Source organism: Solanum verrucosum, unplaced genomic scaffold (assembly GCF_900185275.1).
Source record: "Solanum verrucosum unplaced genomic scaffold, falcon-dt-bn FXZP01000252.1, whole genome shotgun sequence".
NCBI classification, from domain to species: domain Eukaryota; kingdom Viridiplantae; phylum Streptophyta; class Magnoliopsida; order Solanales; family Solanaceae; genus Solanum; species Solanum verrucosum.
This window is the reverse complement of record NW_026019988.1, coordinates 384,613-445,560: the sequence shown is the minus strand read 5'-3', so window position 1 is coordinate 445,560 and position 60,948 is coordinate 384,613. Positions and strand designations below refer to the sequence as shown.

The 60,948-nt window shown below is 34.1% G+C and overlaps 6 protein-coding genes across 8 annotated transcripts; 3 read left to right on the top strand and 3 right to left on the bottom strand.

Annotated features, from left to right (window-relative positions):
• The first annotated feature begins 6,302 nt into the window (after positions 1-6,302).
• LOC125818610 (putative calcium-transporting ATPase 11, plasma membrane-type) lies at positions 6,303-16,156 on the top strand. Of its 3 annotated transcripts, none has more exons than XM_049498110.1 (8): positions 6,303-6,501; positions 11,701-11,755; positions 11,862-13,837; positions 13,925-14,083; positions 14,543-14,714; positions 14,890-15,188; positions 15,353-15,656; positions 15,903-16,156. In XM_049498110.1, exons 1-7 carry the CDS (start codon positions 6,325-6,327, stop codon positions 15,647-15,649), a joined length of 3,135 nt encoding a protein of 1,044 aa, XP_049354067.1. In that variant the 5' UTR covers positions 6,303-6,324; the 3' UTR covers positions 15,650-15,656; positions 15,903-16,156. The 3 variants fall into 3 exon arrangements, with proteins under 3 accessions (XP_049354067.1, XP_049354066.1, XP_049354065.1); XM_049498109.1 differs by having other exon boundaries at positions 15,858-16,156; XM_049498108.1 differs by having other exon boundaries at positions 15,353-16,156.
• A 1,079-nt stretch (positions 16,157-17,235) lies between these two features.
• LOC125818625 (UDP-URONIC ACID TRANSPORTER 1-like) lies at positions 17,236-21,075 on the bottom strand. The gene is made up of 4 exons (XM_049498130.1): positions 20,489-21,075; positions 19,084-19,187; positions 18,322-18,550; positions 17,236-17,523 (listed from the first exon to the last, which is right to left on the bottom strand). Exons 1-4 carry the CDS (start codon positions 20,939-20,941, stop codon positions 17,377-17,379), a joined length of 933 nt encoding a protein of 310 aa, XP_049354087.1. The 5' UTR covers positions 20,942-21,075; the 3' UTR covers positions 17,236-17,376.
• A 2,317-nt stretch (positions 21,076-23,392) lies between these two features.
• On the top strand, positions 23,393-28,004 carry LOC125818613 (uncharacterized). Its single transcript, XM_049498114.1, has 8 exons — positions 23,393-23,495; positions 24,618-24,683; positions 24,840-24,899; positions 25,032-25,363; positions 25,831-26,013; positions 26,354-26,500; positions 26,603-26,800; positions 27,114-28,004. The coding sequence occupies exons 2-8, from the start codon at positions 24,647-24,649 to the stop codon at positions 28,002-28,004; spliced, it is 1,848 nt and encodes a 615-aa protein (XP_049354071.1). The 5' UTR covers positions 23,393-23,495; positions 24,618-24,646.
• A 2,565-nt stretch (positions 28,005-30,569) lies between these two features.
• Positions 30,570-33,072, bottom strand: LOC125818634 (uncharacterized). Its single transcript, XM_049498143.1, has 4 exons — positions 32,915-33,072; positions 31,039-31,081; positions 30,774-30,865; positions 30,570-30,681 (listed from the first exon to the last, which is right to left on the bottom strand). The coding sequence occupies exons 1-4, from the start codon at positions 32,978-32,980 to the stop codon at positions 30,571-30,573; spliced, it is 312 nt and encodes a 103-aa protein (XP_049354100.1). The 5' UTR covers positions 32,981-33,072; the 3' UTR covers position 30,570.
• Positions 33,073-34,220: 1,148 nt separating this feature from the next.
• LOC125818618 (probable glycerol-3-phosphate dehydrogenase [NAD(+)] 1, cytosolic) lies at positions 34,221-37,727 on the bottom strand. The gene is made up of 5 exons (XM_049498120.1): positions 36,881-37,727; positions 36,358-36,579; positions 35,456-35,703; positions 34,977-35,116; positions 34,221-34,596 (listed from the first exon to the last, which is right to left on the bottom strand). Exons 1-5 carry the CDS (start codon positions 37,539-37,541, stop codon positions 34,473-34,475), a joined length of 1,395 nt encoding a protein of 464 aa, XP_049354077.1. The 5' UTR covers positions 37,542-37,727; the 3' UTR covers positions 34,221-34,472.
• A 5,270-nt stretch (positions 37,728-42,997) lies between these two features.
• Positions 42,998-51,053, top strand: LOC125818628 (S-formylglutathione hydrolase). Its single transcript, XM_049498132.1, has 7 exons — positions 42,998-43,242; positions 43,982-44,099; positions 44,458-44,505; positions 48,536-48,732; positions 48,919-49,017; positions 49,107-49,172; positions 50,561-51,053. The coding sequence occupies exons 1-7, from the start codon at positions 43,096-43,098 to the stop codon at positions 50,738-50,740; spliced, it is 855 nt and encodes a 284-aa protein (XP_049354089.1). The 5' UTR covers positions 42,998-43,095; the 3' UTR covers positions 50,741-51,053.
• Positions 51,054-60,948: the final 9,895 nt, after the last annotated feature.

Below are 60,948 nucleotides of genomic sequence, written 5' to 3'. Positions count from 1 at the left end.
TTTGTATGGTACACTGATTTTTTCTTACTTTTTTGGATAAAATTTATTTTATTCATATAATTAATTAGTGCCATAAAGATAAATTACTTTAAAATTGAAGTAGGGCCCATAAAATTGAAGATAAAGTTAAGAGACAACATGTCAGCAACCTTTTTATTAAAACTGAAGTAGGGCCCATACTTTGAAGATAAAGTTAAAGTGTATAGAGAATGAAATAGGAGTCTTGGCTGTTTTGTCTGACTTGAAAAAGGTACATGGTCAACAGCACAAAGTATAATAGATTTGTAGCAAAATAATTATGAAATACCGACAATGTCCCTATGCCAAGCAGGCATGTTGACAGAGAGGAGCTTGCTTGGTGCAAACTCCCTCTTATATAATAAGTTTAACTCTCTTCAATTTTAAAATTCTATTTAAATTTTTTAATTATATTTTGAACAATTTGATAAATTATTAGATTTCAAGATGATTAGTAGGTATAATTTAATTTTTTTTAAATCCAAATTTCAATTAAGCTTTTAAATTTTTTGGAAAATTCGTTGATTCTTTCAAAATTATCATTTCTAGTTTTGAAGTTATATGAAAATCAGATAAAGTAGTTGATGATACCTTCAAAATTTTGATTTTTCTTAGAAAAAATAATAAGTTTTGTTATCATTAACTCAACAAAGTCTAAAAAATAACATGATTTTTTTAAAAAAAAAAATCAGTAAAAGAAATGAATTTGACGGAAGAAGAAGAAAAGAAAAAAAAATTGAAGGAGGGACTCAACTTGACGTGGGGTGGGGTGAGGTGAGTGTGAGAGGTGAAGAAGAAGATGGAGTAGAATTTAAAATGAAATTAAAATTCAAGTAATAAAATAAAAATAAGTCAAAAATTTAGAGAAAAAAAGCTTAAAATGTAATATTAAATAGTGCAGAGGTAATAGACCTTACCTAAAATTTGGAATTGTTACAGCAATTTCGATCAAAGATCATATATATTTCAAATCCCTTTTCCAAAAAGTTATTGGTCAATTATAAAAGACATTATTGATGTGTCTTTTTCTTATGGACATCATCATGTTGGTTAATTCCATAAATTTTCCATGAAAAAAAATGTTTTTTTTTCAAAGTCAATGATGTAATAATTTGAGAATGAAATTACAAAACATATTTCTGATTGACCATTAGTCAAGAAGCAATTGATGAGGACATTAAAATGATTTTTTTCTATAGTTATCTTGTATGAGAAAAGAAATAAAGTGACACTTGAAATTGTTCTGAATTTGTAAAAAGACACTTTAACTATGCAAGCATCCTATTACCTTCCTAAACAATCCTGAATTGATATTATTACATTATTTTTTGTCCACCTGGCATGGAGAGTGTAAACACTCTCCTAAAGAACGTGAATAAACAAAAATAACAAATACTATAATTTTATTTTTACAAGAATTTTACTATAAAATATATTTTCTTGTTAGAAAATAATAGGAAAATTCCTGGATCACCCGTGGAGAAGAACCAAAAGAGAATGGTTCTGCCTACTCAAAACTAAGAGGGGATGCCGCCTACTACTAAAATCCCGCTCACAGTAGTTCTACCTATAGAAAGGGAAAATGGTCTGTTTTGAGCGTTTGAAGTGGACGAACAATCAACGTACGTAATCGAGTTTCATGCCATCATGTCTTTCTGCCCATCAGCGCGGAAAGCTCAAGTGAAAACCTATTAGAACTGTGGGCCTCACCCGTCTACTACTCGACCTTAAGTAACTACAGTTAGGAGGATCCATCCAATAGCTTAATGACTTGCTTGGGTCATCTAAAAGGTAAGGCCTCCTCCGATCGAGCCGCAGAAACATGTACATATGGAATACGAGAATTTTCACCTTGTAAAAGATCTAGTTGTGCTACCCGAAGACTTAAATAAATAGCCATCATTGTTAAGAACAACCCAGATCCAATGAAAATTTGCGCGTAGCTTCTGGTCTTATTATTTCAACTTTTTTTTCTTATTATTGTTTTTTCTTTCTTCCTTCTTCTTCAAAAATACATTGTCATCTCCATTGAAGCTTCTCACTTTCAATGTCACTTTTTACCACAACTCACTCCCTTTTTTACTACTATTAGTTTAACTCCCTTCAATTTTAAAATTCTATTTAAATTTGTTTATTATATTTCGAACAATTTGATAAATCATTAGATTTCAAGATGATTAGTAGGTATAATTTATTTATTTTTAATCCAAATTTCAATTAAGCTTTTTAATTTTTTGGAGAATTCGTTGATTCTTTCAAAATTATCATTTCTAGTTTTGAAGTTATATGAAAATGAGATAAAGTAATTGATGATACCTTCAAAAATTATGATTTTTCTTAGAAAAATAATAAGTTTTGTTATCGTTAACTCAACAAAGCCTAGAAAATAACATGATTTTTTTAAAAAAATCACTAAAAGAAATGAATTTGACGGAAGAAGAAGAAAAGAAAAAGAAAATGAAGGAGGGACTCAACTTGACGTTGGGGTGGGGTGAGGCGAGGGTGAGAGGTGAAGAAGAAGATGAAGTAGAATTTAAAATGAAATTAAAATTCAAGTAATAAAATAAAAATAAGTCAAAAATTTAGAGAGAGAAAAAAATATAAAGAAAAAACTTAAAATTGTTATAAATCTACTGAATTATGTGGATTGTCCATTAGATTTATCCAAGAATTAATTGAATTTATGTATGGGTGCTTTCAAGGTGATAAGAACATTTAGGGATAACTATGTATCTACTAGTTTGATGACCTTTGGGAGTGATATTTCACACTATAAATAGAGATATCACTCACCATTTGGAAGACACGCTTGAATATGAAGAAAAGTCCTCTCCTTCATCTACTTATCTTGTCTTCTTCTCTTTATAATTATATTGTTATGAGCTTGATTTTACAACAAAAATGAAAAAAAATTATTTCAAATTAAATTAACATGTGTCACGTAATGATTGATGTGCGATAATACTTGTTTTTTAAAATCTGGAATTGGTGAAAAAAATGATACAATAATATAGATCGAAATTATTTAGGAAGCAATAGAACGACGGCATAGTTAATGTGTCTTTTTAAAAATTTGGAACAACTTCATGTGTCACTTTATGTCTTTTTTATATCTTATACCAATAATCTACTGACCTAATTAATTTATATTCATGTCAGATAAGTTCACTAATAAAAAAACAACATATTAAAGATTTTTTATAAATGTTATCAATATTTAAAGAAGTAAACAAATGAATAAACCACTATAAAGACAAGTGACGTCCTTTTTGTTTATTTATTTTATATTCATAACATAGTATTTTCATTTTCCTTATTATTTATAGATACGTATCTAGTAAAAAGTTTCAATAAAGCAGTGTCCCATTGACACCACTTGGATCAAGACGTATTTGACGTGGTTCTCCCCATCAAGAAATTTCTCATTCTCAAGTTCAAGCAGCATAATAACAGGAGTCCGGAGTTAAAAAGACAAAAAAAAATTATCAAAAATTTTAAAAAGGCACATCAAATTTTTTTAAAATCAAAAGGGCAAAATCGCTCCTGACAAAGCGATTTTCCTCTGACACAATGACTAAAAATTGTTGCCCTAGCAGCGATTTTGTCCAAAAACTTTTTTTAATTAAAAATCGCTGCCACGACAGCGATTTTTAGTTGAAATTTTTTCCTTACACATCGCGGGCAGTGTTTTTCATGTCTATGTTAATGTGCTCTTCTATTCATGCCTATTGTTAATTATCAATAATATAAAAATATGCCTATGTTAATATGCTCTTCTTTTCATGTCTATTCATGACTATTGTTAATTATTCATAATATAAAAATGAAACAAGACGGACATTATACTCAATAAATTTATTGAAGCATGAAGAAAATTGAATTATATATCATAAATAATAATAAAAGAATATTGAATTAAATAAAAAACTTTTTTTTTAAAATTCTTAACCAAAATCACTGCTATAGCAGCGGTTTTGAAGTTTTTTTTATTTTTTTTTGAGGAAATCGCTGCTATGAAGAAAAAATAATTTTTTTTGAGCTAGCAGCGATTTTCAAGAAAAAAAAGATTATTTTTTTATTTTTTTTTAACGGACAACTTTTGTCAGAAGATTTTGCCCTTTTGGTTAAAATTTTTGCCGTTTTAGTTTTTTGAAAGAAAAAAGTTGTCATTTTGGCTCCGGACTCCTAATAACAGGATCGTCTCAATAAAATTTGGAGCCTAAAGTCAAACTTTATAGAGAGGCTTTATTTTTTTTAGTTGACATATATAAATTGAATCATTATAATATACTCAGTGGAATAATGAGGTCTGGATAAATATGATATACAAAGACATTATGAAGTAAGAATGCAAATAATGTAATTTTTCTATGAAAACTATATAATATAAAGTTAGAATAATAAACGTTGACTCAAAAACAAAAAATAGTTTATTTAGTGATATCAAAATAGTGTTGCGTTGAATTTGGTAAGTTGATATAATGATACTAAATTAGTGTTGATTCGTTTTAGTGCATGAAATTTGAAGAAGAAAGCAAAAAATAAATTTGATCTTTTTATAAACACACAACAATAAATTTACATAATGCAGAAAGTTGAGAGACTTTAGAATATTCAATAATGAGAGAATAAAAATAGTGAAACAAGAATTGAAAAAAGTAATATATGAATGTTGGTTTATGATAATTGTCCTATTATAATTGAGGCAACAAAATAGATAATCACATAAGAAAAGAAAGGATCCTACAGTTAATTAAACATTTTCCATGTCTCAATTATTACAACGATCTCTATATTAAATGAGATTTGAAAATTATTATATTTTCTATGCCAAAAAATATTTTTAAATTTATCAATACATGAAGTATAGATCTTTGCGAAAAAATTGAAGCTCAAAAAAATTAGGGCCCCAAACAATTGTTTTGATAGCCTTGTAGTAGAGGCGGCTATGCCGCTCTGCCCAATAGTCCAATTAGTTCAAATGCATACGTTGTCAAAAAGTTTCTCATTCCCAAACTTGAATGTATCTTATTGGTTTGATAAATTTGATTTTTCATCGAATAGGTCCACTAAAAGGAAAAAAACCTTCCATTACCAATTTTTTATTTTATTTTCAAAATTATTCAAACTTGATCATCTCAATATAATCATCGACGATAACGACTAAACATTCTAAATATTCCCCTTATTTCTCGTTTACCTAAATTAACAAACATGACATGAGCTTCATATACTAATATTTAAGTCTGTTTTACCAAATGTGTCCAATTTTTTTTTGGTAGAACGAAAGGTTTGCCAAACCACCATTTAAATATATTGAGTTTTTTTTCTTTTTCTTATACATAATAGGAATAATAAATAGAGAATAAACATATATTTAAATTCATCATAATTTTGATATTTAGTTGCATTTCTTTAATATCTTCATCATAACTTTTTTGCTCTTGCATTTCCTTCAAACTTATCCTAAAAAATAAACGATTTCTTTGAGTCGAGTGTCTATTGAAAATATATTTCTGTATTCCACAAAGATAGATAAGGTCTACATATATTCAATGTTTAAATCAATTTTTTTTTATTGAAAGGTCAAAATATAAAAAGTTAAAAACACAAAAAAATTAAAGTAATTTTACACCTACTATGTATAGATAAAAAAATATTTTTGACTTTTAGATATATAGCGAAAGGTTTTGATACCCTAATTCCCCCCTTGAGATCCTATTTATGAGACTATTTTGCGAGTTGTTACTGTGGTTATTGTAAAATTAAATAGTAAAAAACAAGTAATTTATCAATCAATTGACCTATGTGGGGCCATCACATTGTTGTTTGTTATATGTACATTACAACATTGAAGTTGACTATTAGGTTGTATCTGTGCATCCTGTTGAATCTTTGTTAGGGGTTACTATAAAAATAAAGAATGTGTTTGGTATGAAAGAAGAACATTTTTTTTGAAAATGTCTTTCTGATTTCTTTGATTGGTCAGAGATTCAAAATCGAGATATTTGATCAAGAGAGTATTATTTATTTTGGAGTTTCACTAATTCAAATTTATTTATGTTCAAAAATTTGATTTTAGAAATTAAAAGACTGTATCAAGTACCCAAACCCGATTTCTTTGGTCAACCAGATCACTTATCACTCCGCCACAAATCTTTAGTATATATATATATAACAAAAATAAATTAGTCCAATAATAAAACCCCAAAAAAATATTTTCATAGTTTCTCTCTCTGTTTACTGTATGTGTATATAATTATATATCCATTGATCTACAAATCTGCAGTCGTAAAGGTTAGTTTTATGGCGAAGTTATTGGAGCCAGAGGAATTCGATTTGCCGGGTAAAAATCCGTCTGTAGAAGCTCAGAGAAGGTGGAGAGATGCGGTTTCGTTCGTTAGGAATCGCCGGCGACGGTTCCGGTATGGTTCGAATCTGGAGAAACGAAAAGAGGCAAAAGAACTCATGGAAAAAACTAGAGTATGTTATTGCTTTTATATACTAATGTTTCTTCTTGTTCGTTGTTTTTGTTTCCATGAAAATACATCGGAAAATGAGCTGAAAAATTAAAATGAATCGGAAAATCTCCCTTTTATTTTCCGTGAAAATATGCTGGAAAAGGAAAATTTATTAGGAAAATTGCTAGAAAAGTGAAAAAAATTATTACTTTTTTTTTCGATTTTGAAATCTGTGATAACAATGTTAAAACCTCTGATATTTTTTTTTTTATCAGAAAAAAAAAACTAAGCCAGAAAATGAATTCCGATCATCGATAACCGGAGAGATCAATTTCTATTCAATGTTTTAACATCTGGTACATTATGTTGATACAGTCGTACATTAATGGAAAATAATATTAGGTCATGCTTTATCAGTTTGGTACAATATGCTACAATACTTGTACATTTCATCGGAAAATATGGAAATATATCTTCTTCTTTTTTGTTTTCCGAGAAATTACCCGAAAATGAGTTCAATTTCATTATTAGTGTTTTGAAACTTTCTGCTTTTCAACAAATTAAGTAGCTTCGAAAGTTAATCTTACGGATTCTCGTAAAGTAAAATGTGACAAGTAAAAGTGAATATTTTAGCAAGAAAAAAAATGATTTTCTCCCTTCAATACAATAATAGTTGTGCACTCTATTATTTTGGGATGTCCAATAATACTTGTCCATTTTATGAAATCAATAAATAATTTTACCTTTTGTTCCTAATTTAGCCTCTTATCAATTATAGTCATTTCTCTATTATATTTTTGAAGGCATCATATTTATTATATTCAAAGGGTGACATAGTAAAATTACCTTTCTAAACAAAGTTAATAATAAATAATTATTATTAGACAAAGTAACTTTTTATTGTCAAAAAGTTGGCTTTTTTATACAATAAATAAAAATAAGTTTGAGTGGGAATATATATGGGAAAGAACTAAAGATCATATGATATCCACCATTAGTTGTGCTTTACCACTTTCCTATTTGATATTCTTATTATATACTTATTTCTTTTTCCTCCAATGACATTTTCTTGTTTGACTTTTTGGATGTGATAAGATATAAAGTAAAATTCTTGGCCCTCTTTCTTTGTTGATTCTTTGCCACCATTTTCCACTTGCACATTTGCTGTTAATATGGAGGACCATGTTTTTTGTTCAATAAATATAGACATAAATTAGATCTTTCATGTGGTGAAATTTATGCTTAGCATATGAATTTAAATTTATGGAAACAATTATTTAATTTCTTATCTGTCTTTTACCAGATCTCCACAGTCCACATGGTGTCTTTTATTTTTTTTAGTTCGTTTAAAAAAATGTATTATTTTTAACTTTTTGGATGACGTATATAAGACTATAAAATTTATTGTATTTACTTTTTAAATTACGTGTCCTATTAAAATCAGACAATATTACTCTCTTTGTCTTTGTTTTTCGAGCTTTGAGAGTTAAACAGTTTAAGCTTGATCGAAAATTTACGTATGGAATTTTCAATTTTTTTGAAATGAAATTTATATATTTGTAAGTTACGTAGAAAGTACTACAACCGACAATAATCGACAATTAAAAAATATATTTAAAAGATATATGAAAAATTTACGGTCAAAGATAGACTTGTTTAAATTTTGAAATCTGAACAGTGTCATATAAATTATGACGGAAGGAGTATTATTTATGACTTCCTAAAAATTACATTTATTAGGAAGTTACAAACAGTTACTATAGAACATTAGAAACCAGACCCGGTTAGATAATGCACTAGTTTATTATAGTTATTTTCTAAGTTACTCTATTCTTCAAAAATGTTATCGTATTTGTGTTGAATTTTCCAAAAATATATTATTTTTAAAGAATTCGACATGCATTCGATGACATTTTTAAATTGTTCGAGCTGTATAGCTTTATAATTGATGATACAACCATTAAAACCCACTAGGTCGGCAAGTCAAACACAGTATTAATTTTCTATTCACAAACTATTAACTGCTTTAATTTATTAATAGGGACGTTATAAACATTTCCCTGTTTAACATCTTTTTGCATTGAATATTTAGAGGAGACTGAGGCCCTATCTAGTAGACTAGAGCCAAAATATGTGATCCAAAGTCTATGATATTTTAATATTTTTGCCTACCTATGTTGGATAACTTATTGGCAGTTTATGGGGACCATTTAGAAAATCTACAGAATCACATTAGTTCAGTGAAAAGATAAGTAAAGTTATTTCTTTCTTTTTTTAATAATTTCTTTGCTGGCCCCTTTTTGTTTCAAGTATATGTCAGTTGCCACTTGCCGGTAGAATATGTTTTTGTGGAGAAGACTTTGTTTCATATTTACCTTGACTGTTTGCCTTCAGGGGTTCATGTTTTCTTTTTCCATTAAAGTTTGTGCTTTGGTATTCCTTTAAAGTTATTAAATTAGCTTGACAAATGCTCATTTAAGTTAGAACAGAATTTAGCAACTAGAGGCGTCGGGTTTGAGCAAATCTTGTTGGGAGCGCCACCTCCGAATGAGTTTTGTAGTGCGCGACCTGAATTTAGTTGGAGCTCTAATGCATGCTGACATCGGGTGGGAAACCAAAAAAAAAAGAATTTAGCAAGCATCCAAAGTGGTCAGAATTTAGGGAGCGCCACCTCCGAATGAGCTCTGTAGCGGATGATCTAAATTTAGTTGGGGCTCCAATACACGCTCTAGACACCGGATGGGAAACCAAAAAAAAAAAAGAATTTAGCAAGCATCCAAAGTGGTCAGCATTTAAATCTCCATTCTGCATGTAGAAATGGTCCTAGGCTAATGATAATTTGTGTTCCTAATACATTACAAAAGTTGAGATCTTTTAGGTGCCTTCATGATCATAGCACCAGCACAAAGTGCTCAGTAAATGAGTACAAAAGAAATCTGTTTTTATGTGTACAAGCACATGCTTACTAATTACCTATGTTGCTCAGACTCTTCAAAAATGTCAACAAGTGCGTGTCGGATTCGCCAGAAGTAGTGTATTTTTGGAGAATCCGAGACTAGTGCAGCATCAAAAGTGAAGAGTCCGCGCAACTAAGCTAATTACAATACTACAACTATATTCTATAGGATTTAAAGAGCCTTTGGGTGAGGGATGGGTCAGTATAATGTATTTTATGTAATGCCAAAAGAGGCAAAAGTCTAGCTACTGAACACTCATCAGGGAAATTTCCTTGAAGCTTCCATCTGACATTGACATTGACATTGACATTTCTTCTAAGATCATAGGAAGCAGTGTGTGGCAATGCAAAACGCCTTTTCCATATTACCAAACATCAATTTGCATGGAGGAAAAAAAAAGCAGTCCATGTCTCATCTCTTTGTAGAGCTTTGTTTTTATGTGCATAAGCACATGCTTAAATTATACTATTATAATAAGCTTTCTCAAGGACTTGAAGAATCTTTGAATGAGGGTTGGGTTATCAATAGTGGGATTTAAGAATTCGAAAAACAGTACGGAGTACCTGGTTGTTGATGTAATTCCAAAGTCCATAAGGGTGAAAGTATAGCTAATAAACATGTCGTCAGCAGCGAAATTTCCATGAAACTTCCTTGTGACATTACTTGGATAGTACTCAAGTACAGAAAGAGACAGGTGATAACAACAAATAAATATCCTCTAGGTTTTTGTCATCAATTACTAGTCAGTCTGGCCTGGCCCCATTTGCAGTTATTTGTTTGTCCCACCAAGAAGTGTATTGTTTGTATTGCCTTATCGTTGGTTGCCACATGAAACATCAGTTCCCACTCCTCTTCTATTATTTATCTTATAAGAATTCCATCTTCTTGTATAAATAAATAATCTTGTTGCCTATGACTTTAAATTGTACTCTTTGAAGTGTGCAATGTTTCCTTGTCTGGACTATTTTACTTCTCCACCATCTAATCACATGATATCATGAAAAGTCTTTGTCTTAATCTTCATTAATCGATCAATGTATCAAAACCGAACGTAGAGGAAAGCGGAAACCTCTTATAGGAAAAACCTTAAAAAATGCTAAAAGAAAACAAAATCTTGTCTTTGTGTATAGTCTAAAATAATAAGCAGACACTCCTGGTGTGGACTTACAGTCGTCGAAACTAGAAGTAGGTTATTATATCATGGACAGTCATGTTTAAAAAATACACAGTAGCTAACACGTGAGTGTCTTGTGCTTTGAACAAAATGCTCAATGAAGTACATGTTATATCTGTAAACTTTAATGCCTTCTTTGTAAGAATATACAAAATCTTTGCATTCAAAGCTACTACACCATCCCGCAACGAGATGGAACATAAAAACAGGGCATGTTATCTTTACAAACAAGGGAAATCAAATAATTCTGCTCTTCGCGGTAATGTTTAATCAATGTCACACAGCTAAAAAAATATATCTTTAATGGAAAGAATTGAAAGAGAGAAGGAAAAAGATTTATTCAAACTAGGTGGCGATTTCCCTATATTGCTGGGTTTTTCCCATATAAGTTGCTGTTTCAACTGCTTCCATAGATGATCAGTAATTTTGTAGTGTAAAAACCGTTGTCCTACTGTATCAACTGCTTCCCAACATAAGCAGCAATTTGAAACTAAGATAAAACTTCTCTTTCTCATGCTTTCATATGTAAAAACAGTGGCTTCTTGTTTAGCAGTCACGTAAAGCATGAAACCTTGAGGTATCTTATCTTTCCAAATTTGTCTCCAAGGCCAATTAGAGGTCTGTAGCTCAGTCATGTTCATGATCTTATAGCCTGAACTCACTTTACATTTCCCCTTATTATTCTCAGTCCACCACAAGCAGTCCATCCGATTCATTATTTAGTTTTTTTTTTGTTACCTGTATGCAGTGTTTTAGCTCAATCTCAAATATCTTGAATTTAAAAAGGGAGTTAGTTGAACGATCATTTGATTAATTCTAGAAAGTGAACCCGAATCATTTTGCTTCTCAAATACTACATTTGAGTCCCCTAACCAGAGTCGTCTGTGACATTAATATGTTTTAGTCTTCTGCTTCTCTATTTGCTTTTTAGTTATGTTGTCTCATCATGGAACTAGTATATAACCAGAAAACATCGGTTTGGTTATGGTTTTTGTTAACCATACTACGAGGACTGTGTTGTTGAGTATTATAACTTCTATAATCTTGTATACTGAGTCAAGTTACACTTTTTACCACATGCAATTTCCAGGAAAAAATTCGAGTTGGTTTCATGGCTTATATGGCAGCACTCAAGTTCATTGATGGTATAATTTGCTCAGACCTTGAGTTTGCCGTTTAACTTATTACAACATATAGGTCTGCCAACTTCTTTCTGCTTTTTCTCATTTCAATATATATATTTTTTTACAGCTGGTGATCAAGGTAGGTCATCCGACCAGATTAGGGATGATATAGGAGCTGAACTAGCAAAAGACTTGCCGGAAGAAGCTCGAGAAGCTGGTTTTGGAATCAACCCAGATAAACTTGCATCTATAGTTGGTTCCTATGATATAAAAACTTTAAAGAAACTTGGAGGTGTTGAAGGGCTTGCAGGGAAGTTGAGAGTCTCATCAAATGAAGGAGTCAAATCGAGTGATGTATCTGTCAGACAAAATATATATGGATCAAACAAATTTACAGAGAAACCGTTTAGAAGTTTTTGGACATTTGTGTGGGAGGCTCTGCATGATTTAACTCTCGTCATATTGATAGTTTGTGCTGTTGTTTCTATTGGTGTGGGACTTGCTACTGAAGGGTGGCCGAAAGGAACATATGATGGTTTAGGAATTCTACTCAGTATAGTATTGGTAGTCATGGTTACTGCAATTAGTGACTATAGGCAGTCGTTGCAGTTCAGAGATTTGGATAAGGAGAAGAAAAAGATATCTATCCAGGTCACGAGAGATGGATCAAGGCAGAAGGTTTCCATTTATGACTTGGTGGTTGGTGATATAGTTCACTTATCTATTGGAGATCTGGTTCCAGCTGATGGAATATTCATAGCAGGATATAGCTTGCTAATTGATCAATCGAGCTTGTCTGGTGAGAGTGTACCAGTAAGCATATCTGAGAAAAGACCTTTTCTTCTATCGGGAACCAAAGTACAAGACGGTTCAGCTAAGATGCTAGTGACCACTGTTGGTATGAGAACTGAATGGGGTAAGCTGATGGAAACTCTTAGCGAGGGAGGAGAAGATGAAACTCCTCTGCAAGTCAAACTGAATGGTGTTGCCACTATTATTGGAAAGGTAGGACTCGGATTTGCTGTGGTGACATTTCTTGTATTAATAGTAAGATTTCTGGTGAATAAAGCTACTCACCATCATATCACACAATGGTCCTCCAGTGATGCATTAACTCTTCTAAATTACTTTGCCACAGCTGTAACTATAATCGTTGTTGCAGTCCCAGAAGGATTACCTCTGGCTGTCACATTAAGCCTTGCATTTGCGATGAAAAAGTTAATGGACAATAAAGCATTGGTGAGGCATCTTTCTGCTTGTGAGACAATGGGTTCAGCTACTTGCATCTGTACTGATAAGACAGGAACACTAACAACAAACCATATGGTAGTAGATAAAATATGGATTTGTGAAAAGGCTAAAAAGGTAGAAAATGGCGGATCCGCAGATGCAATAACAGATTTATCAGAAAGTGCTCAGGACTTACTATTGCAGGCAATATTTCATAATACAGCAGCTGAGGTGGTTAAAGACAAGGATGGAAAGAAATCTGTTCTGGGTTCACCCACAGAATCTGCAATATTAGATTATGGATTACTTCTTGGTGATATTGATGATAAAAAAAAGGATTGTAAATTGCTGAAGGTTGAACCTTTCAATTCAGCAAAGAAAAGAATGTCAGTGCTTGTTGGTCTTCCTGATAGCAACACCCGTGCGTTCTGCAAGGGTGCATCTGAGATAGTCTTAAAAATGTGTGACAAGTTTATTGATTGTAATGGTGAAATTGTTAATATGTCAGAAGAACAAGCTGCGAACATCACAAATGTCATTAATGAATTTGCTGATGAAGCCTTGCGTACTCTTTCCTTGGCTTTCAAGGACGTTGGAGATGGTTATCAAGAAAATAATATTCCTGATAGTGGCTATACATTGGTTGCAGTAGTTGGAATCAAAGATCCAGTTCGTCCTGGTGTTAAAGAGGCAGTTAAATCTTGTTTAGCTGCTGGAATTACTGTAAGGATGGTCACAGGGGACAATATCCATACGGCCAAAGCCATTGCTAAGGAATGTGGTATACTAACTGATGATGGTTTGGCCATTGAAGGCACAGAATTCCGCAACAAAAGTCCTGATGAAATGAGGCAAATAATTCCTAGAATTCAGGTATGCATTTGATTGCTTTATATCATCCATGTAGATCCTCGTGACTTGAATACATTTTGCTGAAAAATGTTTATATATTGAATGCAGGTTATGGCTCGATCATCCCCTACTGACAAGCACGTGTTGGTAAAGAATTTGAGAGGCATGTTTAAAGAAGTTGTTGCAGTTACTGGTGATGGCACAAATGATGCCCCTGCCTTGCATGAGTCAGATATTGGACTTGCTATGGGTATAGCAGGAACGGAGGTTTGTAAATTTGCTCCTGCTCTGAGTTGATATGGTCATATATACCATTTTATTCTTGCAGGCTCCAATCAGCAGTTTTTATCTTTTCAATTCTGATATATGGTCAAAATTTTCTTACTAATTGCAGTCTTCGTTATAGTTTATATCAAATATTTGTGATACATCGTCAGTGCCTGAAGTTTCCCGTGTGAACATTCCTTTTCATCTTTCTTTTCAATATCTCAAACATTTAATATATCACTCAGAAGACATTGACTTCCAACATATAATTAAACCTCATTTTTTCCTGTTTTAGTGAGTTTAATCGACATTTGCTATAAAAGTTCTAGGAACTGTGTCCCCTACATATTTTTGCACCTTTGTTTCTCTTTAAAAAGTTTTACATGTTTGTAACAATAATATCCATTCAGCTCCAGCTTGAGCTAATCTTCACTTTTTTTCATCAAAACGACATTGCAGGTTGCGAAAGAAAGTGCTGATATTATAGTGCTTGATGACAACTTTAGCACAATTGTGAATGTGGCTAAATGGGGCCGTTCTGTATATATAAACATTCAAAAATTCGTGCAATTCCAGTTGACTGTCAATGTTGTGGCTTTGATGATCAATTTTATTTCTGCATGCGCCTCAGGTGTTTATTGCTTTAATTGAGTTCATTCATTTTCTGCTACTGATCTCTTTAATCAACGAATCAATAGTCACACACTCACAGAAAGAGAGAGAGAGAGAGATAGAGAGTTCATAAGTCGTGATAGCAATAGGAGTATTAGACTCTGACGATACTTATCTGCTGCAACTTCTTTCAGGATCTGCTCCTCTTACAGCTGTTCAGCTTCTTTGGGTCAACCTTATCATGGATACTTTAGGTGCACTCGCGCTTGCCACTGAACCACCTCATGACGGACTAATGAGTAGGCCTCCTGTTGGAAGGGATGTAAGTTTCATTACAAAGACAATGTGGAGAAATATAATAGGGCACAGTATCTACCAGCTGGCTGTACTCTTAGCCTTCAACTTCGCGGGGAAGCAGATTTTGGGACTTGAAGGTTCAGATTCTACAATGGTTCTGAATACTTTCATTTTCAACACCTTTGTGTTTTGTCAGGTGTGCCTTTTAAATTCAGTTTATTATCCTGGCAGCTTTTGTTTTGTGCGTCACACTCTGTACCTATCGACTCTCACAGTCCTTTTTGGTTCATTCTTTCATTCTTTGTACTCTGTACTATTCACTAACCAGTTGGCGCTTTTGTGGGTGGTGGTTCCATACAGGTTTTCAATGAAATAAACAGCCGTGACATGGAGAAGATAAACATTTTCCGTGGCATTTTTGGCAGCAGTATTTTCATAGGCGTCATGATTGCTACAGTTGTTTTTCAAGTTATCATCGTCGAGTTCTTAGGCACTTTTGCCAGCACTACACCACTTAGCTGGCAACTATGGCTGCTCAGTGTCTCAATTGGCGCTGTAAGCTTGATCGTTGCTGTCATTTTGAAGTTGATCCCAGTCGAAACTCCCAAGCAACATGATGGTTATGATCTGCTCCCAGATGGTCCAGAACTTGCCTAAGAGTGAGGTAATCAAATGCAATAGAGAATGTCTTACTTGGAAAAAAGTTCATTTTCGAATACTACGAGGCCTTTTTGAGGTAAGAAGGAAATCAAAACAAATGGAGAGAAAATACAAAATGCAGACTAAAAAACAGCTAATTTCACCATCTAACCTCCAAGTTGCACTTGAAATTTCTTTGTCGATTTTCGTTTCTCTTTCTGAACAGGTGTTTGATGGAAAAGCTCTTTTTCTTTCTTTTTGGTTTGTGAAGAGACTATTCCTGATAAGACCAGATTTTGAAACTTTAGCTTTCGTTACTGAATGCTCTGCAAGTGTTTACAGGATGGAACAACTGATATCTGAGGAATGTCCGAACCTCATAATTAATTCCCTTTGGCTTACTGAGAGACTCGTGTTGGTTGATCTTTTCATAGATTTACTGTTATATTTTCACATACTTTTATTCTATTTGAACTTTTGTTTGCCTTGTTCATTGTTCATCTCCAAGCTTTCTCTAATACATTACTTTGTTATTCAACTTAATCTTCTTTTTTTCTTTTGATTCAACAATCTGATTTTCTCCGTTCTTGAGGCTTGAATAACTTGAGATTCAAATCCTTCGTTTACCTATAGATGTTCGTTTTGGTTGAACTCCATATTACATGAAACTTCGTTCCATAAGATGATATTTGGTACTATTGGAAAAATTAATGTGGAATCATGCTAAATAGGCTCTACAAAGGGAGTAAAACACTCCTTATTGAAATGTTATTCACTATCATAACTCGAATCCGAGAGATATCTCAATTGCCATCAAGTCCTTGTAGAGTTTAAGACATGTTTACATATTTCAAAACTTGCATGTTATCTTCACATCCACGTATCTGTTTTCCCACCAAAAACCATATATTAAAAATGTTCCCAAAGTTTTTTTTTCTGGTTTCTCACCCAGTGTCCGTAACCTGCATTGGAGCCTCAACTAAATTCGGATCGCACTCTGCAAGGCCCATTCTAGGGTGGTGCTCCCAACTGGATTTTCTCCATACCTAGGAGTTGAACTTGAGAACTCTGGTTAAGGGTGGAGCAGTCCCACCATTACACCACAACCTACAAATGTAGTTTACAAAATTGTTCTGATAATACCTTCACAGGTTCAAACTATGCCACATGCAAAATCTTGATATTCAAGTGGAGAAAGATAGAGATGCGGGCCCATTCTCCACCGAGTTTCAAATTGCTCACCACTGGCTTTCGAGAATTTCTCGAAATAACTTAGTCTTAAGAGGTTAAGTTAGCAAGTCAAGACATCATCATCAAAGTTTACTTCAATCATTCAAAAGCATAAATGCATCGATAGAAAATTTCGAGTAAAATGGAAATATAACATAGCACAAACGCAAAAGGATGGCGAATAAGACATTAAATTACTTTAATATATCAACATCAGAGTCAGATACAGATGCATACATCCTATCGTCTCGATGTAAAGAATACAACTAATGAACGGGAACATTTCCCAGGCTGAACTACTAGAACTGAATAGTTTTTCTATATATTCATCGTCTAAAACAACGATTTTTATCAGCATCCCCTTTTTCTATTTCCTCTCTGTATATCTATGTGCTACAACCTACAATGTAGCAGTGAAATCCGTTTTATCTTCAATCTACAATATATGTCTCTAAACTTCAAGAAAACAAAAGTATGGGGCTTCGTTGGAGAAGAAACGAAGGCCAAATCTCAGCTCATTTGTGTCTTCTTTTGGCTTCTCCGTAAGCAACAACCCCCATCACAGTCAATGTATAGCCCGCAATTCCAGTAAAAGTTACAGGGTTTCGGAAAAGAAGTATAGATATAACAACAGCCACAGCACCTTTAGCGTTTCCTAGGACCTACAGAAGTAGACAGAGTATGAAGATGCTTAGAACGAGTTGAAAACAATAGATACCGCGGTATAATGTGAAATTGCATGAGTAATTTCTGAGAAACAACTAACTTCTTGTGTTAGAACTATTTCAGAAATTAATCTGGGGGTGACGTAATATTAAAAATATTACTCGTATTTTATTGTATACGTAACAATATACAAAAATATCATCCCTTATATATGAATGTGAGTAATAAAGTTCATCAAATAATTGTTGTCTGTCATACACATTTGTCATCTACGTTGGCTTGGACTTTTCAAAATTGCGGACATGTGTGTGCCGGATCCTCCAAAAGTAGTGTATTTTTGGAAGATCTGACACGGGCGCAACAATATTTTTGCAGATTTCAAGCAACATAGATTTGTCATATACATTTATCATGCTACCATGTATTCTCTTTTAAATTTTAAGCACAAAATAAACTTCAGTGTGTGTCTGTTTAGCATTGAAAAATGTTGTATCATTTTTTTAATTTTATTTTTCATAACTGTGGTATACTGGCCAACTTGTGTGCACCTCGACTAATTCCACGGGATACATGTCACATTCCATTAGCAGGAGTTACCAGGTAACTCTATCCATCAAGGCTAGGACATATAGGAAGATATCACCTAGTGTTTTTTTGTTTCCATTGAGATTTGAACCGACAAATTCATGATTCTCAATTCACCTCATTGACCACTAGGCCACACCCTTGAGTGCGAAAAATACATCGTATCATTTATGGGACGAACGAGGAGGAGAAGAAGTAGAGAGTAAAACCTGGAGTGTCAAAGCACTGGTATGCTTTGTCACCAAAAAGTTCAACAAATTGGCTCCATATGCCATTGCAGAATTGACCAAAATAAGTAGGCCAAGGTATCTATGTTCCGTTGCAAGTGTCGCAGTGACATCTATCACATTAGGCTCCATTATGATTGCCGCAGGCATTAAAACTAGAACAGCAATTGGTGACATGTAAAGCAGCAGATTCATGGAGTTCAATTTTTCCCTAATAAGAGAAGGCAGGTTAGAAAGAGCTGTTAAAAAGTATCAGTAAAACAAATGAATGAGAAATAACTTTTGAAATCCCCGAGGGCCAGTAGTGCATGGTTTGAAATTGGTGGATAATAGGTTCGCTCTTCTATCCTACACTTAAATGTCAGGCTTATTTCTACGACAGGGCTCTAACCTGTGACGTGCGCCTTACTTAATGAACATATACACACCACACACTGCACTCTTACCACAAGATCTATGCCCTAGAGGCTCTTCAATACCATCACAATTGAAACAAAAAAATGTCAAATCTTGAAGAAGCAACCAACCCCAATCGGATTGTTCAAATGTTGGATTATATTTCTAGTATTATCAACCAACCCCAATCGGAAACACTAAAGAACGGGCAGTGCTGAAACAAGCAAATGACATATACGAGGAGAAAAATGAACGCTACCCCTGTCATCACACACTTTCTTTTATCCTTGTAAATTCAATTCCAAAGAGAAAAATTGAAATAGATGTTCAGAAAACCAAAATACTTACCCTTCAGAGGAAAGAAGAACACCTTGAAGAACAGACTTGAACGCACGTGCAGCAGTTGCACCTATACACATAATGAATCCATAAAGGTGGAAATTAGGCTCCCCCTGCCATCAATTGACATACTTGTCAGTACATTAGTAAAAGCTGAACATGTACTTAAGTTGCTTATAAGGAGGTATATTAAGTACTTTCCAGATTTTAACTCATAAAAACAGTTGAAAATTTTTCGTTTTCCATGATAGGTAAAGACTTGGAAGATCAAATCAACACTTCACCATAATGGAAAAAATTGGACCAAAATCTAAAGCAGAGTAAGTACTTGTGTGCAACCATTACGGTGATTCGATATTTTACTTCTCCACTAGTGTGCATCTATTTGGACCACTAGCTGTTCAAACTATATTGCAGCTTCAGGAAGCTAACCTTTCTTTCAACCAGTGTTACAGCGAAATGAATACACGACACATCAATCGCTTACTAAGGACATGACTCTTAGATAGAAAGGTCTGGAGGTCGAGGATTAGGGTAGCAGGTAGCTGTGTGTTGTAGTACTTTCCCGAGGGAGCTTCTTATTATTCCAAATGATAAACAACTGTAGATTTCTCAATATCCTAAAAGGCTAAAAATCACAGAAAATTAAGATATAGATGTCTTTCTTCAGAAAAATTAAATCACAAGTCACAACCAGATCAAACAAAAGAAAACACGTGCATGTCGGGTCCTTCAAAAGTAATGCATTTTTGGAGGATCCAACACAAGCACAACAACATTTTTGGGAGAGTCCGAGCAACATAGCCCCGCAAAACAAACAAAAATTGACAATTGATCCAAAACTAAATAAATTCTTTTTAAAGTAAAAGATTAGAAATTTCTATCACCTTTAATTAAAGGTCTCATGAGGAAAAAAATCATGTTAAACGAGTGATCCCTCAAATGGCCATATGCAACACAAATCCGAATTAGTCAAAGCTCCAATCCAAATACCGTACACCAGGTGAAAAACAAAAAAAAAAGGCAAATTTACACTAGCAAAAGCTAACATTCAATTATTTTTTTCCAACTTTCAACAACCATAGATTTCTCAAGATCCCAAAAAGCTCATAATAAGATTTATCTTTCTCCCAAAAGCTAAATCACAACAAAAACAGCATACCCAATAAAATCACACACGTGGGGTCTAGGGAGGGTAGAGTGTACCACACCTTATCCTACTACCTCGTGGAGGTAAAGAGGTTGTTTCGAAAGATCTTCGACTCAGGTAACACATAAAAAAGTAGATTTAAAAGGAGAAAAAAAAACACAAAAATAATGAATACATCACAAATTAACCCAAACACAAAGATTAACAATTGATTCAACACAAACGATCAAGAAAAAAAAAAGATTCAAAACTAGTAAAACATACCCCGCTTGCAATGACAACACCAGCAACCACAGGAACAAGACAACCATAGGTAAGCCAAGCTTCCCTCTTCACGGTGATCATATAAGCAAACACTGCAGTGAAAAACGGCGTCGTAGCACCCACAGCTTGATTGAATGAAACAGGTAAATACCTTAAAGAAATATTACCACCCACAACAGACCCACAAAATACAAGGCTAAGTGTAGAAATCCTCAAAAATTGAGATCTTGATTTGATCCTTTGAAAAGGTACAATCTTTAAGAAAACAATGGAAACATAGCTAAGAACAGCACAAGCAGACATATGACACATAGTAAGGAAGATTGGGAAAGAGAAACCATAATTAGAAAGTAATAATTTGTTGAGGAGAAGAACACCAATGTTGGAAGAATACCAGAAAATGATGAGTGAGGTAATAAAAAGAGCTTGTTTTTCTGATTGTGGTGTGGACATGGTGGAAATGGGTTGTTGTTAGATTTTGGATTAAGGAAGAGAGAAAGGGTTCATTCATTCATGGAAACTTTGATTTGTGTGTGTTTCTTGATTTGTTGTGGGATGATTCAATTTTGTGTGTAAAAGGGATGGCTTTGGTTTGATTTGTGTTTTTGTGTGTTTGGCAACTTTTGTAGGGAGGTGTGTAGTTATAGTGTTTCTTGTCTTTCCTCTCTCCCTTAGATCATGAGGTTCGTTTGGTACGAAAGATAAAAAGTAATAATTTTGAAAGTAATTTTAGATGAATTTATTTTATGTTTGGTTGGAATAATGTTGTAAAATAATTTATTTTGAAATTATAATGGCTTTTATTTTATTTTATAATGAGAATGTGATTAAAAAAAAATTGAGATAACTTATTCCTCAACTAAACGAATCTTTTAGAAATTTTCTTATAATAATAGACAATTTTGCGAGGGTTAGTAATTCATGGTTGGAATTTTGAATATTTATTTTGTTTCTAAACATTATGTTATTTATGTATCAAATCAATCTCTTACTTGATTTTATCATGTTTTATTTGAGTTGATGGTTTATTAGAAATAGTTTTTTTATCTTTGACAGATAGATGTAAGACTTACTATTCTTCGTAAGGCCACTTATAAAACTATACTAAGTATGTTGTTATTGATGTATCAAATTACTAATAAGTATACTTTATAGTTCCTTAGTTGTCCTTAGACATATGTAGTGTGAATTTTTGACGCTCCTCTAATTCTATCCCGATTGAGAATAGTATTTGGGTTAACTTGTATATATTTCAACATAGGAGAAGATTCACAGTATAAATTATAATTATATATTCAATAAAATGTTCCTCTAACACTATCGCGGTTGAGAATAGTATTTGGGCTAACTTGTATATATTTTCAACATAGGAGAAGAGTCACCGTATAAATTATAATTATTAATTCGATAAAATTTAATATTTTTTTAATTCGGATTTTGTATTTGTGCTAAAATTCATTTGTACACATTATGAAAAAAGAAAAAAAAAGGTTGTGATTTAAAAATCATAAGCTAGAACATCTATATTCATCTCTATTTCGATTATTCTATCGAGCTATTATTATTTTTCCATCAATACAAATAACATATAGTTCTGACATTCAAAAATTAAACAAATACAAAAAAGAACCATATATTTTACATATAAATAATTGTTTTCAAATCTTGTTTTATGAAAACATGTTGCCATAATTTAAGTTATTATTCATTCTATATTTAGATAATATATTTAGCATTTGACCATAGATTGTAAATCAGATTTTAAAAAACTATTTCAAATATTTATTTTATTCATAAAATTTGATTAGCATTTAAGAATTTTATTGTTCAAATTTTGGTGTATCCATGCACAAAATTTTAATTAAAAAATGTCTAAATATAACTTCAAAAATTCAAAATTTTAAATTTCAATTTTTAACTTCAAAATTCATTGCCAAACAAGAGCTAATAAAGTGGGACACGACATTTTTTTGCAAATAACATGTGCATGTGAAAGCTTACTATTCCTTTGCGGAAGTGTTTAAGAAGAATATTACTTCTTAAAAGATGAAATTGTGTTTAGTTATATTTTTTATTATATTTTTTTGTAAAAAGTATATGGAACAATCTTCATGTTTGAATGTATTTATACTTAAATACAACTTTAAAAGCGAGTTAATAGAACAAGTTACAATATCTTTTTGATATTTAAATTTCAAATATAATTTCAAATTGAATTAGCCAAACGGGTTCTTTAATTATGAAAATGTTCTTTTTCTATTTTTTTTCCCCTCAAAATCAAAATTGTGTTTTTCAAAGTATTAACATTGGTATCCCTCTATCTACAATCAAAAGTCTGAGGTACAGGAAAATGAAAATAATCTTCGTTAGCTACTAAAAAAATAGGCCTTACAATGCGTAATTCTAAGGTATACTCAAACTCTAATGCTTATCTATAATCAGAATTCGAGGTACGCGTCCTCTTATCCATCCATCTTGAAGAGGAGCTCCAATTTAATCACGCTATCATACTCCAATTGAACACTATCCATTTTTGATTACTCTCTACCAAACACAAAAAATAAAAATAATCTTATCAGCTACTGAAGAAATAGATCTTATAATGCACAATTCGTAAGTCTACTCAAACTCTGATGCTGATATCGAACACAATTTTATTTTATTTTATTTACTATAAAGAGCAAGATCAATAGGTCAGCATAGGTGGGGTCCAAAATCCATTTTAAGGAATCAAGATAGTAGGCCCCACAATTTCCTTAAATCTTCCAAGTCACAAATAGGCAACAATTTCCTATTAGTATAATTTACCCTTCAATTGCCATTTAATTACAACCATACCCTTCCCCTGCTTACTCTACAGTCCACACTACTCTATATATACTAAGCTTAGCTTTCATCTCTGCAAAAAAAAAAAAAAAAATCCATTCTTAGCTCACTTTTTCTACAAATTTTTAGGGTTTCAAAACCCCTTTTTGCTCTTTTCATTGTTGGATTCAGAAATTTTCAGGTATTTCGCTTTGTTAGCTTTAATTTTCAAGATTTTTTTGTTACATTCTCGTGCATTTTTCAGTTGGAAGTGTTAAATTTATGTGTTTTTTGTTTTTGCTAGAGTTTTTATGCTAATGAAATGGTGGAGTATACTTGGGTTTTGATTTTCGTGCTGTATTTTTTAAAAAAATGAGTGAATGTTGAAGAGTGAGAGGAGTAGTTTTTTCTTGTTCTTCTTTTTGTATGTAGTGGACTAATCTGCATATTACTAGTATGTTTCATGATGTAAGGATGGGGTTTTCATGAACATTTTGGGTGGTGAGATAGTGGTGGTGTCTTTCTGCCGTATTTTCTTTTTTTCATAACTAATTTGATTTGCTGCACTTGAGTTTGATTTGATGTCTTTCGGAAACAATCTCTCTACCTCAATGAGGAATGGATAAGGTCTATGTATAATATACCCTCCCTGGGCTCCACCTATGGCCCACTAGTGGGATTATGTTGTTGTTGTTGGTGAGTTGGGGTGGGGAAAGCCGGAAAGGAGGGTACTAGAAGACTGGGTTAGGGGGTGATGCAGAGGCAGAACTGACTTTTCTGCTGTATTTGCTTTTTGATAACTACTTTGATTTGTTGCACTTGAGTTTGGGTTGAGGGTTCTTTAGAAACAACTCTCTACCTCGATGAAGTAGGTGTAAGGTCTACGTACAATCTACCCTCTCCCGACACCACTTATAGGTCACTTGTGGGATTACACTGGGTATGTTGTTGTTGGTGAGTTCGGGTGGGGAAAGGAGGGTACTAGAAGACTGGGTTAAGGGGTGAAGAAGATGTAGAACCACCAGGACTTCGACTCATTTTCTTCCAACAAAGGAAACCTATTAATCAATCTTTCTAAGACCATGAAGCACCATATGGACTATGCTTAGTTGTATAAGTTAGTGGGGCTGCAGGCTGCAATACCATTTTCCAGTTTTAACGGTCATTCTTGCATTTGGAATTGTTGATCATAGGCAGCTTATACTGAATTTGGCAACTTTATCATCGTTAGCTTGCAGCGTGTCTGCCTGTGTAGTTTTGCGGGTGATATATTCTCTTAAATTAGGGATGTAATTGCAATCCTTCTTTTTTGTATCTGATACAGGGTGATCTTTCTTAAAGATTCTTAAAGAGATGGATTTGTTCATCTGGGGCCCACCTTACTTTCAAGGTTTGCCTACTTATTGAGTAGTGTTATTTCTCGATAAGTGGCTTGCCTACTTAGTTTAACCTGATCACTTTTTGCGGTTGTTTGGTAGAAGCAGTGCTGAAGAGGACCGAATATCACCTTTAGATCAATGCACTGACTTACTTAGTTTTTCTTCAGATGAAAACAGTTTTCCAGCAAACAGCTTGGCTCAAAACTTCTATTTCAGTCAAAAGCTTGGTAACTTTATTAATTAGCTCTCTTGTTTTTATACATTCTTAAAAAGTCTATTAGATACTTTACTTTTAAAGACATAGTTTTCAATTAACGTGCATCTGCCTGGCTTCATTTTTTATATGGATTTGCTTCCAGACATTATAGAAGAAGATGCCTTAAATGAGAAATGTTGTGTGCAAGTGCTAGAGATACTCATTGCAAAAGCTGATACAGAAATTGCCGAACTTGAAGATGATATAGTGATGCTACAAAGCCAACTATCCCGTACTGATGAAAGATGGTTGGACATGTGCATTGCTGCTTTAAATAAAAAGATTGATCGCCTTGGTAGTTTGATAACTGCCTTGAAAATTGAAAATGTCCAAGCTTCTGGTGTTCACTTAAAAACAAATAAAAAACCTTCAGAGAGAATTCATGAGATATTAGAGACACCGCCAAGAAATTTCTCTTCTCCACGAGACAAGCAGGTTTGGTCCCAGAACATTTACTTGTTCTTATCTACTGTTGCCTTGGATGGCTGTGATTGTTCTTTCCGATGTAAGATTGCTTATACTTGATGTTCTCAAGTTAATGCTAGATATTAGTACTTATTGGATAACATATGTGCATTGCTGCCTTTTATGAATAGAAGGAAGTATACTTTTTGGTTAAGCTGTACATATTCAGCACCATCTTAGAGCTGCCTTTTGTGAATATGATCTTCATTTTACTGACCCTCTCCAAAAAAAATTGAGGAATAACACGTGCTTTGCTGTTTGACAGAAAACTTTTGGAATTTAATGTGATTCTTAAAATTGAAAGAATAAATAGGAAACTAATGGGCTGTTAAATGAAGATAATTGTTGAATTATCTCTACATTTATATAGCTAATCATTGAACCTACAAATTAAGTAGTTGGTTGAATTTCCATGACTTTTACCTTATAATCAACAGACCGCATACTCTACTCTTGGAAGTTCAAAGCTAGCTGCATCTGTTCTTATAAAAGTTGAAGCAGCCGACAACCACAATTTAAAAGATATTGAGACTGTTGAAACGAATGGTGAATCTACTGTCCAGGCCAATGTTACGATCCAGACATCATCTGTGGTTCAAGAAAGAAATCGACAAGAAACAGTAAGTGCTTATAATCTCTAGTAGTTCCACTAAAGAGTTGCAAATTGCAAGAGAATTTGAACCACGGAAGCACAGCTATTGAGGTGCTGTAAATGTGCAGGATTTTGAGCTATTTAGGGTATATTGCATAAGTTTATCAGATAAATATCTCTGTGCTTACTTCTCATATTTTTGTGAGTCTATAATTAAATAGTATTTGAAGACCGTTCATTGGTACTCTTAAGGCCCTTTTATTTCTTTTCGTAATGGATGCTAGCATTTCAGCTCCCTCGTTGCATCAATTTTCCATCCAAACTTGTCCAATTGACTGCATTTTCATTCTTTCTCAAACAATGACCAGGATGAACATGCAATCACCAAAGGCTCCTGTACAAAGTCTTTTGGTCATGCTAGTGACAAGTCCACTTTGAAGGATTTGAATGAGTCTGATATTCCTGGAAAGCTGATTAATGGAAGCAAACGAGAAAATCCTTCACAACTCAACAATGTACTTATAGATCTGCTTACTGAGCATTCATTCATATAAGGTTACATACCAATCTAGATATTTCAACTAACCGGTTATCTTATCTAATTCTTACACGAGCAGTTTGCATGTGCTGTTTTAAAGAGTGCAAGCACAAAGCCTCTAAGAGACAAAGCTGAATTTTGTGGAGAATCAAAGAGGAAGATCAACATGTCAGAAGATCTCCTTGAGGATGAATTGATGCAACAAGGTTCTAATGACAGCATAATCATAAAGCCATCTCTAGGAGTCAAGCAAACAAGCATTGGAGAAGGACCTAAGGTTTGGAAATATCTTCCATTTGCTTTAGTGTGCTATCACAATATTGAAACAGGCTAGGAGGCTAAAGTTTGGAAGTAATTTTCATAATGCTGGTAAAGTAGACTAATGTCTCAGAGTTTAGCTTATATTGAGAAGAGGAAAAGCCATGGGTAATGTATAACTTAGAGAGGTAGGTAAGGGCACAGTGTGCAACTTCAGTGTTTATACTTGTGGAGTTCGTTACTGTCTGTGTATCTATTCATTTATACATGAAAACTTTCTGGTTCTTATTTGAGACTTACCCATCTAAAAGGGGGACAATATCGTTTGACAGCCTGCTGGAGCAATTGTGGTGACCCGTCTAAGTGCTGTAAAACAAGAACCTAAAGAATCCGGAGATGAACAGGCACAGAATGGAGCAAAGGCTGGTCAGACTAGAGAAAAGCACACCTCAAGTCAATTGGTAAGTCAAAAGCAGACTGGCGCAAAAAAAATTCCTGGAATAAAGGGAGAAGGTCTGCTCATGTTAAATCCTATAAAGAAAGACAGAAACAAGCAACTGGAAAAATTCAAAGGTGAACTGCAAGTGAAGCAATCCCCCAAAAGTCAAGTACTCACCATACACAAATCTAACTCAATATTTTCCCAAAAGCTAGAAAGTCAGAGGCTGAAGTTCAAATGGAAGGTACCTGCAGAAATGGCCAAAGAGCCATGTCTTGCCGAGGAATTAGGGTTCAAGTCACCTTCTGGTCTAAAACTCAAGAGGCAGTTAAAGACTGGAAGTACTAAGGAGAATGGAGGTGATGAGTCCAGAGACAAAACAACCAAAGAGAGTCTGTCACCACTTGGTGGAGCCAAAGGAACTGGTGATCTTCCGGAGATCAGTTCAACTTCTTTGATCCACTTGAAGAAGAGAAGGATAACAAGTTCCACAGGACCAATCCTCCAAGAGAATGAGAATTTGAGAGATTTTCAGAATAGGTTGGTAAAATCATACGACAGATCAAATCAAAACCTTCAAGTCATTAAAGTTGAGAATGATGAACTTCTTGATTCCCCAACATTCACTGTTCCAATTCCGGACAAAACAGATCTCAAGTATATGACAATGAATCAACTCAGGGCCGTGGCAAGGCACCATAATGTGCATGGGGTATATAAATTTCGCAAAGCTGAGCTGCAAGAACACCTTCACAAGCTTCTAGCCAAAGGTCGGTCAACGTAAAAGCAATCTCTATAACCACTTTTTGTTCACTACATCTTCAAGTGAGGCATAACAGACTTGTATACAAGTTCTTATGAGACGAAAGGACCAATCTCTATAACCACTTTTTGTTTGCTACATCCTCAAGTGAGGCACAACAGAAATGTTTACAAGTTCTTATGAAAGGAGCTCTATAGGAAAAGGGTGATACTAGCAAATCATGTTCATATAACCAACTGTACAGAGAAATTGAAGTTTTGCTTATAAAGAACAGATACACCAGGAAAAATATAGCAAAATGCTGATTCTAGGAATCGTCTTGTAGCCGGATACTTCCAGGAAGGCATTACTAATTTTGTTGATAATACCCTTCTTTAGTTACTGAGTTGATCATTACCCTGGTAAGGACCACTTTTATAAAGTTGAGTTTCATTTTTTTGCTTAGTTTGCTAATTGAGCCTGGCAATTTGCAGCTGGTTTTCTCTTTAAATTTACTGTCTATAGAACTTGGCAACTATATATTGTTCTGGAGAAACACACCCAAGAGTGTGGAACTTAGTAGTCAATGAAGTAGGGTGAGAATCATGAAATTTTAAGTTGAGATCTCAGCGGAGCCAAAAACACTAGGTTATTTCTTCTTGATTCTACAAGCCTTAGTTGATAGTTATCTGGTACCTATGTTGGTGGAGATAGCAGGTACCTTGTGAAATTAGCCGAGATGCAATCAAGTAGGTATGTACACCACGGTTATCATATATATATATATATTATATATATATATACACTTCTGCAGAAACTTTGTTGCATCGATGAATCATTATATTGTGTAGTTTGTCCTGATATGGATGGGGTATGTATGAAGAGTCAACTATATTTCTCTATGTTTATTCTTTTCTTTGAAGAATGGTTTCTATATATACTCACTCCTACAAAAAAGGTTGCTCTATCTTCTGATATGACTGAAAATCTCGTGTTTGGATGCTAGAGCACTTGAGTTGTGTGGCCTTATGGTCTATGCAGTGAGAAAAATCACAAGGTTTCAAGTTTAAATTCTAAGGAGTAGAAAGAATTACATGATTTCATATTAGGTACTTTGGTGGACAAAGTTACTCTATATATAATGGGAGTAGCTAGCAAGTGCCTGCGAAACAATTGAGGTGCACACACGTTGATTCAAACACCATTGTCATAAAAAAAAAATTAAGTGTTGGTCAATGTACTTTTTGATGCATTATATGAGTGTTTAATTGTTTTCAAGTTATATCCTATCAGTGTAGAGCTACTTTCATATTTTTTTATTTAACTATGGTATAATTCACGGATTGGTTTACATAATATATACTATAATGTTGTTGGGCCATTTTGAATTTACTGAATATTAATATTTGTCCTAAGTTTTGGTAGATAAAGTAATCTGATACAAGTGCTTATGGAAAGTACCAATTACCTCGTGAAATTAGTTGAGATGCCCAGAAATAAGCCAAAATACAACGGTTATGATTTTTTTTTAAAGAAAGAGTACAATTTAAATTCCTTTTTCTTAAAACTCATGCATAAGAATCAACAGTTTAAATAACTCCTTTGCTAACATGCAACTAAGTATTTGAAGTAAAAGAGCTATCATCCCGCTTCAAAAAAAATTACCTGCAATAAAGGAAAATTCATGAGACATTAGTGTGATCACATAAAATGTGCAAATTATCAACAACAATAATAATATAATCAATGTAATTCTATAAGTGAGTTTGGAGAAAGTGGTGTGTACGTTTATACCATACCCTTGCCTTGTGAAGGAAGAGAGGATGTTTCGATAGACCTCCGGCTAAAAAATAAATAGGTAAAACAAATGTAGTGGCTAAGAAGTCATGTTGAAAACAATGAAGAGAATATTAGCAATGACAAAATAATATGACAACTAGAAAAAGATGCTAAATTATTAATTACCGGTAAGAAAAAAGCATATATAAATTTACAAATATCTTGACAGTAGCCTAAGCCTTTTTTTTGTTGTTAACTATGTCCATCAAGGCTTGGACAAATGGAAACAAATCATCTAATATTTTTGCCTCTACTAGGATTTGAACTCGAGACCTCATGGGTTTTAACCACTTCATTGACCGCTAGGCCATACCTTGGGTACTTTTCATGAACCTAAACCTTGGTGGGTAAAGTTACGCAGGTGAAATAATCGAAATAGTCACATTAATAATTACAAATATGCCTTGTTTTCTTGGCTTGCTGCAAGAAGAAAAGGGAAAAGATTGTTCGAATTATGTGACCATTTCATCGAAAAACTTACAACTCTAAGAAAGAGTACACTTTTGTTTACTTAAAATTAGTGTTCATAATGACTCCTCATGTGCGAGTCTAATTCTATTTCATTGGTCAAGCACGAGATTTTTTCTTTTTGTTAATAGATGGCGGTGAGACCTAAACTCATGGCATATGTCTACTCTAATATCATGTCGGAATGGTGTGATCATCTCATCTAAAAGCTTACACTCTTAATAAGAGTTCATTTTATTTACTTAATTAAATATCAACAAAGATTATGCAAGAAAAGTAGAGCAATATGAAATGTTTTACCTCACTTCGATGCCAACTTGCTAAGAACCTCCTCTAGCGATTGAACTAGATGTTTGATACGATATTTGAGCTTTGCATTCTCTGAAGTTAGTTGTTCGACCTGTTTATGTCCCTGAAATCAAACGAAAATTTGATCTTTAGTTGGCTTCAACGCCACTATCTGAAAAGGCGAAAAGGATTAAGAAATCAAATCCAAATCTCGACCTTTTCTTGTTCTGCTTCTAGCTCAGCTGTGACATCCTTCAGCTTTGACTGGAGTTCAGCAACTGTTCTCTCTAATTCCTCATTTTTAGGATCTGAAGAACCACCAACATGCACATAAACATGAAAATGCAGCAGGCGCCTCGGGTTTGCATAGATGAGAAAACTTATGAACTAGAAATGTTGTCAATAGGAGATTTGATCTATGCTGCTCGCGTATTTTTGAAGGATCCAAGCAACATAGGATATGATTGAAGGCATCACTAACCTGTCTTACTAGCAACTGAAATTTCAAGTCTTGCCAATCGTTCCTTCAGTCAAAGAAACTGTCTTTAGTATCCACCGATGATGGTAAACGTAGAAAAGTTGGAATAAGACAAAACGACAAAAAGTTTTACATACACCACAATTACGGATGTCAACAAACAACAACATACCCAGTATAGTCCCACGAGCGGGGCTGGGAGGTAGAGTGTACGCAGACCTTACCCCTACCTTGACAGGAAGAGAGGTTGTTTCCAATAGATCCTCAGCTCAAGGAAAGGAAAAACACAACATTTATGAAGAGATAAGCAGTAACAACAATAAGAACAATTATGATTGTAAATATGTAAATACATTTAATCTAATGGCATTTTTTGTTGGTACCAGCCATTTAGAATGCAAAAAACCTTATTAGGATAGAATCTCATGGTTTCTAATAGGCTTGGGCCATATAAGGTATGCAAATGATAGAGTTAGATTCTCAAAAGAGGAAGTAAGACAAGAGGCCATGAAAGTTTAGATGATAGCAACGCGAGGGTATACATTGCACACTGTATGTACATATGCGTGAACTATTGGAGGAACATAATCAGACTCTGCTCGAAATTCTTCGGGAAAAATCAGAGGAATAACTGCATTAACTGTTTGTTTTGGCAGTTCCAACTTTCAAATCCATTTTTTCATTAGCTGATAAACATGATCCATGAAATTGAATCGAAGGTGCACAAATCTGATGTGTGAGGATTACCAAAATATGTTGCTCAGACTCTCCAAAAGCGGATCCTACATGAGTTTCGAGCAACATTCACCAAATACTTCAACGCATAACCAACAGAATATTCTTAAAAGCAATTAGCCAAAAGAAAGTAGCATCCATACTAAGTTCATCTTTACAATCTGAAATTGCAATAGTAATGCATACAGCTAAAGAAAAGACTTGAATGGGCTCAGAATATATCAAAATTGAAAGAAAAATACAAACCCCACAAATAATTAGATCCTATAGAAGGGGAAAAAGCACAAAACTTGAAGCAAAAAGAACATTGAACAAGAAAATTCAACAAAACAATTAGCCAAATGAAATTACTCGGACTCTCAAAAAATGCTGCAGCAGCAGTGTTAGATCCTCTGAAAATGCACTACTTTTGAAGGATCCAACAAGCACCCGAAGTCATGCAACATAGACGAAAGCAGCATTCATACAACGTTTATCTGTACAGTCTAACAGTGCAATAATATTGTCTCCAACTAAAGAAAAGACTTGTATGGGCTCAGAATTTATCAAAATTGAAAGAAAACAAAACCCCAAAACCATCACCTATAGAAGGGAAAGCATGAAGCTTTACACTAATGTACCAAACAGGGAAAAAATGAAATTCAATACTAAAGTTTAACAGCACAAGTTGAAATCAAGATCAAAATAAGGCACATAATATATAGAAAAAAACCTTAAATTGGGGCAACTAAACACGTCAACTTTGAAAATGCACGTCTAGACAACTCAACTCGTCAACCGACTCCCATGTGGCACATAAATGAAAATAAATGCTACAATTCATTGGATTGAAAGAAAATGCAAAAACCATAAATCAATAAACCTGTAAAAGAAAAAGCATAGAACTTTCACAGTAATTGAAGAAAAAGAACACACATTCAAACTGAAGCTTAAAGAGCACAGGTTAAAATCCAAATGACAATGAAATTCACTAAAGCACAGATTTTTACATACTCAGACGTCAAAATCTACCAAAACTGAAAGAAATATGCAAACCCCACAAATCATTAAATCCTATAGATGGTTAAAAAAGCACAAAACTTGAAGAAAAAAAGAACATTAAACAAGAAAACATGAACAAAGAATTGATGTATAAAAAAAGTACCTCAGCCTCTGAAGCTCTCTGGTAAAAGGGTTTCAAGGATTCTTCAAGATTGTTTGAATCCCCCATTTTTTTGGTAGAATTAAACGCCGTAGCAAAGATGCGGAGACTTTGAAAATCAGCTTTTTCAGAAACGTATTTAGCCAATTGAAAATTATTGCGGCTTTTACAAAATGGAATATGGTTTTACTTCTTTTTTTTCCAAGTTGGGAACTTTTTTTTTTTTTTTTAAAGTGATGTCTTCTCTTCCTTGTATAACTATCTATATCCAAACACACCAACGAGGGTTGTAACGGAGTAAAGTAGTCATTCATCCTTTATGAGGTATCGGGTTTGAGTTTCCTTAGGTATATAGTCGCCTTATTAGGCAGCGTTTTACCCCTGCAAAGTCGTGTTTGTTAGGGAGTGTTTCACTCCCGAGACTTTGGCGCAAATCCAGATTTTGTCGGTTTTCCAATGTGGGCACTAGCCCCTCAATGTGGGACTTCGGCGCAAATTTAGATTTTGTCGGCCTCCAATGTGGGTATCGGACATCAAGTGAGAAATTTATCTTCGGCTCCAATTTCATAAATTCCAAATAAAAATGACATACTCATTGTAATTTTATATGTGGAATTTGGGGAGAGTCAAATGTATGCAAACCTTATTTTCTATCTTGAGATGTAGAAAAGTTGTTTCTGATAGATTCTCGGCTCAAGAAGCATATTGGAGGCCCAGACACTGGATGGGAAATTCATCTTCGACTCCAATTTCGTAAATTCCAAACAACAATGACATACTCATTGTAATTCTCAGCTCAAGAAGCATATCAAAGCAGATTGGGAAAAAAGTGAAGAAATTATGACAAATAAAATAAAATTTAGAATTTATGGCCAAATGCAAAAAATTTATTTAAAACTAAGTTGAAAAAAAAAAGTATATTTGCAAATTAAAGATGTTTTTGAACATGTACTTAATTTGAAAAATAATTAAAATTTTATGAGTGAAAACAACACTTAACTAATCAAAATCACTTTTTCAAATTTGAAACTCATTTAAAAAAAAAAAAAAAACAACTCAAAAATAGCTTTTTTTTTAAAAATTCAAGATATTTAGTAGGGATATGGACGTTAAAAAAAAAAAAAAAAAAAAATTAATATGTGCATGAAGATACATTTATCTTGAAAAAAGATTAAAATTTTATGAGTTTGAAAAATTTGTCGAAGTCATTTTTTCGAATTTGAAACTCTTATCTTCAAAATAAATAAAGGGACACTTTCATCTAAAAAACAATAAAGACAGCTCGATTCACTAAGCTTCCGCTGAATTCAAAAAAAGACCACAATATACTAACATTCAGTAAATTCAAAATGGCTTTTGGAAAGAACAAACCATACAAAAGGCTTCAAGTTCAAATGAATTTCAAGAAAATAGGACCATATGTTAAGCATGTTCATCAATACAAATTTGAGTATGAAATGTATGTTTTCTTCACCACATAAAAACAATCCATCCAATTTGAATCACTCTATACACTTATTCATTGCTTTAAATACTAAAAATGTTGTGCATAAATTGTTGATCAAGGTTGTCCAAGAAGTGAAGGCCTGTAAAAAGCATGGCTTTGTGCAATCTCAATCCGATCGCGCGGATCGTTCAAGTTTTCATCCCTCAGTGCCTGAAGAATAGCCATTGGCCCTTGTTCTCTGGAAATTAAAAAAAAAAAACATGGATAAATTAGCCCTTGAAAATGAAAACTTAATCGTCGTTTTCGTATACAAGTTTGCTAGGATGGTAGCGGTTCATTGTTTATGCATGAAATTGTAAGAGTTCAACTTATATACACTGACTGCGTAAAAATTTTTGCTCATTTAACAAATGGAATTAGTAACTTGGAAAGTAAGGTAGACAACCTGCTGCCTGTAACATGTTAAATTACACTGATGGTGTAAAAACTCTTATGATATCAGTGTATATAAGTTAAATTATAATTATAACAGCTGATTTGTTGAGTTTATAACACGGGATTACGCATTAGCAACAAATCACAAGCAGCAACTATATGTTGTGTTGTACAAGGACTTACCTTTTTATGAGTATCCTGTATAAAGTCTTCAAGATGGGGCACAGCTCAACTGGGGCAACCGGCTTATTATCTCCGGGATGTAACACATTCAAACTTGACTGACTTAGAAGTTCATAGAATGCTTCGACAGCAGAAACTCCCTATGGAAAGTGAAAAAGAACGTGACTGCTTAGGATGCCGGAATCTTAGAAGTTGTTACAGTAAGGATCAAGCTCAATAACTTGATGCATTAGTATAAAATGAAAGAGGAAATTGCTAGGAAAAATTCAGGATCAACAACAGTGTCAAATCCAAACATCGAGTATCCATTTCCACTGTACAAAGTATGCTTCTAATGGGTTTTAGACCGTAGGACAAAAAAACAAAGAAGCATTCTTTCTTAAACGAACTAAAAAGGGAAGTAGGACAAACAAATTGAAATGGAGGGAGTACTACTCTTCAGAGAGATAATAAGAGAATAGGTAATAGAAAATGAGTACCTGGATTGTTCCTTTGCCACTAATGCTATCACCCATATCGAGACTCAGTTCTCCCTTAGCTATCATTTGACCATACCAGGAGTTACGACCTTTCAACAATGTAACATATGTATCAGCTAGAAGAGGCCCTGCAAGCCTTTCTGGTTCTTCAGTCAGTAAATATGTGATGAATATCATCTCTGATGTACAATGTGCAAAATATACTGATTTGCTGGTAGCACTCTCATTTGTTAGTGCAGCTACCATCCCTGGAATCAATGAGAAGGCAAGCACAAAAACAATGAGAAGATTCTCACAAAAAAAAATTGGTGTTACATAAACGTTAGCTCAGGACTTCAAATGCCGGGCATATGGCTCTGATGAGAATTCCAGTTTCAATATCAAGTTACTGGTCCCTCTTACGAAATCCTCATTTACATTTAACGGTACAACAGGAAAAATGATTCTCTCTTTACCTCACCAATAATATCAATAAAGGTAAGACAATTCTCCTATTAATGATGCATATAACACCGTAAATTGTTGAAACTTGTTATATGTTACATGGAGAATTGCTAAATGTCTCTAGTGTATTCTCAAGTCTTTATGGAGGAAATATGTACCATAAATCAGGGGCACAAGATGCTATAAACACCAATGATGCTTTTTCATTGAGAATAACTAAAGATGAAGATGATAATTTGTTATAAATAGCCACCATGAAACTTGAACATGGAATGGCCGACTAAACTAGCCTCTGAAGAGCTCTTAGGCTTGCTCATTTTTCAATTTTTGAGTATTCGGAACATAATAGTAAACTGACGAGTCAAAAAGACAAAAATGGTTGCTTATTACCGGGAACGGTTTTAACCTGAAAAATAAATTCCCCAGACAAACAAACATTGAGAAAGACCAAGATTTACCAGCTCCAATGGCGTAGACGTTCTTCAAACCTCCCATGACTTCGTGAGTTACAAGGTCGCTGTTGTCCCATACAATAAAATGAGGTTGCCTTAGGAACTTTGCAAGTGGTTTTCTCCATTTTTCTGATCCACAAATCCTAGCATTAGCATATTCTTTGTTGTAAATCTCCGATGCAATATTTGGTCCACCAAGATAAAGGATATTCTCAACTGGTACTCCAGCTGCAATGAACAGATCATATTGTTAAGAAACTGAAAGGCAAAACATTATTCTTTCTTTTACAACTAACATATTGATGGATGAAACAAAGCTTCGATACATTTTAGCTTTGATACATTTTAGTTGTTCTTTTACAACTAACAATCACATGCTCATACTGAGTAAAGTTCTGTTTCATTTCAACATATTTAGGAACCACTATATGAAAAACACGCGTTCAAAGGCCATACTGATTAGGAACTGTAAGTCGAGTAAAGATCAGCTGGAAACAAGATCTAAAGCAAGATAAAGATAAACTCTTACTTGCTCGATTAATCATCTGTGTAGGAGTAATAATATGAGGAACTGGATCTAGTTCGGCCTCTATACCCTTTGCCAATGAAATGATGATCGGTACAGTTAATCTTTCCTTCCAATACTTGCTGATCTCCTTAAAGACTTCGCGTGTTTCAGTCGAGGGCAATCCGTTAATCACAAGATCAGCATCCCACACAGCTTCTTGCAAGTTGGTCACAACTTTCAATGGACAAAATGGTGTATCAATCATGTTTAAGCAGAAACCATCTTTCAAGATTTCATCAGCATACAATGTCCGATCGCCTAATCTAGCCTCGACGTATTTGAGATATGCACATCTCCTTATCAACCTCCTCAACACATCCTCCCTTGAATTGATCACTTCAAATAAATGTTCTGCTGTGGCTCTATCAACAGCCCTCCCTGACCTTCTCCATATCCTAATTTGAACCTTATCGCGAAATTGACCATAACTATCTTGCAACAAAGCTGCAAAAACACTGCCCCAAGCACCAGCTCCAACACAAACTATCCTCAACAAATCACCATCAGATTTACCAAGAATATGCCTAAGCTCATCAAGTTTCTCCTCTGGACCATTGTGGTTGTGTACACTCCCATTTGAGTACACACTATTACCACTTTTCACTTCAATACTACCAACCATTTTCTTTCAAGTAAAAGAAAAACTCCAATTATAGAACCCACAAATCTTGACAATCTAAACACCTCAAAAAGTAGATAAAAGGAGAATCTTTAAACCCCAATATCACAAACTCTGCAGAATTTGTCTCAACCAATGAACAAGCTACACTTTTTAGCAAAACTATTTCAAGAATTTGAAGAGAAACAACCCCAGTTAAGAACCCCACAAAAAACAATCTGAACACCTCAAAAAGTATTAATATAAAAGAAGAATCTTTCAACCCCCAATGATCATAAACTCTGCAGAATTTGTCCTAAACAATGAACAAGCTATACTTCTTAACAAAACTATTTCAAGAACTTGAAGAAAAACAACCCCTTTAAGCATAAGAGCAAAACCCCTTATTGGATAGTAATATATTAAGCAAAGTACATTTCAAACATTAAATAAGTTTTCTTGACTTAGCTCATCTCCCACATTAACTAAATTCTTGAAAACTTCCTCAATTTTCCACTTCCTTCCAAGATATGATAAACCAGAAATAGAGGAGAACCCTTTTACAAGTAGAAACTTTTACCTAAATCAAAACTACTAACTTTTCTCTTTCCTCACTTTTTCAACTCAAATCCACCAATTCTTTATACAATTTTTCTTCATTATCCCCACTTCCAAAGCAATAAAAGAAGCTGACAAAGCACTATTAAGCCTACTAAATTTGTAAATCTTGATTTTGCTGACAGCTTTGTAGTGTCCGCCTAAGTTTGGTTTATCTACCCAACAGACAATTTTTGACAATAATAAAGAAAAGAGTTGAAAAAAGAACAAACCTTTACGTGTCAAACAGTATAAAAATTCAATTTTTAAGCTGAAACTGTTGCTTTTACACAAATTTTAGTTTAAAAAAACAAGAATTGTATGTAAAATGTACAATCTTGAAACAAAAAAATGATGACCCAATTCATGAAAATAGTTCCATGAGACAATGAAGGTTAAAGATCACTTTTTTATTTGACAATATATAAATACATATAATGCATGTGTGTATATATAGGTAGAAAGTGGGGTGGGTGGGGGTAGGGGGGTGTTAAAATTGATTGATATGGATAGAGTTGTTGAATGGGGGTAATATAGGGGAGGGTGCCAAGGCAATTAAAGTTTTGTAGTACTATTGCGAACCTCCTAGACGGCCATTAATAATGAACATGTAGTTTGGTGCTACGATGTTCGGATTCTTTGTAAATGTCATTGTATTTGTATCGAGTTTTAAAAAATGTATACGGTATTTGGATGATTTGATAGAATAGTTTTTCATTGCCTTCAAAATTTGAATAGGCTTCTATATCATGTGAATTTTAATTAGTTAGTTGAATTAGTGAATATTTAATGATGAATAAAAAAAAAAGTATGCATTTAACATGAATTACTTTGAAAAAAAAAAAACTAAAATCAAGATTAAGGTAAATTAAAAAAATTAAAAATAAAAATATATATATAGGAAAAATCTTTTTGGCTAGAATGGTATTTTACCTTTCTGAATATTTTTATCCTTTTAACTTTAATACTTTTTAATTAAAAAATGAAAAAAAATTATTTTTAAAAAAAAATATTATAAATTTTTTAAAATTCTGATCAAATTTTCTGATCATTTAGCATTATCCTTATATATATATATATATATATATATATATATATATATAAAGAACACTTTTCTATGCACAATTTATAATCTTAGCCTCTTTGGGATTGGCACCCAATCTGATCTTGGGACACACTGACACACACCATTAAAATAATTAAAATAGAATAAGAAAATAATTAATGATTGAGGTAGGGGTATAAATGGACGGTTTAGATCGAAGTTGGATGAATTATACATTTAAATTTGAACAGATTAAAATGTATGTAACTCGCCCAAAAGTTCATTGAAATGAGAGGGATTGGTTTAAAATTGGGCTAAATAATGACTTGTTTCGAATTTGTATATGCTAAATTTTAACTTTTTTTTCTTATAACTTTTAATCATCATTATTTTTTTTCTTTTATCATAATTATAGATAATGTATATGAGAAAATGGTTAAATACCCATCAATCTATATTCAGATTTTCAACTACACATTTATATTTCACGGGGATCCTATTACCCCCTAAATTATTTTAAAATGGATTAAATACCCCCTTAAAACGTGATAACCAGTCATCTGCCTTGTGGTGAGGCACACGCGCTTGACACGTGTGTTTCACCAATTAAACTTTTTTTTAAAAGCTTTCTCTCCTTTTTCTTCATCCTTTCTTCTTCAATCTTTTTGCAGCCCTATCTTTTTTTTTTTGTGAAAGCTTGATTTGGGGAAAATATTAAGGGATACATTGTGGGTTTTCTTTTATTTTTTTTTATCTTCCTCACAAGGTGAATTCGTCGGGCCTCCATCCTTTTCACCATTGTCGTATGAGAAATCGTTGTTACCACCTCCACCTCCATCTTTATCATTTTTTCTCAAATTTGATCCAATTTTTTTTGGGACGATATAAATATATGTTAATATATCTACAATTTATTTGGGTTGATTGATTTTGCAAGAGTATTACATGAGTTTGAAAATTTATTTTGAATCAATAATAAAGAAATTGGTAAAAATGGTGGTGGCAGCACCTGTTTAGAGGTGGTGAATGATGAGAGATTTGTTTTATATTGCTATGGAGAAGAAAAAATAAATAAGAAAGATAAATAATTAAAAATACATATATTTGTTGAAAAAAGATATTAAAAATAAAGTTTTAGTAATAGTTTTTAATGTTCACTCTCTCACTCACATTGCCAACTAACCCTTTAGAGAGGTAATTATTACAGTTATAAATAGTTCAGGTGGGTGATAGGTATCTCGTAAAGTTAAAATGTGTAGTTGAAAATTCGGATATAAAGTAGGAGGGCTTTTGACCATTTTCTCTAATATATATTAAACAACTTTTGCAAAAAAATGAGAAAATATTTCAAATGTTAAATTCATGAATTTGAGTTTTATGATTTCAAAATGCCAAATAAATGGTGTTCGTCATTGAGAACATGGTGAACATTGATCAACATGTCAATTATGAATATGGATACACTAAATTTCAAGCCAATTGAAATTTGTAAACAATTCAAGAAAACTAGCATAGAGTAATACACATAAGAAACCAAATTCATGAATTCGGACTTCATGATTATGAAATGCCAAAATAAATAATGTTAGTCATTAAGAAAATTGATCACTAAGAAGTTTTCAATGGGCACACATAATTTCAGCAACAATACTAATACACACGAAAGAAGATCAAGGTAAATATTAGTTGCTAGACTCCGTGAACTTTACTATATATATATAGAGTCTACAAGCAGGCATGTCTTCGTTAACATGCCTGCTTGTAGGGGTGTTCACGGGTTGGTTTGGGTCAATTATTGGTCAAAATCAAAATCAAACCAATTTAATCGATTTTAAAATTATCAAAATCAAACCAAACCAAATATAATACTCCCTCCGTCCCATTTTATATGAGGTACTTTGACTCGGCACGAAGTTTAAGAAAGGAAGGAAGACTTTTAAAATTTGTGATCTAAAATGAATGATAGAAATTTGTGTGGCTGTAAATCATTTCATTAAGGGTAAAATGGATATTTTATAGTTAAATTGTTACTTAATATAGAAATGTGTCATTCTTTTTGGGACTGACTAAAAAGGAAAGTAAGTCATATAAATTGGGATAGAGGGAGTATACATTTACCGGTTTGGTGGTTATCGGTTTCGGTTTGGTTTGGTTCGGTTATTAACCATACACATAAATAAAAGAAACAATTCATTCAAAATGTGAAAAAAGTGACAACAATCCATTCAAAACAAAAAATAGTTAGAATGACTTAAATTACTGAACTTTCGATCACTGAATTTACTATCAATAAAACTTTAAAATTCACTATATTGGCCAAGAAGGAAGAGACAATAACATTTTCAGTTCCACAAAGAATTGTCATAGACACTCATATTACATGAAATCAATAAGATAAATGTTTTCGTCTTGGGCATTCTTGCTTTCAATAAATAAAGAATAAAGAAATTTTAATGAAAACATATATAAGATCTTTAAAATTGTTTATAAAAACAATATATTAAGTATGTATATTAATAAAATATATGTATATAATTCATCGGTTTGGTTCGGTTATTTTTTCAGTTTTTTCGAATAAACTCATAACCAAACCAAATACTATCGATTTTCAAAAATCTAAAACCAAACCAAACCCAAATAAAATCGGTTTTATTTTATCGGTTTGGTTTGGTTTTTCAATTTGGATCGATTTTTATCCAAACCGTGAACACCCCTACCTGGTTGTATGATAAAGGGTATTTTCGAAACTTTCTACTTTTTCCTTCTTCAACTCTTTGTAATCTCTTGCTTTAAGGGTGTACTTTTTCTTTATTAGACCAAAAAATCAATCAACATTTACCTAATGACTCATATGTCCAATCAAAAAGTTAATTCTTTTGTTGAACTGTGTGGGCCCAACTCATGGGCTCACAATACTATGTCGGCTCCTCATTCCGTTTTTCCTTTAATAGTAATAGTAATATTTCTATTTAGTCTTTTCATTATATTACATTTATTTCTCTTATTCCATTTTGTAGGTTATAGATTTAAAAATTATATAAATAATATTATAAATTATAATAATTAATAATATAAATATTTAAAAATTATATAAAAAAATTGATTGACTCTTGACATTCTATTGGTACCACATAAAACGGGTTAGATGATAAACATATATTATTTAAAATTGCCGTAAATATTTTAAAGCTATATTAAAAAATCCGACTGACTCTTGACATTCTATTGGTACTACATAAAATGGGTTAGATGATAAACATATATTATTTAAAATTGACGTAAAAAGTACAATAAATCACAATAATTAATAATCTAGAAAAAATTAAAATACATATAAGAAAATCACTTGACTCCAAAATATCTATCAATGTCACATAATTTGGGACATGAGAAGTAACATAATTTGAAAATTAAAAAGGTGCTATAAATTATAATAATTAATAACTTAATATATTTAAAAGACATAAAAAATAGCTAATTTTTGAAATCTTATTTATGCCACATAAATTAAAACAAACAAAGTATTATAAATTACCATAATTAATAACTTATAGTATTTTTAAAAATCATATAAATTTTTTGATAGCTTCTCAAGTTTCATGATATCACATAAATTGAAACAAAAAATATTAACATATATTGGATCCCATGCTGGCACGAGTCCTCCGTAGAGGGTTAAATTTGTTTTCCAGAAAAAATACTGATATTGTGTGTCTTGTGCAACTCTCCACACGTGTCCCGGCTATACAATAACACATGCTTACAGCTCCACCGCCAAACAATAGCTACACACGTGCAAGTTTATCAGATTTTTTGGGTGGTGCTCTAACCAGTGTTTGTTCAATGATAAAAAAAGAGTGACACTTGCAGTACTGTTTTGCTAATCTTCAACAGAAACTCACTGATTGAGCTTCATCCTTGTTGCTGTAACAAAAAATGGAAATCAAGCCAACAGAAATCAGCATTTCCAAGATGTTTGGAGGTTATAACAAGAGATACAAACACTATAGCCCAACTCTTGGATGTTCAATGAATTTCCATATCTTTTTTCCTCCTTCTTCTTCCCCTTCTCACAAATTCCCTGTAAGTTCCATCTTTTTCAAGAACCCATTTCAGGGTTTTGCTTAAATTATCCATTAATTTGATTATCATCTAGGTTTTATGGGTTTTTTCAAGAACCCATTTCAGAATTGTCCTTAAATGTCTCAAATTTATTATGCTCTAGGTTTTATGGGTTTATTCTAGAACCCATTTCAGAATTGTTCTGTACTATTTTTTTTTTCTTTTTGGGTTTGAGTTTTTGATTTCTTTGTTAATTTGTTGGTTTAGTGAACTTATGTGGATGATCTGTTGTTACCTTATCAAGTTAATCTTTTTGAGTTTGTTCTTAAGCCCTTTATTGGAATGCAATTGATCAGAACAGGTGCAGTTGATATAGATGAATTTGTTTAACCGATCCCCGTTTAGCTTGGATTGACGCATGGTTAATTGATTGTTCATAATTTTATGTGATCTAAAGTTATTCACTTGGATGAATTTGAAATGTTTTCTTTAAGCAGAGGGTCTATGGGAAACAACCTCTCTATCTCTACGAGGTAGGGGTAAGGTTTGCGTACACACTTCCCTCCCCAGACCCCATTTGTTGGGATTACACTGGGTATGCCCTTTTTGTTGTATTTGTTAAGTGGTAGGAGAGTATTTGTGATATTTTTTATAGAGTGTTGGGTAAATTTTGATGGACTTGTTTTATAATAGTACATGAGTAACAATATTGGTTAGCTATGTGAATTACTAATGCTGCCATGGATGCACCAATTATTAGGTGCTTTACTGGCTCTCCGGCTTAACGTGCACGGATGAAAACTTTATAGCTAAATCTGGTGCTCAACGTGCTGCTTCTAGTGAGGGCGTGGCACTGATTGTCCCAGATACATCTCCAAGTAAGTGTCTCTTTGTTTTTTTTTTTTTTTTCTGTAAATGCTGTGTGGCTGTATTTTGTAATGTCATTCATTAGATATGGTTGGTCCCAAGGGGTGGTATTATTGAGTATACTCCATGTAGTGATATGTGCTGGACTTTTACTGCCAATCACATTGATCTTATTAGCTGACCAGGAAAATCTGGATTTAGTTGATAAGGCTGCAATCTCTCATATATATATGTGTGTGTGTGTGTGTGTGTATCTGAAATTAGTATACTATTGGATGATAATTTTCTTTAATCAAACTATTCTTGTGTTTAGTTCCTTTTGCTAACACAGCTATGAATCTAACTGAATATTGTCTTGTCTTATTACAGGAGGCCTAAATGTGGAAGGAGAGTCAGACAGCTGGGATTTTGGAGTAGGTACGTCAAATACTGTATGCTCTTCGAACTATGTAATGTTGAACTTGATGATTGATCAGGGAAGTATCAACTATGTACTTATGCAGAATTTGACATGTGAACGACCACATGGACCATGTGGGATTTTAAGGGCTTCCCTTTATGTTTCTACATGTCTGCTCTATATGTTTTCCCTTGATGAATCAGTGGTGGAGATGGTTATATGTCGCTGCCATCTATTAGAGCTCCACTGATATGATTTATATGCTTCCAAATTCTGTTTCTTCCGTTCCTTATGCGAAGTCAAGACAAAGGAAAGAAAAGAAATACTACTAGAAACTAACAATAAAGGCTCGTCTCAGCAGGGACATATTTCCTGGTCATATCAGCTTCCCATTATCACTCCAGAATGATGTCCTGCTACCATTTTGTACTCTCATGGAGACTTGATTGATTCATAATAGCAGGCCCTAATACCCTGGTAGATCTCCAAAAACTAACAACATAAGCTGAATTAACTGGTTTAGTCGTCCAGTCTTCTGCTTCATGTTTAGCTTTAATCGCCTTTCTCCATAAGCTTGATGGTCTTGAGAGTATCTCCAAAACCACTTCAGTTTGAGTGTTTTACTGTGATTCTTTAAGTTTTTAATTCCCAATCCACCTTGAGCTCTGTTGAGAATTACCTCCTTCCACTTGACCAGATGGTCTTGCCACAAAAACTTCCTTCTTATGATGTCCAACCTTTGAATAACTCCCACAGGAAGGGGAGAAGGGACATCATATAGGTTGACAAAGAATCTATTACTGAATTTATCCGAGTGAGCCTTCCTCCCAGTGACAAGTATCGAAACTTCCCTCTTGAGCGTTTTCTCTCACATTTCTCTGGTACATTGTTCCAGATTCCTAGATATTTTGATTTGGCCCCCAATGACATGCCAAGATATGAGTAGGCAGAGCCCCCACTTCTCTCCCCAAAATCATTGCCAAGGCCTCCATATTTATAACTTCATTAATTGGGAAAATATGACTCTTTTGCCAATTAATATGCAGCCCAGTAACATCTTCAAAGAGCACCAAAATAATTCTCAAAATTCTCAGTTGCTCCACCTCTGCATTACAAAAGATCAACGTGTCATCAACATATTGCTACCTCAAAGCTATTAATCCACCCATTGAGTTTAGCATTTTTAACCATGATGTTAAAACCTTCCATGGGAATTATGAAAATAAAAGGAGACAAAAGGTCGCCCTGCCCAAAACTTCTTTGAGACCTCTTTGAGCTCTCTTTGAGTAGGAAAGAAACCTCCTTAGGAACCATTAATTATTACTGAGAATCTGACAGTAGATACATAAAATTTCATCCACTTGATCCATTTCACTCCAAATCCCACTTGTTGTAACATGCTTAATAAGAAGGTCCAATTCACATGATCATATTCATATGCTTTTTCAATATCTAACTTGCAAAGAATACCAGGCTTCTTCTGGTTCTGTCTTGAGTTCACTGCTTCATTGGCTATATCAGAATGACATTCATTATTTCCCTCCCTTTTATGACGGCCATATGTTGGGCATCTACCTATTTTCCATTACCCTTTTCAGCCTCTTGGCCAGAACCTTTGCAATGATCTTGTAAATACTGCCTATAAAACTTATAGGTTTGAAATCCCTCAATTCGTTTGCACCATTTTTCTAGGGATCAAGGCAATGTAAGTTGCATTGAGACTCCTTTCAAAGAAATCATGAGAGTGAAAGTTATAGAACACCTCCATGATGTCCTGCTTGAGCACCTCCTGAGATAAAGAATCCCATTGTAAAGCCATCAAGACCTGGAGCCTTATCTATAGCACACATTTTTAGACACCCCAAAACTTCTTGTTCTTCCAATCTGATCTGAAAGAGATCCTTTTCTTCCTCAGAAACTGCTGGACAGTTCCCAAAATTGGTTGTTGGTTTCCATTATTCAGTCACAATATAGAGTTTATTTTTGTAGAAGTCCAAAATCTCATTCTTGATTCTCTGAAATTAATTCATCCTTTATCACTAAGGGGTCGTTTGGTAGAGTGTATTAAGAAAAATAATGCATGTATTTGCCTTGTGTCTTACAAGTACCTTGTTTGGTACTCTTTTCAAGCATTAGTTATACACTCTATTGTGTATTGCTAATACCATGGATTTCTAGGTATTAGCAATGCAATGATTTTAATGCATGCATTAACTCAATTAAAGACCCAATTGTCCCTCAATACCTTTTTTATATCTCTTCTACTGAAGGGTATCTTTGTAAATAATTTTTTTAATGCAATGCATTCTATTTTTAATGCATCCAACCAAGCCATGCATAAAAATAATCTATGTATAATTAATGCAAGCATAACTATTACATGCATTGCTAATGCAAGCATTACTAATACACTCTATTTAGCATTATTTTTATACACTCTGCCAAACGACCCCTAAGTGATCAATGTTGTTACATCTTTTGTGGGAATATGCAGTTTTATGGAAAAAGTTTGTATTTCTGTCTCTTTCTTTCAGCCAGATGGCCCAGGATCTCTGCCTCCAGGCCACTTCCTTATCTTTCAGAAGTTCTTCATACTTCATCAGCAAAGATGCCTTCTCCACCCGTTTCCCCCTCAGTTAAAATTTTGTCTGGCAGTATTCTGTCAGAGCTTTCGTTTTATAAGCTAAAATGTAATCAACTTTTCCCAAAAAATCAAATGATGTCCACCAACTATTAATCATGACCCTGAAATGCCTAAATGAATGGTGTTAGTCATGGCAAACATGGTGATATTGATCATCAGGCAATTTTCGATGGGCACCATATTTCAGGCCAAATGAAGTCTGTCAACAAAATTCATGAAAATCAGCATGTACTAATACAAACGAAAAAGAATCAAATTCATGAAATCGCATTTCATGAACCTGATAAGACTAAATAAACGACGATAGTAATGGCGAACATGGTGAGTATTGATCACCAAGATATTTTTGATGGACACACCACATTTAGAGTTCGTCAACAAACGTAAGGAAAATCAACATGTACTGATAAACATAAAACTAATAAAATTCATGATTTTGGGTTTCATGACCCTGAAACGCCTGAATGAACGATGTCAGTCGTGGCGAACATGATGAATATTGATCATCCAGCCATGTTGTAGGGCACACCAAACGGAGTTTGTCAACAATATTTGGGAAAATCAGTATGTATTAGTTATTACCTGTGAAAAGTTATAAAATTTATGATTTCGGGTTTCATAATCGCCTAAATGAACGGCATTTGTCATGGTGAACATGGTGAGTATTGATCACCAGATCATTTTCGAAGGACACCAAATTTCAGGCCAAATTGAGTCCGTCGACGAACTTCAGAAAATTGGCATGTAGTAACACACGTAGTATTCACATTCACGAATTCGGATTTCATGACCCTGAAACACCTAGAATGAACGACGTTAATCATGGCAAACATGATGGGTATTGATAACCATTCTATATCCGATAGACAAACCAAATTTCAGACCAATTAGCATGTGCTAATAGACATGAAAAGTGATCAGATTCATGAACTCCGGTTACATGACCCTCAAATGCCTTAATGAACGACGTTAGTCTGGCAAACATGATGAGTATTCATCATCAGGCCATTTTTGGTGGACACACCAAATTTCAGGCCAAACATAGTCTCAGACTCTCAGTCTGTCAACAAAATTCAGGAAATCACTATGTACTAATACACACGAAAGAATGGTTGATGTAGATAAGAGTTCTTTTTGATATTTAATTTTCCTTCTTAGAGAACTTGGGCCATATAATACTGAGAATTAAGGATTCTAATTTCATACAACTCTGAGAAAAGTGCACCGTGTTCCTTTTAAAATACTGTTGTGCAGTGCTCCAATAAGGAAGAACAATGGTAGAAGGTATGGGTTATTCACAGTGCCACCTAAGTTCATGATAACTCTTAGCTGAGATACTTGTCTAAGTTTCTATAAGCTGAATTCGACTACATATGACACCTTTTAAATTTTTCTTGTGGTAGGTGCTGGTTTCTATCTAAATGCAACACAAGAGAAATGGAAGAACTGGAAGATGTATGACTATGTGGTCAAAGAACTGCCGACACTTCTTCATGAAAACTTTCCAGAACTTGATACGTCACGGGCATCTATCTTTGGTCACTCTATGGGTGGGCATGGAGCACTGACAATCTACCTGAAAAACCTGGATAAGTATAAGGTATTTCTCTATGAAACTTATGTCTCATTGTCTCTACACAGAGTAAAATTTAGCCTGCTCCGAGTCCGAAGCTAGGAATATTGAACATTGATGCATTGTCATCTCTTTTAAAGCTTATTAAGAGCTTTATTTTCCATTTGAATTCATGTGAATATTCACAAGCATTATTTTGCATATTCTTGACAGTCAGTATCAGCCTTTGCTCCTATTGCAAATCCCGTTAACTGTCCCTGGGGACTGAAGGCTTTTACAAACTACTTGGGTGAAAATAAAGCTGATTGGGAGGTATGGTCTTCAAGTGACTGTGCTGCATAAAACTAGAAATTCTGGAGGTTTCTTCATCTTAGTGATATTTTAACTTCTCTTTTATGCAGGAATATGATGCTACTTGCCTTGTATCAAAATATAACGATGTCTCTGCTACCATTCTTATTGATCAGGTACAGATCAATCTCTTTTTTGGCAAAGGAATTTCTTGAATTTTCCCTTTTGGTTATATGTTGTTAAACCGTCTCTCTTCTACATATGAAGTTATCAAGAGATATGCAAGGGGGGATTTAGAGTTCTAGTTACTGGTTCGGCAGAACTCAATTGCTTTGGACAAAGCCCTGTATATGTGATACGAAATCCTCTTATTATTTGTAAATAGTTTATCTAGAACAATATATGTTGTTAAACCGTCTCTCTTCTACATATGAAGTTATCAAGAGATATGCAAGGGGGGATTTAGAGTTCTAGTTACTGGTTCGGCAGAACTCAATTGCTTTGGACAAAGCCCTGTATATGTGATACGAAATCCTCTTATTATTTGTAAATAGTTTATCTAGAACAATAAGGTTACTTTTCTAGAATCCAGAACCCATAAACTCGAAATTTTGGATCCGCATCTTGAGCTTTCTGCAGTTCGCTGTAGGCTTTAATGAGTACAATTTTGCCCGAGAATAGCATCCTGATCAGTTCTTTTTTTAGAGTCACATTTATATCTATTAAGAAAAAAAAGTTCTTCCATGTTTGTGTAGCTTCTGTCTTTAATCTGATCTTCGCGAAGAGAGCCGGCTGTTTCTGTTTTCCTTTGTAGCTCATCATAGTTATTACAGAAAAAGCTATGCCCGTCACAGTTGACTATTTGAGAGATTAGACTTGTCCTTATATGAAGTTTGATAGTCTTGGATTAGCAGTAGATGCTTATTTAAACAGTTATAGAGGACGTTATGCCATAGCTCATAGCTGAGAGGTGCTTTGAGGCTTCTAACAGTGTCCTCTGATCTAGGCCTCTTAGGCTTTATTGTTGTTAAGGAGATATGTCCTGACCAACACATAAATGACCGTTTTATGTTAAGAGAGATGAGTACTTCTTTTGCTCCCGTTGGCATGGAGTGTCAGTTTTTTATTTGCTTTACTTGCTACTGAAAAAGAATCCTCTAATTCGTGTTATAATTGTATCTTTTTGAAACACTTGAACTCTAAATTCCCATGAACATACAAGATGGATCTACAAAGAATAGACATGATATAAATTATCCATTGTGCAACACATACTTAACCACTTGTGGGATCACACTGGATATGTTGTTGTTGGGAACTTGTCATGAGGCAGATGTCTACTGTCCAACTTAAACTTTTGCTTCTTGCACCAAGAAAAACGGAGTGTACGTTGAATCACTGAAGGAGAAATAAAAGGACGACATCCTTCAATATATTATCTTCTTTCTGCTTGCAGATATATAACAGAGTAAATCATTATGTGTGGTGTCCTTATATTACCTATGAAGATATGACCAAATGTATTTCTCAATTTATTTGAGCTTTTGATTGTATTATTGTATAGGGGGAGGACGACAAATTCTTTAAAGATCAACTGCTCCCACAGAAGTTTGAAGAGGCATGTAAAAAGGTTAATGTTCCTCTACTGCTGCGGCTGCAACCCGGTTATGACCACTCTTACTTCTTCATTGCCACCTTCATTGATGATCACATTCGTCATCATGCCCAAGCCCTTAACCTTTGATTAGGTTAAGCTTCCATTTCTGTTGAAGCTTTTCTGGAGACCTGACGAGGGACGACGACTTAAGCAAGTTAGTGGTGCACTTTTGGTTTGGCAGAAATTATGTTGAGGTACTTAATGAGACTTGTAATATGAAATAAAAGTGTGTTTCCAATCACATTATGTATGACTTTCTTGTTACTCTTGTATAAACTTAGGGGCATCTTGCTATGCTACTTATGTAAATCCATTTTGGTCAGTACTGATAAATATATATATATATATATATAAATGGAAAGATATGTCATATATCTATCCATCTATCCTATTCGATTTAGATATTTGATATCGAAAAACAAAATGGTTGAATTTCAAGAACAAAATTCATTTCGCCCTGTTGTAGTTCTCAATCATTTTGTGGCACTGGGAGTGACTTAACTATTTATTATTGTGTATCCCACCACCAATGCTAATATACATTGAAGGATAGTTATGATTCCCCTCCTGGTTCATAGGGGTTTCCGAAATAGTATAAAAAAAAAAGTGCTTTGAATTATTGCTATTTGACTTGGACTATGACAGTAAATCCCGGTGCAAACGGAGTCTGTCAACAAAACTCAGAAAAATCAGTATGTACTAATTGATACACATGAAAAGTAGTCTAATTTGGCCCAACTGATCGGTGTTAGATATGGCGAACATAATAAGTATTGATCACTAGGGCATTTTTGATGGTCAGATTAAATTTTAGGTTGAACAGAGTCCGTTGATAAAATTTAGGAAAATTAACATGTACCAATAACACATGAAAAGTAATCAAATAAATTAATTTGAATTTCATGATTATGAACGCTGATTGTCATGACGTAATGAGTATTTATAATCATGACATTTCTGATGGACACACCAAATTTCATGTCAAATAGAGTTTGTCTACAATATTTAGGAAAATTAGCATGCACTAACACAGACAAATAGTAATCAAATTCATGAATTAAGGTTTTTTTACGATAATAAAATCATTAAACAAATGACTTAGTTATGGAGAACACGGTAAATATTGATCACGTGAAATTTTGATGAACACATCAAATTTCAGCCCAAACAGAGTAGCTCAACAATATTTAAGAAAATCTAATACAATTGAAAATGAATAAATTCAGGAATTCAGAATTCATGACCATGAAATGAACCATGTTAGTCATTGCTAACATGAAGAGAATTAATCACTAGGCCATTTTCGTAGAACAAACTAAATTTTAGGTCAATGGAGTCTGTTAATATTTAAGAAAGTCAAGAAATCCCAAAAGTCTATCCAAAAGGCTCCCAGACACGAATCCCAATGTAATTTTTAAATCATCTCCCAACCTTTAACCCCACCGCGATCCCTCTGATCACCAGAATCCTCCATCCCTCTTCCTTTTCTAACAATCTCCTTTCACCAAAGCCTCTACCAGATACCAGACATCCGCGACTCAACCCCAAAAAGACCCATCCCCAGAAAGTCTCGCATGCGCCACCTCTTCTTCTCAGACTTAGACGTCACGTGCGGCACACGCGCCAACCCGTGAGTTGACAAAACTCAGAATTTCAACCTTTTCGTGGTTCGATCAAGGCCACAAGGGATTTCACCTCCCACTCCGTCTTTGTTTAAAGCACTTTCTTTTCTTTTCATCAATTTTTAGGAGAGAGCTAGATAACATAATCCTTTTCAAATTAGGGGGTAAGTCTTATGACTTAACTGATACCAAACTAGCCTCAGATTCTAGGTTTGAATGGGTGGAGAGTGTTGGGCGGTATGTGAGAAGAATGAAGTTGAGTAGAGTAGCTCTACAGTGGCTATGCAGAAGATTTAATGAAGCTTCAGAAATCAAAGGAAAATCCTTCAAAACTTGGAGATGCAGAAATTTAACTACTCTTATTTATTGCTCTTTGAAGTACAATAAATATGGTAGATTTGTGTCTGTTATTACAGTTAAAGGAGAGCTGAGATCTATTATTATTCTCCCTGAAATCTCATTCAATGCTGGCTGGTCTGATCTCTCTAAGAAAATTGATATTTTTATTAATAAGGTTGAAATTTCACAGAGAGAAACTTTAAATGCAGGGGAAATAATCAAGGATGGACAAAAAGGAAAATGAAGTTATAAGGAAGTTTTTCAAAAAAGCAGATGGCCCCCTAATTAACTTTAATCAGCTCCAGAGAGCAGCACCAATGGAGATAAGGATCCTTTGAGGAGAAGTCTGGTTGGCAGCTTCCCAGATTGCGATGAGATACCTTCTCGTAACGATGTTAGGAAATGGGCGCAAAACACATGGAGAGGCATCCACAACATACAAGTATTTGATTTGAACGGGATCCAATTCCTTTTTGAATTTCAGTCGAGAAGGGATGCTGAAAATGTGCTAGCAAGGAGATGGATTAGGAGCAACCATCTATTGGAACTGGAGTGGTGGACCCCGACGACGGGAGCTATTCAAGCCCAACAACAATTTGATTGGTTTTGGGTTCAAATTTTGGGACTACCGTTACATCTATGGACTATAAAGTGATGAAGGAGATGGGGGACCAGTGCGGCTGATGGATTGAAGCGGAAGAAGAAACCCAACTCAAGAATTACCTGAGATGGTCTCGTATTCGAGTCAAAGGACCTCTGAAGGAAATTCTAGCATATGTAGAAGTGAGTGATGGAGAATTCAATTTTTCTTTGCCGATATGGTGTGAAGCTCTGGCGAGATTTAGACGGAATTCGGATCTAATGCACGTCGAGCAATTAGAAGGCACAACACAACATGTATCTGGAAGGGAGCTCCCACAACAAAACTTTTTGCTGACTTTTATTCCAAAGGAGGTGGATCATAACATTATGGGTAATGATACACAGTTAGTTTGCAAAAAAAAAAGGGGAAGAAGAAACATGCGGGTCTGAATGAAAGACATGTGAGGGAAATAATTAAAAATTTAGGCCCAGGAATTGTATTAGAAGTGTTGGACCAAATCGGGATAAAAGGCAGTGAGTCACATGAAGCCCAATTGCCTAAGAAAGACCTCATTCAGTTAGAAAAAGAACCTTTTGTTGACAACCTCTTTTCGACAAAGAACAATTTCTTTCTGCGCTCGAACATATCAGAGATAGAGATGGGGACTGGAGTGAGAACTGAAACATCTTTTGCTAAGGATGATGTGGCAATTTACTTTAGGTTGAAAGTTTTGGGGGGGTGGGGTGAAGATAACAATATGCCTATGGTTATTTATAATACCGAAGGGGCAGGAATTAATTCAACATAAACTAATAAGATAGATCTTCAGCAGGGCAACTGCTCTACTGAGCAAGTTACATTATTTGAAAATCCTCTTCCTCTTCAAATTAATGATAATCTCTCAAAACAAGAAATTAAAGACAAAGTGTAACACCCCGTATCCGAAACAGACCAAAAATGCAGATTTTGAGAAGTTGCAGGTGCAACCAACGGTTGCCATCCACGGACCGTAGGTTAGACCACGGCCCGTGCTGGTGGTCCATGGTTCACCACTGTAACCCCTCTCCAACCCAGTTCAAAAAATTGGCTAAGTCTCGACCCACGGTCTGTAGGTCAGACCATGGTCCGTGGATCAAGACTCCTTTACCCAGCCTCTGACACGAACTACGGTCGACCAACACGGACCGTCGTTTAATCCACGGCCCATAGGTCAGACTATGGTTCATAGTCTGTGTCTGTGGATCAAGACTCATTTACCCAACCTCTGACACGAACTACGGTCGACCAACACGGACCGCCGTTTGATCCACGGTTCGTAGGTCTGACCATAGATGAGGGTCAACAGTCAGTTAGGGGAAAATTGTTGAGTGGGTCAACTTCAGATGGTCATAACTCTTATCACAAAAGGAATTATGTGTCCCATTACCTATGATATGATAGATAATTATCCTCTTTCCAACGGCACCGAGTTTGCTAAATTTCGACCTTCGAGTAAAAAGTTATGCTTGTTTTAGTGAAGCCCTGTCGGGTAGACTTGACCGATGACCCCAACCTACGGACCGTAGATTGAACGACGACTCGTAGGTCCAGTCCGTCGATCACTCCGACAGCAAGTAAGTCAGGGGTCTTTTTGTATTTTGTTTAACCTCTTAGATACGTCATTTAAACCCTAAATCATGAGGTTTTAATCAGTTTAAGCCTAGAAACATAACTAGAACTTATCCAAGTCAAATCATTAATCAAAACTTAGAAAATTAGAATCGAAAGAGGAGAAAAAGGTCAAGAACGCAACAAGGTTCCATCAGTTCTAGCCCCGAAATCGAAAGATTTCTTCATGGAATTCGTCACCAGGTATGTGGTATTTCACTAGTGGGTTCCTTTCGCCCTTTAGGTCCCTAGAATTCAGTCAGATTCTTGATTCTATGATTATGAACAGACCTAGGGTTTCTAGAATTTCAACAGATCATCATGAATTAGTTATTTAAATGTTCCAAATCATATTATCATGTTATTGCTCAGTTTATTGCATAAATTTCAGAACCCTAGCTATGTATTTCTTAAGTTCTTGAATTACACGTGCTAGGTCAGATATTTTAGTTATTCAGATATACATGCTCCAGTTTTGAACGCCACATTATCAGTATATTTCAGTATAAACCCTATTTTGAGTTATAAATCTTAAGAAGTTTTTCTTTAAGACAACACTTGAGTTTTAAACTGAGTTTTTGAGAAAGTAAAGATGAGTTTTGAGAAAGAGCTTCTAAAACATGATTAGTATGACAATCGAGTAGGTCATCAATGTATGAATAGTATGGTATCTTGTATACCATCAATGTTTATGCAGTATGACTTCCGAAGTCATCAATGATCATAGTATAATATGATTTTGAATTGTTTTCTAAAAAGGAGTTTTCAAGTATGAGTATCTACATGTCAGTATTTTGAGCTATTTAGTATTTCAGTCATAATGTATTCAGTTATACATGTTCAGTTTTGAGCTATTCATTATATACAGAAACTCAATCATGATGTGTTAACCACTTAATCTATTGGGAGTAGCATAATACCGAGTTGGACTAGGGTTCAACGTACCCATAAAGTCCCAGAATTACGAGCCACGTAGATGTAAGTCCCCTCTGTGGGAAATATCAGTTAGTGATCACACCAGTCATGCCTCTATACCTTTGGCCGGGTATATTGGGTCCTCTCGATGGGGCGTATACATCGGACTCCACATTTAGCTCATGTGGTTTTATGTCGGTTATTAGTAGCTCCCACAGTTCAGTCAGACTTTATTGTATTGACCATATTTCAGTACAGTCAATATTCAGTCTCAACATGTTATAAATTTGGTCATTGCATCAGTTAGCTCAGTATTCAGTATTTCAGTGCGTTTATATTTAGTTCATCTTATATCATTGCTCAGTATGCTTTGTTCAGTTATATGTTATTTCCGCTTTACTCTATCCTGCATGCTCAGTACCTTTCAAATACTGACGCATACTCTGCGCTACATCTTCTTGTGATGTAGGTTCAGGTTCTCAGCATCCAGATCACGCTTAGATTGGTTCCCGATCTTCAGTTCAGCAAAATCAGTGGTGAGTCCTCATTCTCCGAGGACAATAGTCATGAGTTTCTTTTCAGTATTTTTAGTCTTTAGTTTCAATTTTGCTAGACTTAGCTAGGGCCTGTACCAACATTTCTAGTCAGTTAGAGGCTATTTTCAGACATAGTTAGATTCAACTTAGTATTGAATTAATATCTTCTTTGTATTAAACTCATCAGTTATAGTATATGGGTATTCCCCATTTTTTCATTTTATTTATGATTTAGCTTCTGCATCAGCTTATTTTTTTTAGTATGCTCATGATCATGCCAACAGAGTTAGCTTGGGATCACTTGTGGTCCTAGGTCCCGTATTCGCATCTCGGGGGTAGCTCGGGGACTGACAAAAGCTTCACTTTGGGTACATTCTAATGTACTTAAACTCAGTCAACTTTTTGGGGTTGCTTTTGAAGGATGTGATAAGACGACTTTTGATCTATTTTTGAGAATTGATCAAAAGAGTGGGGATTTGAGGCAGAAGAAGGTGGAGACAACACCAATCAAAGCAAGGAACACAATCCTAAAGGAGATAAGAAATTTGGAATTTCATGTTAAGTTTAAAGAAGGGGAATCAAGAAACAAGAGGAGAATAACAAACACAAATTTCCAATAAAAGTCAAAATCCTTTCTTGGAATGTAAGAGGGGTAAATGGAGAAGAAAAAAAGGGATAGTTAAGGGATTATTTCTACATTGGGGGGTTGATATTTACGTTCTGGTTGAGACAAAATTGGGATGATCAGAGGTGAATGTATTCAAACAATTATGGCAAAATAGATGGATGTGGGAATTTCATTTGGATGCTATAGGCAGAAGTGGTGACATCGTAGTGATATGGGATAAAAGGGTGTGGCAAGGAGAGTTGGTAATAGCAGCAAACCAAATGGTGACCTGTAAGTTTGAAGGCATTAATCAGGCACTCACATGGTTCGTTTCAGCTGTGTATGCCTCATGTGATCCAATAACTAGAAGAGAACTTTGGCAAGAATTCATCAACATCAAAGAACTGTGTAATGGGCCTTGGGTAGCTTGTGGAGATTTTAATGCCACAAGATATCCAAATGAAAGATCAGAAGGGCACAAAATTACTACACCAATGACTGAATTCTCTGAATGGATCAATAAGATGGAGTTCATCGACCCTCATTTATTTGAGGGTCTTTCACATGGAGAAAGGGGGGCAATAACATGTATGCTTTCAGAATTGATAGGTTTTTATTCTCTTCCCAGTGGGATGAGACCTTCACTTGGATAAAACATAACATGCTTCCCAGAATAGCATCTGACCATAATCCAATTTTGCTTGAATGCGGAGATTTAAATTTGAAGAAGTCTTACTTCAAGTTTGAACAATGGTGGTTAAGGTTGAAGGGTTTCTCAGACAAATTAGTTAAAGATTGGTGGGCATCTTTCGATATCACTGGTATGGGCTATTATGTCCTAGCCTCTAAGTTGAGGATGCTAAAGGGGAAGCTACAAGAATTGAAACCGGAGAAGAGGAACAATTGGAATCAGAGAAAAGAGGAAATCTTAAATCATCTGTCAATTTTAGAAAAGACTCAGGAGTTGAGATTACTACAGAGGATGAGTTACTTCAGAAAGTACATTTTTCAATGGAGTTTGAAGATATTGCAAAAAAATGAGGAAATAGCTTGGAGGCAGAGGTCTAGAGTACATTTGCTTAAACACGGAGACAAAAATATCAAGTATTTTCACAGGATGGCTACGACACATAAAAAATTCAACACCATTGACAAGTTGATGGTTGAAGAGGTTACAATAACATATTCAAAAGAAATTAAAGGAACCATAATCAGTCACTATCAAAATCTTTACAGAGAAACTGAACAGTGGAGGCTAGAATTTAATGTACAGGGAGCGAAAAGCATTACACAAGAGGAAAATGTATGGTTGCAGAGGCAATTTGAGGAAGGTGAAGTTTTTAATTGCATAAAATCATGTGCTAGTGATAAGGCCCTCGGACCAGATGGCTTTTCGATGAGTTTTTTCCAAAACTTTTGAGAGATACTGAAGACAAAATTCATGAATGCAGTGAGACAATTTCATGAAAGACATGAGATAGAGAAGAGCCTCAACGCCACCTATGTGGCTCTAATCCCAAAGAAGACAAGAGCTATGGAACTTAGGGATTTCAGACCCATCAGTCTTATTAGTGGTGTGTACAAGGTCTTTGGTAAGCTGTTGGCAGAGAGGTGATAAGAAAATTAGTGAACAATCACCAAATGACCTTCATTCAAGGAAGACAAATTATGGATGCCGCGTTAATAACAAGTGAGTATGTAGACTCAAGGATTAAAGGAGAGATCCCAGGAATAATGTGCAAGCTTGATATAGAAAAAGGCATATGATCATGTCAATTAGGAGTTTCTACTTAATATTCTGAGGCAGATGGGATTTGGAGACAAATGGCTTAAATGGATAGGTTTTTGCATCAAAACTGTCAGGTTCTCCATACTTGTTAATGGAGAATCTGCTGGTTTTTTTCCTTCTGAGAGAGGACTACGACAGGGAGATCCTCTCTCCCCTTTCCTATTTATTTTAGCTATGGAAGGTCTTAATAGTATGATTAGAGTGGCCAATTAGAATTACTGGATAAAGGGTTTCAACATTAGTAATTAGTCAGGGGTCAATTTGCAAATATGTCACCTTTTATATGCAAATGACACACTAATATTTTGCGATCCAAAGGCAGAATAAGTTAGTTACATTAGAGTTGTTTTGGTGATTTTTGAGGCCATCTCCGGACTGGCTGTGAACTGGGGGGAAAACAACATCTTCCAAATCAAGGAAGTGGCAAATATTCAGATGTTGGCAAGCATCTTGCAATGCAAGATAGAGCACTTGCTAACTACTGACCTGGGAATTCCTTTTGGGAATAATCACAAGGAGCTTGAGCTTTGGGATGGAATCATTGAGAAGACAGAGAAGATGTTGGCTAATAGGAAGGCAAACTATCTATCTCTGGGAGGAAGAGTCAGTCTGATCAATTTTTTTCTGGATGCGTTGCCTACATATGTTATGTCACTTTTCCCTTTACCAGCAAAGGTAGAAGAGAGGTTGGATAAATTGAGGCATGATTTTCTATGGTCGGGGAACAAAGAAGGGAAAAAAAATACACTTAGTTAAATGGCAGACAACCTTACTAAGACCATCTCCAATCCACCTCTATTTAACTCTCCGTTCTCTATATTTGGAGAGTAAAATAGAGAATGCCCTCTCCATATTACTCTCTATACTCCATTTATAGTGAGGTGAATAGTAGTTCTCCAAATTTGGAGAACTACTATTCACACTCTCTATTTCACTTTTTGAGTATTTTATTATTATTTTTATTACTTTCTAATTAGCATATTCTTTTAAATATAATGTCATTAATTAAATATCTAATATTCATACTTCTTTTAAAATGTAATATAATATTTTAAAATATATATTATTTAATATATACTACTTTCATCCCGAATTAATAGTATTTTAATTTTTTCTAATTTTCGTCGACAATATAATTTGATTTTATTATTAATTTTCACTATAAAGAATACACAAAATTAAAATGATAAGATGAAAATTTTAATTTAAAAATACAACACATAATATGATAATTTAAATACAAGATAACAATACAATACATAACATAATAATTAAAATACAAGATAAAATACAATACATAACATAATAATTAATTCGCGACAAAACAATAATCATGCCGAAAAAATATTGAACGTGCATTCGGAGTTTTGCAATCACGTTTTGCATTTTTTGCAGGACCGTCACGTTTTTGAAAAAAGGAAGTGCTATATGATATAATGACAACATGTATTATACTGCACAACATGATAATTGAGGATGAACGTGATCTTAATGCACCAATTCTAGATGTCATAGAGGCTCCAACTCCATCGACAAAAATGGAGGTAGATGAATATCTCCGATTTGAACAACTTTTAGCTAGACATAGAAAATGAAGGACAAAAAAGCTCATTTTGAACTCCGTAATGCATTAATAGAGCATTTATGGGAGCAACGTAATAATTTCAAAAATTGAGTGTTTATGTAAATTGTATTTCACTTTTATTTGAATTTTTTCATTAATTTGTATATTATATAATATTTTCTTGCAATTTATGTTATTTAAAATTTAGAATAAAATATAATTTTATAATAAATAAAAAAATTGAAAAAATAAAATTTTATATCACATGAAAATTATATAAAGTAATATTGGGAAAAAGAAATAAAAGATTTATATTATGAAATAAGAAAATAAGAATGAAATAGAAATAATAATAATAATAATAATATAATATTGAGGAAAGAGAAAAAGATTCTTTTTTAGAGAGTAAAATAGAGAATTGGGTAGGAGTTGGTTGTCTGAAAAAATAGAGAACTCTATATTTGGAGAATAAAATAGAGTGTAGGGTTGGAGATGCCCTAAGCAAGAAGACACGAGGTCTTGGCATAAAAAATCTGAAGGTCCAGAACAAAAGTCTACTTTCTAAATGGCTTTGGAGATTTGTGGTTGAAGATCAGGCATTATGGAGAAGAGCAATTCTCAACAAGTATGGGCAGACCGAGGAGTGGGTGTCTAATGTAGTAGATAGCACGTATGGGGTATCAGTTTGGAGAT

Coding starts and splice junctions, on each gene's coding strand:
- LOC125818610 (XM_049498110.1), top strand. CDS start 6,325: ATGGCGAAGTTATTGGAGCCAGAGGAATTCGATTTGCCGGGTAAAAAT. Junction 6,502..11,700: donor AACTCATGGAAAAAACTAGA/GTATGTTATTGC, acceptor TGCAATTTCCAG/GAAAAAATTCGAGTTGGTTT. Junction 14,715..14,889: donor TATTTCTGCATGCGCCTCAG/GTGTTTATTGCT, acceptor AACTTCTTTCAG/GATCTGCTCCTCTTACAGCT.
- LOC125818625 (XM_049498130.1), bottom strand. CDS start 20,941: ATGTCCACACCACAATCAGAAAAACAAGCTCTTTTTATTACCTCACTC. Junction 18,551..19,083: donor GTTCTTCTTTCCTCTGAAGG/GTAAGTATTTTG, acceptor TTCTCTTATTAG/GGAAAAATTGAACTCCATGA. Junction 17,524..18,321: donor CCAGTGCTTTGACACTCCAG/GTTTTACTCTCT, acceptor CTACTTCTGTAG/GTCCTAGGAAACGCTAAAGG.
- LOC125818613 (XM_049498114.1), top strand. CDS start 24,647: ATGGATTTGTTCATCTGGGGCCCACCTTACTTTCAAG. Junction 24,900..25,031: donor CTATTTCAGTCAAAAGCTTG/GTAACTTTATTA, acceptor ATTTGCTTCCAG/ACATTATAGAAGAAGATGCC. Junction 26,014..26,353: donor AAAGAAATCGACAAGAAACA/GTAAGTGCTTAT, acceptor AACAATGACCAG/GATGAACATGCAATCACCAA.
- LOC125818634 (XM_049498143.1), bottom strand. CDS start 32,980: ATGGGGGATTCAAACAATCTTGAAGAATCCTTGAAACCCTTTTACCAG. Junction 31,082..32,914: donor AGAGAGCTTCAGAGGCTGAG/GTACTTTTTTTA, acceptor CTTTGACTGAAG/GAACGATTGGCAAGACTTGA. Junction 30,866..31,038: donor TTCAGTTGCTAGTAAGACAG/GTTAGTGATGCC, acceptor GTGGTTCTTCAG/ATCCTAAAAATGAGGAATTA.
- LOC125818618 (XM_049498120.1), bottom strand. CDS start 37,541: ATGGTTGGTAGTATTGAAGTGAAAAGTGGTAATAGTGTGTACTCAAAT. Junction 36,580..36,880: donor ACAGATGATTAATCGAGCAA/GTAAGAGTTTAT, acceptor TGTTCATTGCAG/CTGGAGTACCAGTTGAGAAT. Junction 35,704..36,357: donor CGTCTACGCCATTGGAGCTG/GTAAATCTTGGT, acceptor CATTGATTCCAG/GGATGGTAGCTGCACTAACA.
- LOC125818628 (XM_049498132.1), top strand. CDS start 43,096: ATGGAAATCAAGCCAACAGAAATCAGCATTTCCAAGATGTTTGGAGGT. Junction 44,100..44,457: donor TGTCCCAGATACATCTCCAA/GTAAGTGTCTCT, acceptor GTCTTATTACAG/GAGGCCTAAATGTGGAAGGA. Junction 48,733..48,918: donor AAAACCTGGATAAGTATAAG/GTATTTCTCTAT, acceptor TATTCTTGACAG/TCAGTATCAGCCTTTGCTCC.